This window comes from Triticum urartu, chromosome 2 (genome assembly GCF_003073215.2).
Source record: "Triticum urartu cultivar G1812 chromosome 2, Tu2.1, whole genome shotgun sequence".
In the NCBI taxonomy this organism is placed as follows: domain Eukaryota; kingdom Viridiplantae; phylum Streptophyta; class Magnoliopsida; order Poales; family Poaceae; genus Triticum; species Triticum urartu.
In genome coordinates, this window is record NC_053023.1 from 12,618,794 (window position 1) to 12,671,679 (window position 52,886).

Sequence of the window (52,886 nt, forward strand, 5' to 3'; positions counted from 1 at the left end):
TAACTGCGGTGCGGGTGAGTAAATGGAAGCGTGAGGGAGAGGGGGCAGAGGCGTGCGACGTGTTTGACGTCAACCGCGGTCGATGCGTGGCGTGCGGGCGCATTGCAGTTCCACCGCACGACTCAGATGGCAACCGCTGACCGTGGGGTGGCAACCAACGTGCGGGCGAACCTCCTCGCACATCGCACACGCGCCTCGTCCTACGTGGCGCAAAAAACCGCCCGATTTGTTCCAAGATTCGTGCACAGACCTGCCAACGGTGATGCTTGCGTGTGGTCGGGATGGTGAACGCCCACACGTGTGGGCGTTAACATTTCCGTTTTTATTACTTTTGTTGTTCTTTATACTGTTATGATTGAAAATGAATAGATTGAAAGTCTCTCGAACAAAAATGCCCTAACACAACTCAACCCGGTCAAAATCGCTGGACAATCCAAATTGGGAGTTGTAATTTTTTATTGGGTCGCATTCAGACATGAGCCTCAAAATATGGCTGACATTCCAACGGTGTTCACCTCCTGGTCTCAGGTGGTGTCATTTTCCAAGTTCAAAAAACAATTTTTTTTTAGAAGAAAAGGGCAGTCCCGCCCCTGTTCCATTTCCATAGAAAATGAAACACACCGAGTACATCATATTACAGACCGCGGGAGGAGATTGAGTATCTCTCCGGCAACATTTTTGCAAAGCAAAACATAAATGACGAACCTAGGCAATAAAGCAACAGTCTGAATAAAACACGCTAAAACATAAACCAGCTACTGGACATTTTTAAGATGAGACAGGAGGCCACATCAACTCTCCACGGAACAGGCTCTCCTCCATGCTCATCAAGCCACCCATCTTTTGCAGGGAGTACAACCCCCAGAGCTCGTTCTTCTTCAGCCTGGCTCTGGCCAGAGCAGCAGCGGTGGTTTTCTTGCCTCCTCCCTTATAGCCGTGTTCAAAAAACAATTGTAGCCGGCTCGGGAGATTCAGCAGCAACGGCTTGGCTTCTAGTCACCCTGACCACCAACCGCGTCCATTGTCTCCGAATCATCAGCTGCTGGATTCCATCCCCTTCTTCCAATAGGGGACATGGCCGCGCCGCCGCCCGCCGACGAGAGGCCGCTGGTGATGCTGGCGCAGCCACTCTTCCCGGAGTTCGCCGCGGCGCTCGCCGGCCGCTACCGGTTCGTGCTGCTCGCGGACGCCGACGCGCCGGCCGCGGCCGAGGTGAGGGTGCTGTTGGTCGGGGGCCTCCCGCTGGTCACGGCCCAGCACCTGGGCGCGCTCCCGGCGCTCCAGCTCGTGGCGTGCACCTCCGTGGGCGTCGACCACGTGGACCTCGACGCGTGCCGGAGCCGCGGGCTCAGCGTGACCAACGCCGGCGCCGCGTTCGCGGCCGACTCGGCCGACTACGCCGTTGGGCTTCTCGTCGCCGTGCTCCGGAGGGTGGCCGCCGCCGACACGTACGTCCGCAGCGGCAGGTGGACGGCCGACGGCGACTATCCTCTCACGACCAAGGTTAGTACCTACTGCTCTACAGTACTATAGACTACTCTGTTCTTGGCCATAAAGAAGAGCATGATTTGAGTCTTGGCGATGGCAGGTGAGCGGCAAGCGGGTGGGGATCGTGGGGCTGGGCAACATCGGCTCGCGCGTCGCCCGGCGTCTCGCCGCCTTCGGCTGCGCGGTCTCCTACCACTCAAGGTCGCCCAAGCCGTCGGCGCCGTACCCGTTCGTCCCGGCGCTGCGTGAACTCGCCGCCGGCAGCGACGTGCTGGTGCTCTCCTGCGCGCTGACGGACGAGACGAAGCACATGGTGAACCGGGACGTGATGGAGGCGCTGGGGAAGGGCGGGGTGCTGGTCAACGTCGGCCGGGGCGGCCTGGTGGACGAGCCGGAGCTGGTCAGGTGCCTCCGTGAGGGCGTCATCGGCGGCGCCGGCCTGGACGTGTACCAGAACGAGCCCGCCGTGCCGCCGGAGCTGCTCGCCATGGACAACGTCGTGCTGTCGGACCACAGGGCCGTGCTCACGACAGAGTCCATCGGCGGCGTGCTTGAGGTCGTCATCGCCAACCTCGACGCCTTCTTCTCGGGGAGGCCGCTGGTCAGCCCCGTGCAACTCTGAAACAAGAACATCACTCACTGGTTAGATGAAATTGACCCGAAATTACATTCTGTAACAAGATGAAGTGATTAAACACACTTGGTTCCCTTATTGCCAATTTCCGAGTGAACACATAATCTGGGAGAATAAGATCTGCAAGAATAGACTTGTCATCACTTCATTTTCAATGTGGCCAAGTTGATCATTTTTAAAATCCGGGTTTGGGGTATTGTATGGACTTGGGTATCTATTTCCTTCGGGACATTGCATACCTTCATGAATTTTATTGGCCCTTGGCGGGGACGTGGCTTCACGCAACGAAATGATTATATATGTAGTGTGAAATGTTTGGAAAGAGCAAAATAGGAAACTTTCCAATAAGCCTCCCTAAACTGCTTGACATTACTCTTTACTCATCTTTTAAAGGACCTTAATAACCAAGTGTGGTTGGCTTTTGTAGCATTACTCCTACAAAAGTTGACGGAAACTCCGACCCAAGATAGATTCTAAGGTAAATACACTAAGGCCTCCTTTGGTTCATAAGATAGAAATGTTGTATGAATAGGAAAATCATAGGAAGTGAGATGACATGCATCTCAATGCCTATAGAGAAAGAGATGTCATTTGATGCATAGGATAGGAATTTTTTCATTGAGTCTTAGCTAATGTTTTTTTTCCTCCAAAATGCGAAGGATTGATTCCTATCCTATATAGTAATAGGAATCCATTCCTACAAACCAAAGGGCCTCAAAGGAAATTTTGCTATACAAATCCTATCCTGTAGAAATCCTATGACATTCCTACAAACCAAAGGAGACCTAAGAGTGCTAGAACTTACGCTGGATGGTCACTTTGGAACAGGTAGCAAAATACACATTTTCAATGCTCCAACTTGCATGTACCGTGCAAATACGGTGTTTTTTTTTGGGTCAGTTAGACAGTTAAAGTGAAGCATCCCCTTCTCCGCAAAAAAAGAAAAGAAAATGGGTGAAGATTCCGCCAAATAAAACCCTCAAAAAAGAGTTCAAGTGAAGCTACTAGGATGCCAGTTGCGTAGGAAGTCAAAAATGGACGTGCTTATCCAGTTGTATAGGCGTTTCTACGATTAGTCTTCTGATGTGAAGCAACGTGCATGTCCGTTTCAGAAAATTCAAAACCGCACATGCGTACACGTATCGCCACCAGTTGTGACTTTGAACGGTATGAGTCCAATTTCAGGCCAAGTTGGACACTTACTCTCGTGTGCTATATATACAAGCACTGCAACATCCAACTTTCGCATTTACTCCCACAAAACGCAAAATTTCTCGAGGCGACGACATGGCCACGAACCAGAAGAAGCCCCACGCCGTGCTCGTGCCGTTCCCGGCGCAGGGGCACGTCACGCCGATGATGAAGCTGGCCAAGGTCCTGCACCGCAAGGGCTTCCACATCACCTTCGTCAACACCGAGTACAACCAGCGCCGCCTCGTCCGCTCCCGCGGCCCCGGCGCCGTGGCCGGCCTCCCGGGCTTCCGCTTCGCCACCATCCCAGACGGCATACCCACGTCCGATGCCGATGCCGACGCCACACAGGACCCGCCGTCCCTGTGCTACTACACCATGACCACCTGCCTCCCTCACTTGAAGAACCTGCTCCGCGACCTCAACGGTGTGGTTGGGGCGCCGCCCGTGAGCTGCGTCGTGGGTGATGGCGTTATGAGCTTCTGCGTGGACGCCGCCGCGGAGCTCGGGGTGCCCTGCACGCTGTTCTGGACTGCCAGCGCCTGCGGCTTCATGGGCTACCGCAACTTCTGGTTCCTCCTAGACGAGGGCCTGACCCCTCTCAAAGGTATGTATGGCCGGCGCCATGCCCAACTTTGTAGCAACCAGCAACCATTTCCCGAAGATATGTTGCATTGCATATGTGTGATGCTGGGCAGTCTGATTGATCTGAGCAGACGAGGAGCAAGTGAAGAATGGGTACTTGGACACACCGGTGACGCAGGCATGCGGCATGAGCAAGCACATGCGCCTCCGGGACTTCTCGTCTTTCGTCCGCACGACGGACCGCAGAGACATCCTGTTCAACTTCCTGCTGCACGAGGTCGAGCAGTCGGACCGCGCGACCGCCATCATCCTCAACACCTTTGACGAGCTCGAGCAGACGGCACTCGACGCCATGCGCACCATCCTTCCCCTGCCCGTCTACACCATTGGCCCGCTTAATTCCCTCACCGATCAGCTGGTCTCGGAAGGCGATAGCAGCGGCACGCTCGGTGCCATACGCTCCAGCCTCTGGAGAGAAGATCAGTCATGTCTCGAGTGGCTCCAGGGCAGGGAGCCCCGGTCCGTGGTGTACGTCAACTACGGGAGCGTGACCACCATGTCCAAGTAGGAGCTGGTGGAGTTCGCGTGGGGGCTTGCCAACTGTGGCTACGACTTCCTGTGGATCGTGAGGAACGACCTGGTGAAGGGTGATGCCGCCGTGCTGCCTCCCGAGTTCCTCAAGGCCACCAAGGGCAGGTGCCTCCTGGCGAGCTGGTGCGAGCAGGAGGCTGTGATACGTCACGAGGCGGTGGGCGCCTTCCTGACGCACTGTGGGTGGAACTCGATGATGGAGGGGCTCAGCGCTGGGGTGCCGATGCTGTGCTGGCCCTTCTTCGCCGAGCAGCAAACCAACAGCCGCTACGCGTGTGTGGAATGGGGCGTCGGAATGGAGGTTGGTGACGATGTGCGCCGGGAGGTGGTCGAGGCAAGGATAAAGGAGGTGATGGGAGGAGAAGTAGGGAGGGGGATGAGGAGGAAGGCGGCGGAGTGGAAGGAGGTCGCTTCTCGCTCAACCGCTCAACCCGGTGGCAGGTCATTGGCCAACCTTGAGAGCCTGCTCAAAGATGTACTGAAGTGGCCATCAATAACAAATAATTAAGCTGGGTATATAGTCACTCCTTGCAAAATTATAGTGCATATAAGTTTTTCCAAAGTCAAACTTTGTAAACTTTGACTATGTTTATTGAAAACTTAACTACATTTATCAATTAGCCTTCTACCATTTACCCGCTAAACTTTGGAAGCTGCCTTTCAAGTTAACAAATATATTTATTGAAAAGCTAACAAATATAGGTCGATAAAAGCAGAAATTTGTGTGTGGCGGGTGCATGCAATATGGTAGTCTATACGAATTTCTTGGCTAGAAAAGCTAACAAATATATGTATTGATGGAATCTAGAGAAAGCAGGACGATATATCGTTCTTCTGCTTATGTCTGTGCCCTATGAATGCAATGCACAACCTGAAGATCAACAGGTGATTCAGTGTTCAGACTATTGTGTGGTGTGGTTTCAGTGTTGAGTGATATCTGGTGGCGAGCTGCACAAAGCACCAATACAATATTCATGGAGCTTAAGACACAACATCAAATCATTTAGGAAAACAAATATGCATAGATTGCTTGCATTTACCTATCACCATGCCGCCGCCGCATTGCCACACCGGCGATTGACGAAGGACGGCGCTTGTGGAACGGTGCAGATCATTCGGCCAACAAGATTTCTTCAGTCCCTGATGTCTGGCCCGAGAGACACACAGGCAGTCAGGGTGACACAAAACGTGACAGTAAAAAACTAAGACGAGGCACACAGTTGATCAGACAGGTATTTAACTGGAAATAACTGAATATGTGAATACTACATTAATCTGCCTGCCAGCCAGCGTCATAAAACAGCGGAAATTATTTACTTATTCTGTGTAGTAAAAATATATTACATCGACATATGGACATATGCCAGTATTGTTAGTTATCTGTACAGGAAAATTTCGCCTCTCGGCTCTATGAAATGGAGGATTTCCCCCTCAACTGTAAATTTCTGTTTCCCCTGTACCTGAAATCTCAAGAACTCCATTTACAAGGCAGATAAATAAAAACCTGCTTCCTTTGAAGTATGGCTGTGTATTGTTTTCCCATGCAAAGGGAAAACGTATTGGGTCTATCAAACTTATGTACCAAAAGCAGAAGCATCAACTGGCTTCAGTTGTATTCTGCTGGGACCAAAGTTCGGCATAACGCCCGCGCTTCGACAGAAGAAGATCATGTGGTCCTTGTTCCACTACTCTTCCATTCTCGAAGACGATGATCTGAAAATCAGTTGAAAGATTACTTACATGGGAAATATGGAAGTGAATGGATTCAAAGTATAAAGGAGTTTAGCCCATAGTGAGTACAGCAATTTCATGAACAGTTGCAATAGCAACTTTTATGACTGTAAACCTGGCTTAGTATTCAGATATTGATTGTCAATATAGCAGCAAGACAAAAAAAAATTTCAGATATGTATGCTGTACTGTCTATGTATGTGCAGAAATATGAATACCTCGTCGCATAGCATTGCAGTTGTGAGTCGATGAGCAATAAATATTGAGGTTCGATCGACGGATAAAGACATTAGAGAATTCAAAATCGATGATTCAGTAGTGCTATCCAGTGCGCTTGTAGCTTCATCACATAACCTGGTACGAATCAGGTAAGAAAGTTAATTCAGTGAGGGAAATTCCTAAGCCCATTATTTGCACTAAAAAAATTGTTTGGTAAGTATCCGGAATTAGTTCAAACATCAAACCCTTTTAGCGGGCCTAACTCATGTTTTTTTAAACAGAGGCAAAGTTGTTTGATAAGCATCTGAGATAGAATGAAACTCCGAAGCTCTCATCTCATACTCTGTATCCTCATCCCCTTTTCTTTCGATCCAACAAACACAGCCGCGATGCCCTAGTTGTGAGGATTCCTTCACAAGGCCTCACAAACTGGTATAAGAGCCGGGATCTGCTCCGTCTGCACTCATGAAATCTCGCGATCAATCCGTAACATCCACCACGAAAGGTGCAGCTCGATTCCGGTTGAGCAACACAAAATCCTTAGCCGGGTTGGATTGATTTGAAGTTGAGCTGCGACGGCGCCTTCAAAGCTTTGGCAGAAACAAGGCAGATCTTGAGCGCCATGCAAGCTCCTGTACCGGATGGAGCACGACCATCAAGTTCTATGGTGCCGTCGCTTCTGTTCATTTGCAAGCTCCCTCGAGTGTCACTAGCGCAGTCGCCTTAGCTCGCATTCAGGAGGATGAGCTCAACGCCCCCCCCCCCCCCCCCCCCCCCCCCCCCCCCCCCCCCCCAGCACTATCCCTCCTGCATCTTCCAATTGGCAGAAGCGTTCAACTGCTGACGATTTCACTCGCGGTCATCAGTTGCGAGATTTTCGGTGTGCGAATGGACTGTGCTTTCAATGTGTAGATAAGTACGGCCGAGTCTCCTATGTGGCGTGCCGTCTGAGGGCTGGGCTCCCCTCAAGTGCAACGTGTTCATGTGGTTAGCGATGGAGAATGGGTGTAGGATGGCAGAAAGACTGGAGCAGAGAACTACCGCCTGCCTGCCCTCTGTGCGACCAGACAGCCGAGGCCATGTCACACATGACACATCCTCACTGACGACTTCTTCGAACGAGTGTAGGATGGCAGACAGTTCTCTCTACAATTCAGATGGCCTCAGGCAGGCGATGAGCAGGTGCCCCGGCTGGACCATGCTGCAGATTGCGCCAGGGTTGGTAAGTTAAGGGATCATGTTGCCTAATCTCTCTAATGATGTGGCGCATCTGGCGACTTCGAAATGACCACTTCTTTGACAGCGCAACCAGAGGTGCAGACACCGGTGGACAAGATACTCCTGGAGGCAATACTCTGGATGATCGCAGGTGCAAAGGCGCTGAGGTGACAGCCACAACATGCTTGCCCACCAGATGGTTTTTGAGTAGTTTAGCTGTACAGCGCATTTGTTTCTTTTGTTCTCATTTTTTTCTTCTAGTTTTTTGCTGTAAGTACTAATACAAAATGATGTGCACTTTAGGTGCGTATTCCACAGAAAATGTATGAGAGAAACTCACAGAATGGAAGGCTCCTTCAAGAATACACGAGCAATTGAGACTCGTTGTTTCTCACCACCACTTAACTGCAAAAACAGCCAAACCACAATTCTTGAGATATGCTGAGCTGTTGTCATAGAACAAAAGGTTACGACATTTCGTGATTCTGCACAAAATGAGGCCATGTCTTACCTTCAATCCACGCTCTCCCACAACCGTGTCATACTTGTCAGGAAAGTTCATAATTGTATCATGGATAGAGGCACGCCGAGCAGCATCGTAAACCTGTATGAAAAATTGGAAAAGAATACATTAGCTTCACAAAAAAAAATTAGACCATGCTATAACACTCCCATATTGATTGAAAGAACATTTTACCTCTTCATCATTCGCTGATAACAGCCCATATTGTATATTATGCTTAATTGTGTCATTGAAAAGTACCTGTAATGGTATTAATGGTGTAAGTCTGGACACAAAATGGATTGACCTGATTCCCAAAAGAAAAAACAAATCCAGTCTATCCCAAGATTTTATGACGCTGAACAAAGTTTGCATACAGCAGCACCATATCTTTTCAATTATCTATTGGAACCTTTTAAACTAGTCCAACAATGCTGAAGCCCTGTCGATATCCAACAAGGGATGAGCCCGATGCAGTTCTAATTTAGGTCGAAATAACCATGAGATACCATAATTCGCTATTGAAAGGAGTAGGACCCTAGTAGGCAAGAACACACCAGCAAGTCCTTACCAGTTACTACTGGACCATGGCTCAGTTCTAAATTGTCCATTGGCCCTCCGCATGTGTTAAATAGATTCCCTATCCCACATGTAGTGATACTTCAATTTGTATTTCAATAAAAAAAAAGGATTCATATTTGGTTCCAAATAGATAATGAGGATATATGCATTATACAACAATGATAGCTAGCAGAAGTTCTTAGGCCCTGTCTGTGGGTTGTGGCTTCAACAGAAGCAGATGTGGTGGGGACTGCGGAAGCTGATGTGCCGCAAAAGCTATTCTTTTGTACGATGGTTTTACATGGAAACTTGGCTTTCTAAAACAGAACTTAAAAGATGCAAAAAAAATCCATTTCAAAAGTAAATCGTATAGGAATGCATTTTGATACTGCAGTACAAATTAGTAGATTCTGTAAGAGGACAACAGAAGTAGGATAAATTAAAGCGTTGACAGAGAATAGAGTATCAGGTGGCTAACCGTATCCTGTGGCACAACACCAAGAGACTTCCGAAGACTCTCCAGTGTGACTTCCCGAATATCTTGCCCGTCTATTCGTATCTGCCAGGAAGAGAGAACAAAGGTATCACAAGAACAGAAACTTTAAAGTACATGACAAACTTGAGAAGCCTTCAGGGGCATCAATTCATGAGTAGGAAATCAAAAGGGAGATTGATGCGTGTGTTCTTACAGATCCTGAAGTTGAATCAAAAAATCTAAAGAGAAGTCTAAGTATGGTTGACTTTCCTGTAGAAGAAAGGACTAGTTAATGCACAGTCACTCACCCAGAAGTAACAATTCTTTTATGGTTCACATTAAAGCAAAGATTAAACACTATGCGCTGTAAATCCTGTAGACAAGATTTGGACTCATATAAAATGCAGAAGCAAAGCTACAGAATAATCATATGAAAATGAAATAAGCCCTATAAGTATATTTGGATAAAACGTTTGTAAATCCATTACAGAAAAATATGGTATCCTTCATACTTTTTCCCCATTTGCCATGACAACACAGCATGTTACAAAATCATGCATTGGCCAAATATATATGAAGATCTTGTATTATATATACTCCTCCTTCCCATAATATAAGAGCGTTTGACACTACACTAGTGTCAAAAACGCTCTTATATTATGGGACGGAGGGAGTAAGATATTGCTGATGCTTTCCCTACTAAGATGTCTAGTTAGTGTATTTAAAGATCTAAAAAATAAATCAAAGTTCTTGCTAATCACAACTGAGATATGTCATCACATTGCACGTCTAGAGAAGCACTACAAAAACAGACGATTCAATTAACTCTACAAAAAAATTATGTTAATAGTAGCAACTAACAGTGGGGTGTCAACTCTTGTATAATTACGTAGAGGTGTGTATAAGGGCACTTCAAGATGAGCTTCAAATTCCAAGAAAGCCCTCCATACATTCACATTTTGATCTCTATTTTCAGAAGTGGCTTATGATATCCACCACAAATGACCTATAGGTCTACAAATATGATATGCTAACAATTCTACTCGGCACCACAAAACCCGTGAGGCAACGAGGCCCATGAATTTGAATGTTATATTTGGTAACACAAACATAAGATAGCTGATAGCATTGACATTAACATTAGTTAAGTAAACAAGATTAGCTTTACCGCTGCCACTAGTTCCAACAATTGCCACACTTTTTCCTGCCGGTACAGTGAAAGTGGCCCCATTAAGAATCTGCCTTTCTGGTACATACCTGGAAGAAATCAAATCTCTGAGCTACCCATAAAATAAATATGGCACAGAATAAGATCGTTCTAATTACAGCTATACTACCTCATGCGTCATATTTACATATTGTGTTTAAAACCTTGTTATCTTTTTTTTTGAGAAAAAAACCTTGGTTGTCTTGATTAAACATCTTTTGTATGCGTCATATTACTCCCTCCGATCCATATTAATTGACGCTGGTTTAGTACAAAGTTGTACTAACGTTGTACTAAACAAGCGTCGATTAATTTGGATCGGAGGGAGTACCATTGTGTTGACTATCAATGGTTAAAACAAAATAAGCTCCTTAGTGTTGAGATGCTTTGAAACTTGCTACTTATGTGGTATTACTTTTTGGAAATAGCATAAGCACTTAGCGGCACTAAACAATCTAACAGAGGACAGAACTTACCCAAAATGGACATTCTCGAATTCAATGCATCCTCCCTTGAACTGCAAAGGTTGTGCATGAAGCTCATCCTTTATTCCAGGTTTTTCCTGAAAAGACGCAATGAATAGTTCTAAGGTCTTTGAGACCATGGTTTTAAAGATAAATTAAAACTGCATGCCATTAGGCACTAAGCAATACGAGTCTATGACTACAAAGCTTTTACCTCAAGCAATTGAAACATGGACTTCATGTCAATTAGGCTTTGTCTAGATTCTCGATATACACTACCAAGGAAGTTCAGAGGCACTGAGAGCTGGAATAGAAGTCCATTAACCATGACCTGTATGGCAAGATTTCAATACATCAATCAAATGCAACCGCAAGACTAAGGAAAGCAGAAAACCGAAAAGAACTGAAGCTTCATATCAAGTCATTTTTAAAGATTTTTATTTTCCAGTTACACTTTTTCACTTCTAACAACCTGAGGTAATATTGGGAAAACATTACCTTACCGCAGTTACATATCTTTCTACTTTGGTGTGCATGGGTTGCTACCTCAGTATGTCAAAGTGATCTCAGAAGTGAAACGACAGTAGATATAAAACACAAATGATTGACATAAAGAATTACCAAATCACCGACAGTCAGAGCACCACTCATTATACCATATGAACTCAAAACCATTGCTGTGGATAATGTCAAACTAAATATAACATTTTGCCCAAAGTTCAAGTAGGCAAGGCTACTTTGGGCTTTCAGTGCAGCATCCTCGTATCCTGAGCACATTGTTAAAGAAAACACTAGTTAATAGATAAAAAATATCAACCAAAACTAACTTATGGTGTATGCAATGGTAATCCCATTTAAGATTCACCTAATGTTACAGCATAACTTAATGTTCTATTTGACACTTTCTTAAGTATTAATCTTATTTAGTTTTTGTTTTTAACTACCAGGTTTCAATATACACAGATGTGAAACATAGACATCAGAAATTTCATATGTATCAAACTGTAATTTTTCAGTGTCCGTAGTTTTGTTAGAAAGGTGAACATATATTTAATGCCAGTTGGTCAAATAGGTGAATAGCTGTGCATTTCCGCTCTATAGTGACATCTCCCAAGAATGAATGGACACATGTACTCACTCTTTAAATATTTGTCATACTTCTGAACTTCAAATTGCTCATTGTTGAAGTATTTGACAGTCTGTAGACAATCAGAGTAAAGATTGGTACGAAGATGCTTGAATTAAGATATTGAAGATTAGAGAAATAGACCAGACACCAGATTAATGGATGGGATAACCATGGGATGACCTCGTAATTCAGAAGGGAGTCAACTGCCACCGCACCAGAAGCATTATCAGCTTTATTCATGGCTGTCCTAAACTTGGTCCGCCACTGCAATAATGAAACAGAAAGCGATGAGAGGAATAAGAGTAAGACATGATACAAAAGTGATCATTAGATATATTAGATTGAGCATTTATGTAAGCAAGAATATCCTAAGACTACAGCTGTGATGACAGAGTACAGCGTTCGCACCTGTGTCAAAGCCAAAGTGAAAACAATATAAGTAGCAACTGAAACTGAAGTAATCCAAGCAAAAGTGGAGCCGAACTTGTAGGCAAGTATACTTGACACCATACCAATCTGTAAATACGAAACAAAACACAATGCAGACAAAGCTCAAGCAAACGCTCCGAGAATAAGTGACATCAATTACCAAAAGCAACATCAATATCACAGGCAATATGCACAACTGATGGATGGTGACCGTTGGAGAAGTAATTATGAGTACCTCTAGTATTGTGGGAACAATATTGAACACTGTCACCGTAAGAATGAAATTTATTGCGTTGCTCCCTCTGTCAATTATGCGACTTAGAGCTCCAGTTTGCCGGCTGAAAAACATAAAAAGGCGAAGGAACATAAAAATTCAAATAATCCCCAGCTCGTAAACATCAAAACTCAGCAACTACATAATAACTGCAAGTGTTGAATTCTTATAACGTGTTTCCACAATGATTTACACAAGCAGCAGTTAGACCTAGGGCCGATTAATAGCTAGCAGGGAGGCACCTTACTGGCCGCATGGAATATGGTGTGGACAATCAATGAATTAAGGATAACATTGAAGCACACATGATGGCATGAATCAGAGCATTCACAGATACCTTAGATGATAACGAAGATCAAGCTCATGCAAGTGAGAAAACACCTGCAATACGAAAAGTTAATAAACTAAAGTAATACTCCCTCCGTCCGAAAATACTTGTCATCAAAATGGACAAAAAGGGATGTATCTAGAACTAAAATATATCTAGATACATCTCCTTTTATCCATTTTGATGACAAGTATTTCCGGACGGAGGGAGTACTTAAAGATAAACATCAAAATAGCTGCGCAGGACTACAGGTCCATCGAAAACTGAAAATGGATACAAATGTACAGATGACACTCGATCCTCACAGAAGTACAGATAAAAATAGTTGGGCTCCAGTGAAGTGCAAGATCTTCAAATGATTCTTTCCTTTTTCTAGCTTTTCTAGTTTCAGTTAGGCCTTTAGCGTTCTTTTGCTTGCTTTCAGTTTTTTTTATTGCTAGATAGACCTTGCGCCATTTGGACATTTTTTTGCTAATGAAAATGACATGCACTTAGGTGCGGGTTCGAGCAAAAGAATGTACAGATATCATTCATAGTAACCTTTTATCATCTTCATGAATATAAGGACACATAGGAGAAAATGTATAGCAAGAAAATAAGATATACTTCATTCAAGATATATCCATACTGTGTGAAATATCTGAAATTCTGGATAGCTACAGTAATCAAACAACTTCACTAAAAAGTAATACCATGGAAATGAAAAGGTTCAAAATTTACCATCCTGGAGAGTGAACGGATGGCTCTCCAGGTAACTTTCGAAAATAAAGCATTCCGCAATTCTGGAAACAGAAAATTTACCATAAATATTTGCCATAATGCATAAAACATAGTTGTATATGTTATGACAGGAGAGCAGAAAGAGAGAACCTAAAAAATGCTGAGTTTCTTTCGGCGGCTTTTCAGGCATAAGAAAACATTGATAAGCAAGTTCTGTAACAAAATTTACCTGTACAAGCTGATACTCCTGACCGTGCAATACCATATCCAATCAGAACTGCTGCTGGGCTTGCAAAGAGAGCCAACAGGGTTGCATTAGCATCTGTAAATCCTGCCAGTGAGGCTTCAGCGCCGCCAAGTGCTGCAAGCCAATCGATAGCAAGCTTAAACAAGAAAGGCACTTGAACATTTATGACCTGGTGTTCATTGTAAATAGAAAAGGTTAGGTGATAAGGTTGAAAGCTTCATGTAACCCTGGATCAATTATCTTTTGTGAAATTAGATCAATTCAGATGGGGAGCCCTTCCACGCGATGACAGTTTCAAAAAAAAAAAACTTCATGTAACAGCTTCCATGTTTTAAGTTCATCATGGCATATATCATAACTGCAAGGGAAATATTCTTTTCTTTGATTTAAGAATGATGATAGTTGACTATCTCTATCTGAGACCTTGTTGAGCAATTAAACAAGAAGAAATTACCTATTTTGTTTTACAAAGAAATAAGCCTCCAACAAATAGGATGCATCTGATTTTACCACATTGCATCAGAATAGGTCAAAAGGGTCATTTGTATAAAAGCCAAGAATATCAGTACACTATGAGTAATGCAAATGCACTGCATTCCAACAAAGTGGGGTAAGGAGATTATCAATTTTGAGCCTACAGCATGATTGTCAATGGTAGACTCTACAGAAAAGTGTTAGCCCAACTGGGGTTGTTAATACATCACAGATCGCTAGTACTTAATAACTTAGCAGAAAACAAAAGCATTTGCTAACAAAAGTGGATTGCATTATTTTAGCTCGAATAATATTTGTACAGGCAACAATTTCCACGAGTAACATGTACCTTTGCGCCGACTAAGAGACCCAAGGACAACACAATCCTGATGTTGAAATCGCGGCTATTGTTCAGCCTCAAGTACTTCCAAAGGTTTTGAAGGATCTGAATATCTGCTATCTGATCATCGATGTCCTTCTTCGGGACATCTTTATGCTCGTTGTCATCAGCCGGTTTCCCAGCTGTCACAGCACTGGCAGAAGTGGAGAATGCATTCCCTCTCTAAAAAACAAGTAAGAATCACAAAACCATAATTTGGCAAAGAAATAGTACCTTCTATGAAGAAAAGAAACAGAACAGATGAATCAACTTCTTTCTATCGTTCTGTTAACCATTGATGTCATGAACCAACCACAAAACGATACTTGAGTAACCATATTTTCAGTTGGAGCTAAAAAAAGGGCAGGGTAAGTGCGGTTACAGTTCATAGAATCAGAACAAGTAGAGAGAAAAATGCAATACTACCATGTGCTTCACACTTGTCCTTCATTTTGTGCTTTGACAGATTAGTCCAGGAACTGATTTTCACACAGAAACACACTGGAAAAGTTGAGTGCAGGTTGCAGGTTATCTTAGGTTCTCAACAGAGAAACCTTTGTATGCAGCCAGAAATAAGGCTACACTGAAGTTTCTAGATACATCCCTTCGCAACCACTAGCTCCCACAAACTCCAGCACTTGCGATTCATTAGCGGATCACCCTACTATTGCTTCAGTAAAACATTATCACTTGCTTCAGTAAAACATTGATACTTATATATCCATGAATCTGTTATCTATGCATCTCAGTGAATCACTGACACTATATATATATATATGAGTCTATTCCCGGCTACTGATTTACTGGGAAACTCTCACTTGCTTCAGTAAAACATTGATACTGTATATTTATCTATGACTCCAATATATGTGCATCTCAGCGTTAAGAAAAAAAACTGGGATGAGGCAGACCGCACAAAGTTACCAGGTCGCGGAGAGGCCACGCGCCCCACCGCGGCGGGAAGGCCGAGCCCGGGAGCAGGCAGTGGGGGCGGCCCAAGGGGGAGCGTCTCCCAGTCCCCGGAGAGACCCTGCAGCCTGGTCGGAAGCCCCCGAGTTGAGGTGTCGGCGCGGGCGGACCGTTGGTCCCGCCGGGCCGCCGGAGCGCCGCGGCGGCCGCGGGGAGCTGGGAGCGGGAGCCGCGGAGGAGGTGCCTCGCGGCGAGCACGCGGGAGCAGGGCCGCATGGCGGGGCAGCGGCGCTCCCCGGCCGGCGACGGAGGGGACGAGGGAGAGGGGAGAAGGCCGGTCAACCTTGGGAGGCGGAGCTGGACATTTCGCGGGCGCCGTGGCTTGTATCCGATCTCCAGATGCGATCGTGCTACGATGCGGTGTCGCGGGCCGTTGGATGTGTAATGAGCGGTGCAGATCGGGTTATGGTGTTCATAAATTTTAGAGCATTCCCCGGTGTCAGATGATGTGAATTTTGGTGCCAAAAATGGTTTGGGCGCCAGAAATTTTCTTGCCATAACAGATGATGTAAAAGGCGGCGCCGCGAGCTTCTTCAACTATCAATCAAAATCTTTAAATCATGTTCAACCCAGATAATATAAAAATCATATCAAATTAATCAGACCAGGCACGAGGCAGTGACGGCCGCCGCCTGTGCAAGGATACATCGACTATGTATGGGTCTGACACCCTAGTCTTGATAGATATATTTGTTTTTGCCAACTATGGCACATGAATGTGATATCGGTCGTATCCTGCACCTTCCTTTTTGTTTCGTGTGAAATCCATTCTAAAAAGCACGAGTTGGTGAAGGTAGGGGTAGCAACCAACGATGGAGAGCATAGGCACGGTCTGGATTCCCCGCAGCGGCGACTGACAAGGACGAGGGTATGTGACTTCTGCATCCCCATAACGATGATGTCGAGGTGCAAGTCCCCGACGGCAGCAACCTCCTCAACTCATCAGGTACCACAACAAACCCCTTGCGCCCTTCCTATAGCTGCTCAATTTCAGAAGGGGATTTTGTCTCTCCAATAGAGGTTGTGTTTCACAAAGGGGAAAAAATTCAGAAGGGAAAAAGCATTTGTCTCTGCAACAACATAGGTTGTGTTTCAGAAAGAAATTTTTTGTTTTGGACTGATTGCAACAAAGGCTCTTATTAGAGTGTCCATAGCAGACCCCATAAAACCACGACCCGCATAAGGCGTTTACAGTTCGACGAAGAACTGTTTTGCGGGTCGAAATCGTGCGAGGCAGAGTAAAACCCGTATATGAAACTACATAATTTTAAAAAGTGCTTCGCGGAAGAAATTGCAACCACACTAGTTCATCACATACTACATAATCATTCATAGTTCATCATCACATACTACATGATCATTCATAGTTCATCATCACATACTACATTATCATACATACTACATACTACTACTACTACTACTACTAGAGGGGGTGGGGGGTCTCGCGGCGGCAAGACCGAGGTCGATATACCAAAATGGATGAGTTCGCGGTCGAGGATGATGCGGTGGAGGAGCTCAGTCCTCGTCGGAGCTGACGAGATCGATGAACTTCTCCCTCTGCTCCTCGCGGATGCGCCGCCACTCGTCATCCTTGTCCTTCGTGGCAAGGTTGGCCGCGACCGTCTGCTTGAGGATGAGGTCTTCGAACTCCTCGTCGTGGCGCCCGCGCTCCGCCTCCTCACGCAAGCTCCGTTCGGCAATGGCGGCTGTGACCACATCGAAATTGGCCACGAAATCTTCGAGCCCGACGACCCCTCGGCGTTCGATCTCCCCCGGCTCCTGCTTGACGGCGACGACCTCGATCTCCTCCGGCTCCTCCGACCATTCCCTCTTCACGGGGAGAAGCCCCGCGCCGAAAGAGGAAGAGCTCGCGGCGGAGGACGCGGCCGAGGAGGGCGTACGCCCGTGCCGACAGTCGTACTCGTCCATCTCGCGAAGGAGGAGGCTCGACGGCGTCTCGAGGCCCTTGTTCATCCACTTCCTCGCCGCGCGCTTCCTGGCGCCGTCCGAGCGGACACGCCGCTCGCGCTCGAGGTCGTCGTCCCCGCCGGAGTTGCCACTGGAGCTGCAACCGAAGCTCCACATGTGGCCTCACATGGCGGGTGGAGGCAGAAGGGGGCTCACTGGCGGCGAGAAATGTGACGAGGGAGTGAGGAATTGTGGCGAGACGCGGCGGCAGTGGGATAGGATTTCGACCCGTATCTGCCCCGTGAACCCGTAGATATACTGCTTGGGGGAGGGGGGGGGGGTTGCGGGCCGCATTAAAAATATTTACGGATCAGACGAGTATACTGACTTTGTTCAGGTTAGAAAATTGAGACCGAACCCATATACTCGCCAGAATTTTGTGGGTTTGCGATTTATACGGGTGTGCTAGAGTTGCTCTTCCTGCCCACACAGGCACACACCTCCCTCTCCCTGTCGTGGTTCAAATTTTAATTTTCCTTCGGTGCTCCGCTCCTCCTCGCCGGCCATCGCCGCCTCCTTGCCGGGGAAGGGAAGAGGAGCCGATGAAGCTCGGGATCAACAGCGCGTGCGACCTCCGCGCCGTCTCCCTCCCCCCGCCCCGGTAAGACCAGCCCCCCTCCATCCCCTCCCCTTATCCCCGTCCGCTGCTGCTGAAACGTGCGGTGGTTCGATTTCGGACCAGGAGCGGCGGCGGGAGGGACGGCGCGCCCCCTGATTCCTCCGCGTCCGCCGCCGGGGAATCCGCTCCAGGCGGCGCCGTCGCAGCAGCAGGCCTTCTCGCTCCCGCGCCCGAAGCTGCCGCGGCTCTCGGAGGCGGAGGCCTTCGTCGGCCAGACCCTCCACCGTCCCACGCCCGCGCGCCACCAGGTCTCCTGCGCAGCCGCACCGCTCCCCCTTCCTCCCCGCTGTTGCCACTGAATTCGTCCGTGGATCCGGTGTGTTTGTTTGTTTGTTTGTTCAGTTCAGTTCAGTTCGTCAGCGCCACCGAATTGGTTCAGCGGATAAACTCCAGCAGCGTTTCCGATGAAAAAATTGGCTGGGGCTGGGTCTGGGTGATGATGATTCATGCGTCGTGGAATCAACAGTTCGAATCCACAGGACGATTGATTGATTGATTGAAATGAATCTATAGTACTATATATACTGCAGAATAGTACCAAACTGAAACTGGTGCAAGATCCAAGAGATTATCTGCTTGTCCAACCTTCGTTTTGCGAACGAACGACCAGTCTACTGTTCTCGCTATGGCTGTGGCGGCATTGCGCCATTGGTATCTTTTCTGTTTGTTGCGCGTGTACTGAAACATGAGGGCATGCAGCTTCTGCCGGACTGGCACCATCCTATATTATAGAAGCGGTCCATTGTATGCAGCTTCTGTTCGTCGTGAATAACTTCCGCGTTATCTATAAAAGCATGATGAATGACTTCATGTTGTGGTATTTTTGTTTGTTACACATGTATGTACTGAAACATGAGGTCTGGGTCCCAGGTGGTTTATCTGTATTTGACTATTTGTGCTTTGCTTCTGCTGGACTGACCTCCTTATTATAGATGATGCAGCTTCTGGTCATTGTCTTGCAGCTAAATGTTTCACTAACAGCACCTGTCTTCCTACTCACAGCTTACTAATTACGAAATATGTGTAGCACTTGTGCCTTCCCCAATTTTGACCTCCATTTTTCATCTCGTTGGTGGCCAGGGATTTGGCTTGCATGACGACTTGTCGAAGAGGATGCCTCCATTTCCTCCCACTTCAGCGTCTCATGCACAAGAAGAACCCCAGCAGCAGCAACCGGTGATCATACCCAGCAGCACTACCCTGCGCTGGAATCCCTCTCCTACAGACACTAGATGTAAGCTCTGAATCCCCAAGTAATGCATCCGATTGATTTAACGTCTCTCACCAACTTCAGGAACATTTTTTTTGGTCACCTCTGTTTTATCTCATTGTCTGGGCATGCAAACTGCACTGGCTTGTGCTTTTATGGTAGAAAGAGCACCGGATGCCGTTCTGTGTCTAGACCTCACCATCACTAAGCTGTGGGTATGTTTTGTTTGGTTTGCCTGATGATGGTAGCATTTCAACAGGTCGGGTTAACGAGGACGCTGAGTGCAGGTTTCAGCAGCTGTCAGGTTCAGTACACAAGGTGGGGATGGTATTGGACTCGGTACAAACTGATGTTATTCAGTTAAACCGAACCATGAAGGAGGCGTCGCTTGACTGTAAGCCTTGCAAACCAGTACTGTTGATCATAATAGGAATTGCAGCAGCTTCTGCTTTGCTCATAAACTTTGCACTTTGATTTTTCTTCTTCTTCGACAACTGATGCATCATATAAGTGAATTGCATTTATCTGTTATGTGCAGCTGGTGGTGTGCAGCAAAAGTTCGATCTCCTAGAGGATACACTTCAGAAAATTGTAAGAGAAGTTGATGTCTCAGTTCTTTCTCCTACCATTTCATTGTTTGCAAAGACAACAAAGTTTGATATATTCAAACATGTTATCGCAGATTAAAGGACAAAATGATCTGAAAGTACTTGCTGAAAACAACACGAAAAGCAACTCTGATCAGCTGAATGTAATCAACTCTCGCACCAGCAAATTGAATGAGATGTCTTTGGTCGTTTCAGTCTGCCCAAAACAAGTGCAAGCAGATTTAAAAGAGCTGCATGGTGACATCTTCAGGGTTCTTACAAAGGACATGGAGGTACTTCTTCTGCTGCTAATCTACCGCTAGCTTTGGTACATCTTTTTTGGATTCATTTTGTCTTTAGGAATTATCCTGATGGTTGGCATGTGCACATAAGTAATTAATGTACCAGTATCCCAAGTTCTCTGTTGTCTCCATATGTGTGGGTTCAGTTCCATATAAACATACAAGTTTTCCTAAATCTCTTCGTGTATCCAGATTCTTGAAATAACATCATTTTCTTGTATAATGTTCATGTCACATAGCATTCAGCATTCTCAGTAGGTGATAGCATTTACTTTCTCTTTGAGATGGCTCAAAAAGCTCACAGTCCTGTCTATTAAGTGGCATGTCACTCTTTTCGTACTGAAGAAACCTACGTGGATAGTTTTGCACTACAACTGCCTGATCTTTGTGTCTCTTCATTCATGCAGGGGGTTGTTAGAGATATCAGGTCTCTGAGTACTAAGCCTGCTGTAATGCCAATGCTGCCAGTATGTTTACTCATTACTTGATGAGCTGAATCCATAAGTCTTTTCTTATCCTTGTCTCACTGTCTTTTCTGTCTTGGTTGAAGGACCATGTGGTAGCAAAAGGAAGTCCCCTGATGAACAAGATGTCTGTAGCAAACGGAAGGCCTACAATGAACCAGACACCAGTAGCAAAAGGAAGTCCCCTGATGAACAAGATGTCTGTAGCAAACGAAAGGCCTACAATGAACCAGACACCAGTAGCAAATGGACGACCCCTGATGAACCAAACACCAGTGGCAAATGGAAGCCCCATGATCATCAACCAGGCTCGAGTAGGAAATGGAAGGTCCCAGCTGAAACAAACACCAGTTACAGATGCAATGCCCCAGAGGGATCTAACGCCAGAGATAAATGGAAGGCCCCAGAAGGACCGAATACCATTAGCAGATGGAAGTCCCCATATGGAACAAATAACACCAACAAAACCGTAATATTCTAGTCTCAGTTTTTCACATAATTCAGTTATTAGCTAAATATACAGAGATTTTATACAAAGATTCCTAGAAGTATCCTGCTCTGATAGGGATACAAAGCTATGTGGTGTGGCCACAGAGAAAAACCCTTTTTGTAATGATAGTTTTCTCGCTGTTATTTCAGTTCTATCAGCAAGGTTTTCTTTACCTGAATCACATGATGCCAGATTTAACCTAGGTGTTTTTGCACATAGAAGGGGCATCAGAGCACAACATGTATGCCCTATAATTTAGAGAATTGAAGTCACAGTTTTCATGAAAGGGTGTTAAAAAAAGGTTTCTTGATGTGCTAACTAAGACTAAATTTTGAAATCCTCAAACAAAAGTGCGAAGACTGTTTAACTATTCAAAAGGTTCAAATAACCATTCATATTTGCATAATCCTGAGGTAAGATTCTTATTTTCATGATAGAGCAGAGCTGGTTTAATGCTGGCAATTCAAATCATGAAATGACACATATTGTATTGCTTCAAAACATTCTTTCTCTCTTCACTCTTCAGGAAGATTATATTCACGACTTCTCAGTTGTACTACAAATATGACTCTGCATATACATTATGTCTTCACTGTTTTCTTAGATTTTTGGATTCTGACAAAGCTTGCTTATTAATGTCAGCCTTCCTGCATGTTCCACTTATGCTACAAGGGTGTCAGTTCTGAAGCCAAAGGTAGAACAGGGTATGGTTAAAGCAGCTCACATGGTTGGTACAAGCTACAGGCTAGCACCTTCACAGAACGAGAAGTTGAATCAAAAGGTCAATCCCCAAGAGCCAACTAAGAAGGTAATCTGTGATACCTTGCCCCTTTCCATCATAATGAAATTGGTATAGGATTCCTCGAGCAAACTAATGTTGTTGGCTAGTTTGTATACGATTTTCATGCTTTCAACAGTTAAAGGAAACACCTGTTGCAATACTGCTTACAGTTCAGGGCCAATGTCCTTCTGGAAAAAGCATACCACTGAGTTCTGGTTCTGAAAAAAAGCACACCACTGAAAAAAGCATACCATTGAGTTACGGTTCTGAAAAAGCATACCTATGAATTATTGAATTTACTGGAACATGATTGAAGCTGCAGCTGTAACTTTTCGTATGTGCATCTGCAGTAGACTGAAAACTTGCGCTTGCATTATATTCAGTGTGTGATCGTGGCTCTGTACTTGTGTTTGAAAGTGCAGGAACCAGTTAAAATAATCATCAATTCGGATAATGGCAGTAAAGCGTGCACTTCCCGGATGATTCTGAACATGGAACCAGGTAGAGCTCATTCCTTTTTGTGCATGCTTTTCTTATATCGTTTCTAGTTTCCTGCCTCAAAAAGGAGAGGGAGACCCTGATGAACGGAACGTCTGTAGCAAACGGAAGACCTACAATGAACCAGACACCAGTAGCAAATGGACTACCCCTGATGAACCAAACAACAGTGGAAAATGGAAGCCCCAATATCGTCAACCAGGCTCCAGTAGGAAATGGAAGGTCCCAGCTGAAACAGACACCGGCAACAGATGGAACGACCCAGAGGGATCTAACACCAGAGATAAGTGGAACTCCCCAGAAGGACCAAATAACAGTAGCAAATGGAAGGCCCCATATGGAACAAATACCGGCAGCAAAACCGTAATATTCTAGTCTCTATTTCTTACATAGTTCAGTTGATAGCTAAATATACAGAGATGTTATACAAAGATTCCTAGAAGTATCCTGCTCTGATAGGGATACAAAGCTATGTGGTGTGGCCATGGATTTCGAGTCGTGTGACTAGTTGCGATTAGTAGATGAATCGCAAAAAAAATGTCGACTCAACTTAGTGTCGACTCATGACTCGAGTCGCGACTAGTCACAACTGCAGGCTCGACTTTTTCCGAGTCGCTACCCCAGAATGACTCATCGACTCGAAAACCATGGGTGTGGCCACAGATAAAACTCCTTTTCTCATGAGAGTTTTCTCACTGTTATTTCAGTTCTACTCACAAGATTTTCTTTACCTGAATCTCACGATGCCAGATTTAACCTAGGTGTTTTTGCACATAGAAGGGGATTCAGAGGAGAGCATGCATGCCCTGTAATTTAGAGAACTGAAGTCACAGTTTCATGAAAGGGTGTTAAAAAAGGTTTCTTAATGTGCTAACTAAAACTAAGTTTTGAAATCCTCGAACACAAGTGCGAAGACTGTTAAACTTTCCCAAAAGGTTCAAATAACCATTCATATCTGCATAATCCTGTGGTAAGATGCTTATTTTCATGACAGAGCTGGTTTAAGGCTGGCAATTCAAATCTTAAAATGGTACATATTGTATTGCTCCAAAACACTCGGTCTCTCTTTCTTCAGGAAGGTTATATTCATGACTTTTCAGTTGTGGTACAAATATGATTCTGCATATACATTATGTCTTCACTGTTTTGCTCATTATGTCCTTGTTAGATTTTTTGATTCTGACAAAGCTTGCTTATCAAGTCCTGGAAACAGCCTCTTACAGAAATGTAGGGAAAGGCTGCGTACAATAGACCCAAAGTGGTCGGACCCTTCCCCAGACCCTGCGCAAGCGGGAGCTACATGCACTGGGGCTGCCCTTTTTTAAAGCTTGCTTATTAATGCCAGCCTTCCTGCATGTTCCACTTATGCTACAAGGCCATCAGTTCTGAAGCCAAATGTAGAACAGGGCAAGGTAAAAGCAAATCATATGGTTGGTACAAGCTACAGGGTAGCACCTACACAGAAAGAGGTGTTGAATCAAAAGGTTAATTCTCAAGAGCCAACTAAGAAGGTAACTGTGATACCTTGCCCCTTTGTACCGTAATGAAATTGGTATGGGATACCTCGAGCAAACTAATGTTGTTGGCTAGCTTGGCTGCGAATGCTTTCAACAGTTAAAGGAAACACCTGTTGCAATACTGCTTACAGTTCATGGTCAATATCCTTCTGACAAAAACATACCACTGAGTTCTAGTAGTTCTGAAAAATGCACACCGCTGAAAAAGCAACCCACTGAATTACGGTTCTGAAAAAAGCATACCTATGAATTTACTGGAACATGCTTGCAGCTGCAACTGTAATTTTTCATATGTGATTCTGTAGTAGACTGAAAAGTTGCGCTTGCATTATATTCAGTGTGTGATCGTGAGTTCGTACTTGTGTTTGAAAATGCAGGAACCAGTTAACATAATCATAGGTTCAGATAATGACAGTAAAGGGTGCACTTCCCGGGTGATTCTGAAAATGGAACCAGGTAGAGTTCATTCCTTTTTGTGCATGCTTTTCTTATGTCGATTCTGGTTTCCTGCCTCGAACAGGGGAGGGAGACCCTAACTGGTAATCATTTATAACAGAGAGATAATCATCGGCGATTACCATTTACCACTTACTAGTTTCTATTGCAGCATGCATTGTTATTACCAAAGAAACAAGAAATCCTCATTTGCAGCACAAAATAGATTTAAATGAAAAGAAGCAAATCACATCCTCTGTTATGTATATATGCTGCAGCTGACCTGATGAAGGAAGTCGGCAGCGAGTCGGGCCCACCACTTGTGTGGGGGGTGAGGAAGAGGAGGACAAGCAGCGAGACGCTGTCCATTGATGCCGCCACCTTGCTGCCAGGAGAAGGGGAGAAGAGGAGGCGGGGACCTGCACCAGAAGCACAGAAGGACGAGGCTGTTCACACGGTTGAAGCCGCTCCAGCAAAGCGGGCTCATCGGTTCAATCCCAAGTACGACGCGACCCTGTGGATCACCTGCTGATGCGGTCCGAAAAGCCACGTCGGCGCCGGGCACACTGGCAGAACAATGGTTGTTCGAATTTGGCAACATCAATGCACATAGTATCGTTTCACCTATGACCCCCACAACTCAAACACATTACACATGTACATCATAGATGTCCAGAGAGGTAAAGTCCTTTTTTTCAACCATTTCAACTGTTGTTTACATGAGGTCCACATGAGGAACAGAATGAAGAATTGCAAATGAGATACAACTAGCACTTGCAATATAGTACCACGTTGAGCTTCCCTTTGTTTTCTGGCCTCCTCTCGAGCTCAATCGCCGCCACTGTGTTCGCTCCTGATGATATCCCCACCAGCAAAAATTGGACAGGTTCAGCAACGGTCCAATGAAATCGATCCAGTTTCACATGGGCCAGGTTCAGCATCAGGAGTCTGTTCTTCATCTTCCCCAAACATACATTTTCTTTTGGTAAGGGAGCGGTAAATTTATTTTTGCAACTTACCAGTAGACCCTCTTGCAGTGCCAACTTTATGGATAAATATTTGGACATATGTAGATAGATAGATATTGATATTTGTGCTTTTGATTATGACCACTGATAATCAGACCGTCAGGACATTCGATTGGCCTAGTGCTGCTGCAGCTGCAGGGTGGAGAAGGACGAGACGCCGGTGCCGGCACCAGCAGATCGTATTTAAACAATTCAAAAGATTCTGCCCCTAGAATACATTACACGGTTTCCTGAAAGAAGGTACACCACCTTACCATTATTTTTTCAAAGTATCAAATCTCACAGACATAAATGAAAATACATTACATGTACACATGACCATATGATTCGGTGCAACATTATTTCCCTAGCACAACCAACTAATAACCCACGATGGATAACTTCTCATACGGCCACAACCCAACCAAACAAAATGCTAACCCACGCCTTATTGGATCAGCGGTCCATGCAGAAACTGAAACTCGCATTTCTCAAATTCCCAATTCTACGCAACATTCTTAGTGGCGGTCAGTAGTACATCCTTGAACATACTCTCAAGGTTGGCCAACGACCTGCCACCAGGTTTTGTCGTCGCACGAACGGCTATCTTGCTCCATTCCGCCGCCTTTTGCCTCATTTCTTTTCCCATCCCTTCTCCTCCCATCACCTCCCGTAACCTTGCCTCGACCACCTCCCGGCGCACATCATTGCCAATTTCCATCCCAACGCACCAATCCACACACGCGTAACGGGAATTGGTTTGCTGCTCGGCGAAGAAGGGCCAACACAACATTGGCACCCCCGCACTAAGGCCTTCCATCATCGAGTTCCACCCACAGTGCGTCAAGAAGGCACCCACTGCCTCGTGCCGCAACACCGCCTCCTGCTCGCACCAGCTTGCAAGAAGGCACCTACCCTTGGTCGCCTCCTGAAACTCAGAAGGCAGCACAGCTGTATCGCCCTTTACCAGGTCATTCCTCACGATCCAGAGGAAGTCGTAGCCGCAATTGGCAAGCCCCCACGCAAACTCCACCAGCTCCTGCCCAGACATGGTGGTTATGCTTCCGTAGTTGACATACACCACGGATCGGGGCTCCCTACCCTGAAGCCATTCGAGGCAGGATCGGTCTTCTCTCCAGAGGTTGGGGCGTATGGCGGCGAGCGTGCCACCAGCATCGCCTTCCGAGACCAGCTGCTCAGTGAGGAAGTTAAGCGGGCCGATGGTGTAGACGGGCATAGGGAGGATGGAACACATGGCGTCGAGGGCCACCTTCTCGAGCTCGTCAATGGTGTTGAGGATGACGGCGGTCGCGCGGTCCGACTGCTCGACCTCGTGCAGCAGGAAGTTGAACAGCACGTCGCCACGGTCCGTCGTGCGGATGAAGGAAGGGAAGTCACGGAGGCGCATGTGTTTGCTCATCCCGCGTGCCTCCGTCACCTGCGTGTCCAAGTACGCGTTCTTCACTTGCTCTTCGTCTGCTCAAATCAATGAGAACGCCTAGCATCACCCACATGGAATGCAGCATATCTTCGGGACATGGTTGCTACTTGCTACAAACTTGGGGGCATGGCACCATACAAACCTTTGAGAGGGGTGAGGCCCTCGTCTAGGAGGAACCGGAAGTTGCGGTAGCCCATGAAACCGCACACACTGGCAGTCCAGAACACCAGACACGGCACGCCGAGTTCCACCGCGGCATCCATGCTAAAGCTCATGACGCCGTCCGCCACAACGCAGCTCACCAGCGGCGCCCCAGGCAGACTGTTGAGGTCGTGGAGCAGGTTCCTTAGATGGGGGAGGCAGTGGGTCATGATGGAATAGCAGAGGGATGGCATGTCCTGCGTGGTGTCGGCGTCCGACGGGGGCAGGCCGTCCGGTATGGTGGCAAAGCGGAAGTCCGGGAGGCCCGCCACGGCGTCAGGACCGCGGGAACGGACGAGGCGGCGGTGGTTATACTCGGTATTGACGAAGGTGACGTGGAAGCCCTTGCGGTGGAAGATCTGTGCCAGCTTCATCATCGGCGTGATGTGCCCCTGAGCCGGGAACGGCACAAACACGGCGTGGGGCTTCTTGTTCGTGGTAGTAGCATCCATGTCGTTGTCGCCTGGAAATGCAGCTCAAGATTTGAAACTGTGTTTTTAGAGGCAAATGTGATCTTCTCTGCTTGTACGGGCAATCACAGAGTGCGTATATATAGCGACTGAGAGTGGCAATTGCTGCGCGTATAGAGTACAATATTAGTCTAAAGAAAGGTCGGACAGTTTAGACAATTAGGGCACGAATGCACGATGGATGGATGATAATGTGTATGTGATTAAGTGCTCATGTCGTTTGTCTTTACTAAAGTAGTAATGAATATTATCGATAAAATGCTCCATCTAGAAGTTTTGTGCAACAGAACCAGATTATTGAGCCATGCTCACTGAACGAAAGGTGACTGCTGAGTATTTAAATTGTTTTCAAGGTACCAACCTTAGGGCATCTCCAGCCGTTGGCCCCCCCAGGACGCATAAAAATCGCCCTCTGGGGGCGAGCCGGCGATACAATCGGCGCTGGGGGCGGTTTTGCGCCCAGTCGTCGCCCCCATGCGTCGAAATTGACCCACTTTGCAGCCCAATTTCGGCGAATAAAGGGCCCATATGGGCGAGAATAGGCCCATACTCGGCATGGTTTCGCCGTGTCTCGGCGTTCAATTATCAACACAATTATTTCTTATCACATATTTCATCACAGAAAAATCAAATACTTCAACAAAATAGTACAACAACAAATAGTTCAATACAAATTATATAGTTCAACAAATAAAAACTCGTATTTCATCACACGGCGTCCCCCTTGAGCCTCCATAGGTGCTCAATCAGATCTTTCTGCAGTTGATGATGCATCTGTGGGTCTCGGATCTCCTGACGCATACTGAGATAGACAGTCCAAGTTGCCGGTAGCTGGTGATCAACTTCGGCTAGAGGACCCTGCCTGTAGTATGGTTCAGTGTCAAACACTGGGTCTTCTTACTCGCTCTCGATGATCATATTGTGCAAGATGACACAGCAAGTCATAATCTCCCACATTTGATCTTTGGACCAGGTCTGAGCGGGGTACCGAACAACAGCAAATCGAGATTGGAGCATACCAAATGCCCGCTCGACATCCTTCCTGCAAGCCTCTTGAAGCTTCGCAAACCAGGCGTTCTTGCCTCCTGCCACAGGGTTTGAGATCGTCTTCACAAATGTCGACCATCTCAGATAGATGCCGTCAGCTAGATAGTACCCCTTGTTGTATTGGTGCCCATTGATCTCGAAGTTCACCGGAGGAGAATGGCCCTCAACGAGCTTGGCAAAAACAGGAGAGCACTGCAGCACGTTGATGTCATTGTGAGTTCCTGGCATACCAAAGGAGTGCCAAATCCAGAGGTCCTGTGTGGCTACCGCCTCAAGCACCACACTGCAACCGCCTTTGGCGCCTTTGTACATCCCCTGCCAACCAAATGGGCAATTCTTTCATTTCCAATGCATGCAGTCGATGCTTCCAAGCATCCCAGGAAATCCTCTTGCTACATTCTGGGCTAGGATCCGAGCAGTGTCTTCCGCATTGGGTGTTCTCAAGTATTGTGGCCCAAACACTGCCACCACTACCCGACAGAACTTGTAGAAACACTCTATGCTGGTGGACTCGGCCATGCGCCCATAGTCGTCGAGTGAATCACTGGGAGCTCCATATGCAAGCATCCTCATCGCTGTCGTGCACTTCTGGATGGAGGTGAATCCAAGAGCGCTAGTGCAATCCATCTTGCACTTGAAGTAGTTGTCGAACTCCCGGATGGAATTCACATTCCTGAGGAAGAGCTTTCGGCTCATCCGATAACGGCGCCGAAATGTTCTCTCGCCATGAAGTGGAGCATCGGCGAAGTAGTCGGAGTAGAGCATGCAGTAGCCTTGGAGACGATCCCGGTTCTTTGCTTTCACCCGCCCGGCGCCGAGCCACCTCGCCGCGGCTTTTCATTGCTCGCCAGCAGCTGGGCGAGGGCGGCGAGCACCATGAGATGCTCTTCTTCCTGGACGTCGGCCGCGGCTTCCTCCTCCAGCAGCGCGGCGAGCTCTTCCTCCTCATCCGAGTCCATCGCCGAGGCAGGCAAAACGCCGAACACCTTGCGCTCGGTGGGCGTGTACCCGCCGTTAAACCACGCCTCCGCGGCCGGAAACGCCCAGCTGCTGTGGGAGGGGCTGTCGCGGCGAAGCGCTGCTATTTTCCGGCGGGGAATGGCTATCTAGTGGAGTAGGGCGGCGGCCAACGCCGGGATATAGCTAGTGGTGGCCGAGGGCGCGGGGGGTGCGAGGCGAGTCGGGGGAAGAAAACCTTGACTTTTTCCCTGTCGGTGTGGGCCAGGCGTGCTTTTCCCTAGCGCCGGAGCCCCCAACTGCTCCCCAGCGCGCCGGGTTCGGCCTGTGACCGCTGGGCAGAAAAAAGGTCCGAACCGGCGATTTTCGGCGTCCTGGGAGCGTGACTGGGCCGTTTTTTCGGCGCCGGCGCCGAAAAAGCGGCCTGGGGGGCCCTGTTGGGGGCGCGGCTAGAGATGCCCTTAGATGTGTGTGCCCCAAACTCGACATTGTGGCTTGGTTGGGGCCTTCGGCTTTGGATGTTAGGCTTTAGTGCGAAGTCTGTTTGGTACTTGGCTCGGATTTTCGGCACCCCTTCATCAAGTGAATAGGAATAGCGACAGATCTTGCCGGGATGGTGGCTTCAGACTTATTGATGTATTACTTTATAAGGTGTTTGTGAATAATTAATAAAGTGGTTGTATGCATCGTCCAGATGCAGAGGCTGGGGGTCATCCTCTTTTTTAAAAAATAACCTCAGATGTGAAGAATAATCTATAATTAACTGTGTCCGACGCTATTATATAATTTACTGGATGTGTTTTTGTTGATAATTGCTATTTGTTTTTGTGAAGAAAAAAATCCAACTCTCACCCCAACAAGTATTTTTGTTCATTCTTTTGTTCTTACTCATTGCTGTTACCAACATGGTGAGTGTCCTCTGTCTTCCATTCTTTTGTCCACCATGCTAAAATGCTGATATACAACCTAAGAAATGGCCCACACAAATAATATGATCTAACGCCATCATTAAGGGCATCCACAACATTACAATAAAACATTCTCTAAGCAAAGAAAGATACATGTTATTGGTCTAGAAACTTTAGCATATGTTCTCTACAAAAATAGAAGGGAAACATACAAGATCATGTGAAAAGAGAGGGTAAGAGGAACCATGTTAAAATTGCTGGAACCATGTTAAAATTGCTCTTGAACGTAGGACATATTTCTATGGAATTTTATCCTTTAGTTCATCACTATAGTAATCATATTGATTGGTAACTTTATGTATACTTCATCTTCTATTATGTCTGCTAATCCACCCTAGAATTCGCCACGTTATAGTGGTGCACGAGGGTGATTTTTGTTCCAGTTCTACCCCTGCCCGTTGTCCGGGAGAATGGTAGTTTTTACAGGAAACACCACCGGCTTGTCCACAATACAACGAAGGATTGAGCCAACTCTGAAATCCTTTTATTTTTATTGTTATACAATTATACTTGCAATCATCCAAACCATCAAACACACCACTAAGCACTTTATTTATTCATGTTATTCATAGCTATCTTTCATGCATCCACGTATCATATTTATTCCAAAGTATCATATCTTACAAAAATAATTAAGAATACATTAATGTAGACACAAAAAGAATAAAACCAGATAGAGGTACCAACCTACAATGGCAAGCTGATGACATGGCCACAACCCAAACAAACATGACAGATATAACCTTATTGGACAACCAGTCCATGCAGAAACTAATCCGCATTTGACATTCTTGATAAAAGACATAGCAAAATGGCAGGAATCGTCTCTCATTGATGATTGTGGTTACAATATATAGTCCATGAAGGGACGCTTCGTTCCTGAAGTGATGCTTCGTTCCCAAAGGGACGTCTACAACATCGGTCGTATCCCTTCGGATGGCAATTAACATGTGGGATATTTAAATCTCAACAATTCTGTCGGTTGGATCTGCATGCATCTCAGTTCTAGCCAACATTCTTACCTGCACTCAATAGTACATCCTGGAGCAGACTCTCAAGGTTGGCCAACGACCTGCCACCAGGTTGTGCGGTTGCGCGAACGGCGATCTCACTCCACTCCACCGCCTTCCGTCTCATCTCCCTCCCTGCCTCTCCTACTCCCATCACTTCTCGTATCCTCTCCTCGACCACCTCCCGGCGCACGTCGTCGCCGACCTCCATCCCGACACCCCACTCCACGCACACGTAGCGCGAATTGGTTTGCTGCTCCGCGAAGAAGGGCCAACACAGCATTGGCACCCCTGCGCTGAGCCCCTCCATCATCGAGTTCCACCCGCAGTGTGTAAGGAAGGCGCCCACCGCCTCATGATGCAGCACCGCCTCCTGGTCGCACCAGCTCGCCAGGAGGCACCTGCCCTTGGCCGCCTCTTGGAACTCTGGAGGCAGCACAGCAACATCGCCCTTTACGAGGTCATTCCTCACGATCCACAGGAAGTCATAGCCACAGTTGGCCAGCCCCCATGCAAACTCCACGAGCTCTTGGCTGGACATGGTGGTGATGCTACCACAGTTGACGTACACCACAGACCGAGGCTCCCTGCCTTGGAGCCACTCGAGGCAGGACCTATCTTCTCTCCAGAGGTTGCAGCATATCGCGGCGAGTGTGTCGCTGTCATCGCCATCGGGGACCAGCTGCTCGGTGAGGAAGTTTAGCGGGCCGATAGTGTAGATTGGTAGGGGAAGCATGGTGCACATAGCGTCCAATGCCGGCTGCTCTAGCTCGTCAAAGGTGTTAACAATAATGGCGGTCGCGCGGCTCGACTGCTCTAGCTGGTGTATCATGAAGTTGAGCAGGACGTCGCCGCGGTTCGTGGTGCGGATGAAAGACGGGAAGTCTCGGAGACGCATGTGCTTGCTCATACCACAAGCATGTGTCACGGGCGTGTCCATGTACCCGTTCGTCACCTGCTCTTTATCTGCTCAAAACCGAATATTGCACATGCAACAATGGTTGTTACAGACTTAGGATATGTTTGTTCAACTTCAAGAAGTTTGTCATACATGGATACATACCTTTGAGAGGAGTAAGGCCCTCATCTATGAGAAACCTAAAGTTGTGGTAGCCCATGTAGCCGCAGGCGCTGGCAGTCCAGAACAGCGCGCAAGGAACGCCGATCTCCACCGCAGCATCAACGCTAAGGCTCATGAGGCCGTCCGCCACGACGCACCTTACCAGCGGCGTCCCGGATTTATTGTTGAGGTCATGGAGCAGGTTCTTTAGGTGGGGGAGGCAGGTGGTCATGGTGGAATAGCAAAGGGATTCCGGGTCTTGCGTGGCATCGGCGTCAGACAAGGGCATGCCGTCCGGAATGGTGGCGAAGCGGAAGTTCGGGAGGCCGGTTATGGCGTCAGGGCTGCGGGAGCGGACGAGGCGGCGTTGGTTGTACTCAGTGTTGACGAAGGTGATGTGGAAGCCCTTGCGGTGAAGGACCTTAGCCAGCTTCATCATCGGCGTTATGTGCCCCTGCGACGGGAAAGGCACGCACACCACGTGGGGCTTCTCATCGGCCAATGTAGCACCCATGTCGTCGCCCAGAAAGGCAGACATGCAGATCGAGATTGAAACTGTGCAAGAGTGTGAGCTTCTCCGCTTGTAGTGACAATCGCACAGACCCACAGTCCATATGGCTGCACATATATATACAATATTAGTTCCAAAGGACGAGCAGATCAGCATAAACTATAGATGAGAATATGCTAGGTTTGGTTAAGTGGCTAATAGTCATCTGTCATCCCAATGTTCTATGACTGTATTGAAGTAGTGAATAGTATCGATAAAATGCTCAACTAGATATTGTGCAACAGAATCAGATTCTTCCTCCATATGCTCCTTGAGCAGAAGGTGGGTACGAAGCTCATAATGACCTATAATTTACTCAATTTGTTACTAAAACTGTAAATTTCTGCGGGTTTGTAGGATTGCACATCGAGTTTGTGAAGAAATATAAAGTTTCCCACAATCAATATTTTGGTTCTTTTTTTTTTCTCTTACTCGTTGGTGTTATCAACATAGTGTGGTCTATTCTCTCATTCTGGTGTCCACCACGCTAATGCTGATATGACAACCTCTAAGAAATGGTCCACATAAAGATATGCTCTTACTCCATCATCAAGGGCATCCGCATCATTACCAAAAACATTGTCAAACAAAGGAATATACTATATGTTATTGGTCAAGACAAATTTAGCATATGTTCTCTAGAAAAATAAAAGGAAACATATCTTAAATTACAAGCCGAATCGATGTTGTTGCACCTAATTTTGGGTCCGGAGAATTTTATGATGGGTCCAGAGAGGGAGTTTTGAGAATACGGGTCCATGTGTGAACCCACTTTGTAAGACTTCATGAACATTGTATTTCTTAGTTTTGAGAAATTGTGAAAAACCGTTGGTATTTGGTAGAAACTTACTCATATGATTCTTCATAAAAAAAGATTATGACCATTTGAGATATGTGTGAAACTTGTACCGCACCTTTCTCATTCTGATATCCACATAGGCCGCAACTTGTCATACTTTTGATGGAAACTAGTGGGTCTAGGCTCATTTGTGCACATATCTAGCTTATGCACCTCGGTGGGTCTAGGCTCATCCTTGAAGGTAGTTATGTACAACAAAAGTGATTTGACACATGCGAACATGCTATCTTTGCTGACTTCAACCTCCCGAAGAGTTCCAGAATTTATTACAAACTTGCTATTATGAGGATCACATGTGCTCAGACAAGTGTTTTCATCATTCCAATTCCAAATGTCCTAATGCTTGATTCTGGTGCAAACCTATAAGAAATAACACATACTTATGTATGTTTCAGCAAGTATTTGCCATAATGCGGTTTGACCTCAAGTTCCACCATCCTAGGAACGCCTGAATAATCATCCTTGTGGTTGTGTATAGAGTGATTCTCATCCTTGCTCTAGAAAATATGTCCATACTGGCCCTTGACACATTTTGCTTACGCAGAAATGCTTTCAAAAACATCATAAGTAAAAGAAGATAGCATCCGTATAAACATAAGTGATTGGGTTCATCTAAACACGTCAGAGAACGTAAAAGAACACATATATTGGTGAAATTTAGATCTTAAACTAAATATCTGAAACAAACAACAGTAGCAACTCATGCAGGAAAACCCTAAGCAAGAGAATCTCTAGGGACATCGTTAGTCATTACACTTAACAGTGGGATAAAGCATGGGATGACAAGTGAAATAAAACAAACCTGGAATAATCCTACTATTCTTGCCAGGCAAATCAGGCAAATACTTGAATTGCCAAGGAAAAAAATCTACAAGGAGTCCAGCTCTGTCTTATTGACTTTTTACATTATGAACCTCTCAGCTTGGTTACAGCAGATGAGTGCATGTTTAGTAATAACAAATGTCAATACTTCACTTGTTAAGTCGTTGTATGCAAGATGGAAACATGTGTAAACCGAATGAAGTGCAGATTGATTCAGTGGAAGAAATGAAGTTATTAGTAATTGACAGAACACAAGTCAGCTTTAAATTTTCTTTTAAAATAGATAAATACGAGTTGGAACAATTTCAAAAAATCAAGCTACTGCTAGACTTGAATAGAAGAAAGTAGTGAAACTGACACCAACAAGTGGTTTTTCCAAATGCTAGTTTTCCTTGAGATGCCATGGTGGTCCAAGTCCTAGCCTAGCAAGCTACTGTGTAAACAAGTTGAACACCACGGTTAGACACCTCAATTTACAGATATCACATATAATTAAGGGCCAATTCTTTTGAGGTTCGAGCTGCTTATTGTGAAAATAAGTCAGAAGCCCAAAAGAACTCGTTTTTGGCTAAGGGCTTAACTTATTTCCACCTCCCTTTCCTTCACAATGAGAAAACGATGGGGGGAGGGGTGCTTCACGCAGAAGCTCACTTAAAATTGAAGGGGTATGTATATCTCTTCGCCACTGAAGTTCATGCATATTACGTTGAAACTATTACAACATAAGTAGTTTTTGTTGAGCTTCTGTGGGAATACCATATTTAGAGGTACAAAAGAGAGTACATATCAAACTAATTAGCTAACATAGTAAAAAGACCCAGCATAACATACCTGACTATACTTCCACTGGGACTATTACAAATAAGTAGTATTTTGTTCTTGATCTGCACCAATAGACCAAATGTATCACGCTGTTGTGTTAGAGAATACCATGTTTTCTATTTTACTCTTTGTTATCTTGCCTTGTGAAATGCAATTTGATACTTTGTACACATACATGTTTTGTGCATAAAGCAAAAGCATCAAATGACTAACATGAACAAAAAAGGGGATTGCAATGAATTAAAAAAAGACGATATTCTGATGAATTAAAAGTTAACATACAGAAATATTCATAATGGTAAACCTAAGGCATAGCCTTTCCTGTAGTTAGTACAGGCATATCAAATTGCATGCCAAAAAACCTAACAAGAGGCAGGAACTGGTTACTACAGACTGAAATCAATCAACGTCACAACACTGCGGATGCCTAAAAACTAATCTACCAATGAATCCGATCTATTTGATCTAAAACAGGAAGAGTGGAGAATGAAAAGAGCAAAAGAATTCGTCGTGGATCTTCTTAGAGGCCTTGTGCAGACTACGACACATGGATCACCACGGCCTTCATGTTCCAACAACATCCATCTGGTTTATCTCGTTTCTCGTACACCGATGCCAAATAGATCGGCAGGCACAATAGATCAAGAGGATCTGGGTGTAGCGAAAGGCGACTTACATTGCAGTGTTGATGTACAAGTCCTCGAGGTCACTCTTGAGCTCCTGATTGACTTTTTCGAGGTCAAGTAAAGCCTACAGAGATATTAAGCACCACAGGCATGTCAAACCTTGGCAAACCCAAACAAAAGAGCAGTACTAGATATAGAAACGAAACACATGAATGGCACAAAGCCAGCGACGAGAGGGACGCAAGATAGACGCTCACCTGCGCGATGGTATCCTTAAATTTGGAGGGCTTGACGCCCTGGTCCTTCTAGATCTTGATTAGTGTCGTTACACCAGGGGTGATCAAACCCTTCTCTGCGTCTTCAATCATCTTTTTTTTAGAACCTGGAAGAGTGGGAGAGGTTCCCACTGTTATATATATTACTCTCACCAAATTACAATTTACATGTTACTATTTTACAAACCCATCCCACTTTGTGGGTTGGGGAGGGGAAAAGGCTATGAATGCTAGCAAGATATTACAAGTTTGGAAGGGTTGCGATTAGGGAGAAGATAAAGTCTTTGTTCTTCTCCTTGACTCTATACTGTAATAAGGACATGTCTTCTTTGAGTCTATGTGTCCAAGAATGTACTGTGGGCTGGGTCCCTCTGAAGTACTTATTTCCTCTCTTTCCAGATGCTCCATGCAGCCTGTAAGAAGACAGTCATGAACATGGGTTGCGCCCAGTTTGATTTTGCTTGTTCAATCATATCCAAATGTGTGTTCTGGCTTGACCATCTAATCCCGAGTGTATTCCAACATAGTTTACTAAATTGGCATGTGAAAATCATGTGTGTGATGTCTTCTTCAATGGGTTGATCACAGAGGATGCAATTGAAGTTGTTGCCAATATTGTAGTGTCGTCTCTTGAGAATGTTTATTGTATTGAGTCGATCTGTGAGCAGTAACCAGCCAAAGAATTTGATTTTCATTATGACCTTGGATTTCCAGAGCCAATGGTATGCCTTGTGTGTGATGACCTCTCTGTAATAGAACTGGTAATACCGCTTGGATGAGTAACAATCATCTTGCAAATAGAAGTGCACGCAATATGGTAAACAAACTACATTCACTATTTGGTTGTCCTTGCAAAAATGTTTGTTGTTTGACATGCATAAAACTGACAATTTTGTATGCCAAAATTTCTTTTGCAAACGAAAAGGTGCTCCAATAGTATGCTCTGCAATTTTCAGTGATATGCTGCACCTATTGCTCGTGCCATGCTAAAAACTTGTCTCATACTTGACTGAATTATCCATTTAGGATCCATATAAGAGCTCATTACCTTTATTAATCTCCTATTGTTATGGTCATTTAGGTGGTTAAATTCAAGAGACACAAGTGCCTGTAGTATGCTTAGAGGGTAATGCGTCAGCATAATTTTGACAAGAAATGAACTGAACAAGTCACAAAAATCTATGTGTAATGCATCTTGTAAGCAGGTAGATAGCTCGCTGCTATTCGTCTTGGTTTAATCTACATTCAGCTCTAATGGATTTGGCTGTCATTCATTCAAAAAATTCTAAACTATGCATGCATGTGTGATATCAAATAGAGCCACACCTACCACGGCATCAAAGTCCTAGAGATAAAAGATCATTAGTATTTCACTTGTACAGATACATTAACTATGAATGGTGTAGATTTAAGATAGTAAACTTACATTCATGAGAATATTGTTGATAAGCTCTGGATAGCTTGGATTCTAACTACCATTCCCAAACAGAACAAACTTAAATGGAACTGGATATTGTAACAAGTTTGCTGCAGCAACTAACACATCAGTACAAAGAAACATAGTATGGGGAAAGTTGATAAAAGTGATGGATTCAACAGAATTACGTTAGAGTAAGAGCATCTCCAACAGCCGCGCTAAACAAGCGCCGCGCCGCAAATTTTGCCATTTTAGCGCGCGCGCAACCTGTAGACAAGCTCCAGCGGGCGCGCAATAACCGTGCGCGCGGCATATGTAGTTGGATGCGCGATCCGAAACGCCAACTCGTCCTGTGTATTTGGGCTGCCGGCTTCCGCGCGCGGCACACATGAGCGCTCGCGCTGCACTCTCTCCTCCCCGCCACCTTCGCCCTGCGCGCGCCGGCGAACTTGACCCGATGGACGCACGCGTCGGCACCCCGCTCACCCCATCCTACAGCCGCGACCCCTCCCCCGCCGGCGGAAACCCTAGCACGGGGAGCGTTGGCCTCGCCACCGCCGGAGCTCCTCCGAGCATCGGCCTCCGCGCGCTAAGAATCATCTTCGGAGGAGGAAGAATCGTCGCCGCGCCGCCCCCCCCCCCGCGCCTCGGCGGAAGCCCCCTTTTTTTCCCCCCCCCCCAATGCGCTGCGACCGAAGAAGGGCAAGACATCCGCGAAGACGAACAAGGCGGTGGACGGCTCCAACACCTCGAAGGCGAGGAGAAAGAAGCTTGCAGGGCGTGTGACGGGCGCGGCAGCTACCGAAGCGCCGGCGAGCTCACTCGTTGAGCCGGCGGCCCACACGCACAATGTGTTCGACGATATGCCCCAAAGGTAGAAAAAAATTCCAACTTTTCTTTTCTTGTTATTTTTTGAATGCATCCATATAGATAGCTTATTTGCATTGTTCTATATATTTTGTAGTGTCAACGATGATGTATACATGTCAACTATGGGTGTTGGCTCCAACAATTCGCATTGGTCTCAAACCAATGACATGCATTTCGAAGAACATGAGTTCGAGGTGGACGAGGATGGTGAGGGCATTGTCGACGCACCGAAAGGAAGAGTGGGCAATTACACCAACGCCGATGACATCTTACTATGCAATACTTGGTTGCAAGTGTCGAGAGATCCATCCGTTGGAGGTGATCAAAGTAGAGATGCTTATTGGGGGCGGATGAAAGAACACTTTGATGTTCGCAACGTGAGTGGAATTGGCCGCTCCGAGAGATCATTTCGGTCCCGGTGGTCGACAATCAACTCGGATTGTCAAAGGTGGGCGGCCGCACAAAAGGCGGTTGACAAGTTGAACCCAAGTGGCACAAATGAGGACGATAGAGTAAGTGGCATTTCATACATGTTCATCATACTTGTTGGTGTTCGAAGTGCTAACTTGCTTTGTTTTCATGTAGTACAACATTGCACAAAACTTGTTCAAAGGAGAGGAGAAGAGAACCAAGAAGGGGAAGATCAAGAAAGGAAGGATATTTACCTTGCCTCATTGCTATGAAGTGTTGAAGGATGATGAGAAATGGAAAAAGCGTGATGATTTGGATGATTTGCATTTGAGCAACAAACGCAAGCGAACAATTGAGTTGAATGATGATGATGAGGAGGAGGATGCATCAAGTGACGGCAAGAGAAGCCCCACACCTAACTCGGTTTCATACTCAAAGCCAAAACGACCGGATGGGTGCAAGAAAGATGCAAAAGAAAAGAAGAAGGGGAAAGGAGATGATGAGCTCAAAATGCTATCGAAGCTATTGTGAAGGCAAGAAAAGAAGCCAACGAGGTGAGGAAAATGGTAAGGAACCAAGATGTCGCGGCCGAGGAGAGGAGGTTGGCGGCCGAGGAGAGGAGGGTGGCGGCCGAGGAGAGGAAGGTGGCTTTGGAGGAGAGGAAGGTGAGCAATGAGGAGCGAACTAGATTGTTGGAATGGGAGAAGCACTTGTTCTTATTGGACACATCTATCCTCAATGAGGTGCAAAAGGAGTATGTCAATCTTGCCCGTGAAGAAGTCTTGATCCAAAAAAGAGCCATGATTCGCGCAATGGGTGGCGGTGGCCTTGGCTCCATGGGTGGCGGTGGCCTTGGCGACATGGGTGGCGGTGGCTTTGGCGCCATGGGAGGCATGGGTGGCTTCGGAGGTACCGTGGGCGGTTTAGGTGACCATGGAGACCATGGGGGGCATGGGGGGCTTTGGGGCCCCCCCCCCCCCCCGACACTATGGCCGCCATGGGAGGCATGAGTTTTGCTTCTCTCATGGGAGGCATGGGTGCACTGATGTCTACTACACAACCTTCTTCTTGTAGACGTTGTTGGGCCTCCAAGTGCAGAGGTTTGTAGGACAGTAGCAAATTTCCCTCAAGTGGATGACCTAAGGTTTATCAATCGGTAGGAGGCGTAGGATGAAGATGGTCTCTCTCAAGCAACCCTGCAACCAAATAACAAAGAGTCTCCTGTGTCCCCAACACACCCAATACAATGGTAAATTGTATAGGTGCACTAGTTCGGCGAAGAGATGGTGATACAAGTGGTATATGGATGGTAGATAAAGGTATTTGTAATCTGAAATTATAAAAACAGCAAGGTAACAAGTGATAAAAGTGAGCGTAAACGGTATTGCAATGCTAGGAAACAAGGCATAGGGTTCATACTTTCACTAGTGTAAGTCCTCTCAATAATACTAACATAATTGGATCATAAAACTATCCCTCAACATGCAACAAAGAGTCACTCCAAAGTCACTAATAGTGGAGAACGAACGAAGAGATTATGGTAGGGTACGAAACCACCTCAAAGTTATTCTTTCCAATCAATTCGTTGGGCTATTCCTATAAGTGTCACAAACAGCCCTAGAGTTCGTACTAGAATAACACCTTAAGACACAAATCAACCAAAACCCTAATGTCACCTAGATACTCCAATGTCACCTCAAGTATCCGTGGGTATGATTATACGATATGCGTCACACAATCTCAGATTCATCTATTCAACCAACACAAAGGACCTCAAAGAGTGCCCCAAAGTTCTACCGGAGAATCACGACGAAAACGTGTGCCAACCCCTATGCATAGGTTCATGGGAGGAACCCGCAAGTTGATCACCAAAACAACATCAAGTGAATCACGTGATATCCCATTGTCACCACAGATATCCACGGCAAGACATACATCAAGTGTTCTCAAATCTTTAAAGACTCAATCCGATAATATAACTTCAAAGGGGAAACTCAATCCATTACAAGAGAGTAGAGGGGGAGGAGAAACATAAGATCCAACTATAATAGCAAAGCTCGCGATACATCAAGATCGTGCCAAATCAAGAACAGGAGAGAGAGAAAGAGAGAGATCAAACACATAGCTACTGGTACATACCCTCAGCCCCGAGGGAGAACTACTCCCTCCTTGTCATGGAGAGCACCGTGATGATGAAGGTGGCCACCGGAGAGGGATTGCCCCCTCTGGTAGGGTGCCGGAACGGGTCTAGATTGGTTTTCGGTGGCTACAGAGGCTTCTGGCGGCGGAACTCCCGATCTAATCTCTGTTCTAGAAGTTTTACGATACGTGGGTATATATGAGTGAAAGGAGTACGTCGGTGGAGCGAAGGGGGGCCACGAGGTAGGGGGCGCCCCCCCTACCCTTGTGAGCACCTCCTTCATCTTCTGACGTAGGGTCCAAGTCTATCCGGTAGGTTTCCTTTCAAAAATAACTTCTCCAGTTGATTTCGTTCCGTTTCGACTCCGTTTGATATTCCTTTTCTTCGAAACACTGAAATAGGCATAAAACAGCAAATCTGGGTTGGGCCTCCGGTTAATAGGTTAGTCCCAAAAGTAATATAAAAGTGGATAATAAAGCCCAATATTGCCCAAAACAGTAGATAATATAGTATGGAGCAATCAAAAATTATAGATACGTTGGAGACGTATCATGCACCTCCAGCCGCGATGGGCGGAATGTCTTCCGGTGTGCCTCCTCACACACATTCCCATGACACTAGTGCAGAACCGGGCTTTAGTGCCAGTTCGTAAGGGTCTTTAGTGCCGGTTCCACAACCAGCACTAAAGAGTGGGGACTAAAGCCCCCCCCTTTAATATCGGTTCATCACGAACCGGCACTAAAATGCCACCACGTGGCACGAGCCAGGCCCGGGTGCGTGTAGGACATTAGTACCGGTTGGTAACACCAACCGGTACTAAATGTTTGGGGGTGTTTTGTTTTTATTTTTATTTTTACTTTAATTTTGTGTTTTCAATTTAATTTAGTGATTGTTTTACATTATAATGAGTTGTTAAATCATTAGGCGAAAGTACCGCAGATTATTTTCGACTGGATGCATGTGGATCCTAGCTAAGTGATCAAGTATATGCCATATCCATATTATACTTGATCACTTAACTAATCTGCGTTTTCTTTCATAAATGATATAATAACTCATCATCATCATCATATTAATATAAAAACTCTTGCATCATATCATCAACAACAGTATACTAGCTAGCTAAAAATCATCATAATCGTCATTACCACTATTTAATCATCATAGTCATTACCGCTATCTAATCACCACCAACACTAGCTTAAAGAAGAAACATTCACTTGTACCAGAAGCAAAGATATCATCGAGTTCTACATGCATGGTCATGATATTATAAGCGTTCATAACACCACAAAAGAAAATCACTCTTTGAGATTAAGTTCAGGACGAAGAACACGGACATGAGAGGACAAGTACTAAGAGCATGAACTAGCTAAATCACTCCTGCTGCTCTCTCTCTCTCAGGTAAAATAGCATAGAACATGTATAGCTCTCCTGATTCATCATACTGAAGCATGCAGATGAACATGTCTCCTAATCGTGGGCTGCGCTTCTCATTGTTGCCCCCTAGTACTTCTCTGGGATCGTTAACAATTTTGCTCTAATCTTTCACTATTAAGCATTCATCGTTTTTAGAAATCCTGAATGCACTCATGTGCAATGTAGGATATCTTGGCCGTAAGCTAACCATTGACATGCGACCTTTAGTCTCGATCCACTGAGGCACAACTGTCATCGGGAGTCCCTGTTGAAGAACATCGTATAGTAATTAATATACTTAGCAATGAAAGTTTAGCAAAAAAATAATGTATGCAAAAGATGCACTGAGGGAAAATAGTAAAAATCTTACCATCTTTCCTAAATAGATGCGACCGTAGTTCAATACGATCACTATTGGTCGCACGTTTTGAGTACTAACATTTCTAAGTGCAGGAAGAAAATTTGTCTTGACAGTATGAAGATCCTTAAGCCATGAAACATAATGACTTATCTCCTCGCAGTTTAGTTCAGCTCCGGGACAGTAGTAGGTCCTGTCTACCAAGCGCCGGACATGTTTGCTTGAATGGAAATAAGCTGTTAATAGAAATTAGTTGTCAACTATTTTTGAATAAACAATATCAAAGACATAAATATGGTTGAGAAATTCACATAATGGTAGAACTGGAGGCGTCTGCACATCGACCCAGATGTCTCTATTACCTTCAATATCATCTTCCGGATGAATATCAAAGGTGATGACCATATCAGGCTCAAATGCATAAGCTTTGCATAGTGCTTGCCAAGTTTTGCATTCAAAATAGGTGTACGTGTCTGCATTGTATAATTTGACATTGACAGTATAACCATGCTCGGTCTTCAGGTAAACACTCTTTACCTCCATAGTTTCCATAGCACTGAAACCTATCTTATCCAAGACAAAAATTCTTGCATGGCAGGGGATGCGCTAGTAGAATAGTGAAAATTTAAAATTATAAGTTGAAGCAAATGAAGCATATATAAGTCATGCTTAATGATACGTCCATTTTGCATCATGCTTTTATATCGATATTTATCGCATTATGGACTGTTATTTCACTTTATGTCACAATACTTATGGCTATTCTCTCTTATTTTACAAGGTTTATATAAGGAGGGAGAATGCCGGCAGCTGGAATTCTGGGCTGGAAAAGGAGCAAATATTAGAGACCTATTCTGTGGAACTCCAAAAGTCCTGAAACTCCACGGAACATCTTAAAACAAATAAAGAAAAATCCTCGCCAAAGATGAAGGCCAGGGGGCCCACACCCTGCTCACGAGGGTGGGGGGCGCCCCCCCCTTAGGGCGCGCCCCCTACCTCGTGGGCCCCCTGGTGGCTCTCCGGCGTCCATCTTCTCCTATATGAGGTCTTTCGATGAGAAAAAATAAGAGGGCACTTTTCGGGATGAGACTCCGCCGCCACGAGGCGGAACCTTGGCGGATCCAATCTAGAGCTCCGGCAGAGCTGTTCTGCCGGGGAAACTTCCCTCCGGGAGGGGGAAATCATCACCATCGTCATCACCAACGCTCCTCTCATCGGGAGAGGGAAATCTCCATCAACATCTTCACCAGCACCATCTCATCTCCAAACCCTAGTTCATCTCTTGTATCCAATTCTTGTCTCAAAGTCCGGGATTGGTGCTAGTAGGTTGCTAGTAGTGTTGATTACTCCTTGTAGTTGATGCTAGTTGGTTTATTTGGTGGAAGATCATATGTTCAGATCCTATATGCATATTATTACCCCTCTGATTATGAACATGAATATGCTTTGTGAGTAATTACGTTCGTTCCTGGGGACAAGGGAGAAGTCTTGCTATTAGTAGTCATGTGAATTTGGTATTCGTTTGATATTTTGATAAGATGTATGTTGTCTAGCATCTAGTGGTGTTATGTGAACGTCGACTACATAACACTTCACCATTATTTGGGCCTAGAGGAAGGCATTGGGAAGTAATAAGTAGATGATGGGTTGCTAGAGTGACAGAAACTTAAACCCTAGTTTATGCGTTGCTTCGTAAGGGGCTGATTTGGATCCATATGTTTCATGATATGGTTAGGTTTACCTTAATACTTTTGTTGTAGTTGCGGATGCTTGCAATAGAGGTTAATCATAAGTGGGATGCTTGTTCAAGTAAGAACAGCACCCAAGCACTGGTCCACCCACATATCAAATTATCAAAGTATCGAACGTGAATCATATGAACGTGATGAAAACTAGCTTGACGATATTCCCATGTGTCCTCGGGAGCGCTTTTCCTTTATAAGAGTTTGTTCCGGCTTGTCCTTTGCTACAAAAGGATTGGGCCACCTTGCTGCACTTTATTTACTTTTGTTACTTGTTGCTCGTTACAATTTATCCTATCACAAAACTATCTGTTACCACTTATTTCAGTACTTGCAGAGAATACCTTGCTGAAAACCGCTTATCATTTCCTTCTGCTCCTCGTTGGATTCGACAATCTTAATTATCGAAAGGACTACGATAGATCCCCTATACTTGTGGGTCATCAAGACTCTTTTCTGGCGCTGTTGCCGGGGAGTGTAGAGCCTTTGGTAGGTGGAATTTGGTAAGGAAAAATTTATATAGTGTGCTGAAATTTACTATCACTTGTTACTATGGAAAGTAATTCTCTGAGGGGCTTATTCGGGGTACCTTCACCCCGTCCAGTAGAGCAAAGAGTTGCTCCTTAACCTACTGAACCCTATTGAAAATGAAACTCCTTTTGAATTTCCTTCGGGTATGATGGAAAAACTGCTAGCTAACCCTTTTACAGGAGATGGAACAAAGCATCCTGATGAGCACTTCATATATGTGGATGAAGTTTGTGGATTATTTAAGCTTGCAGGTATACCTGATGATGTTGCTAAGAAGAAGGTCTTCCCTTTATCTTTTAAGGGAGAAGCATTGGTATGGTATAGGCTATGTGATGATATGAGATCATGGGACTATAAAAGATTGAAGCTAAAATTTCATCGAAAGTATTACCCTATGCATCTTGTTCATCGTGATCGCAATTATATATATAATTTCTGGCCTCGCGAAGGAGAAAGCATCGCTCAAGCTTGGGGGAGGCTTAAATCAATGTTATATTCATGCCCCAATCATGAGCTCCCAAGAGAAATGATTATTCAAAATTTATATGCTCGGCTTTCTGATAACAATCGCACCATGCTCGATACTTCTTGTGCTGGCTCTTTTATGATGAAGACTACTGAATTCAGATGGAATTTATTGGATAGAATTAAATGCAACTCTGAAGATTGGGACCTCGACGAAGGTAAGGAGTCAGGTATGACACCTAAGTTTGATTGTGTTAAATCTTTTATGGACACCGATATTTTCCGTAAGTTTAGCACTAAATATGGACTTGATTCTGAGATAGTAGCTTCTTTCTGTGAATCTTTTGCTACTTATGTTGATCTCCCTAAGGAGAAGTGGTTTAAATATCATCCTCCCATAAAAGTAAAAGTAGCTGCACCTATCAAAGTTGAAGAAAAGACTGTCACTTATTATGATCCTATTGTTCCTACTTCTTATGTTGAGAAACCACCTTTCCCTGTTAGAATAAAGGATCATGCTAAAGCTTCAACTGTTGTTCGTAAAAAGCAATATTAGAACTTATACACCTCCTGAGCAAGTTAAAGTAGAACCTAATATTGCTATTGTTAAAGATCTCTTGTCTAATAATATTGATGGGCATGTTATTCAGTTCAAAGGTGAAACTGCTAGAATTGCTAAACCTTGTGATAAAGATAAACATAGACCTGTGGTAGGCGTGCCTGTTATTTCTGTTAAAATAGGAGATCATTGTTATCATGGCTTATGTGATATGGGTGCTAGTGCTAGTGTTATACCGCATACTTTATACGAAGAAATTAAGAATGAAATTGCACCTGCTGGATTAGAAGGTATTGATGTCACAATTAAACTTGCCAATAGAGATACTATTTCACCAATTGGAATTGTTAGAGATGTTGAAGTCTTGTGTGGGAAAACTAAATATCCTGCTGATTTTATTGTTCTTACTTCTCTGCAAGATAGCTTTTGTCCCATTATATTTGGTAGACCCTTCTTAAATACTGTCAATGCTACCATATATTGCACAAAGAATGTTGTTACTGTTGTCCTGGATGATATGGTTCATGAGTTTAATTTCTCTAAATTTAGTAAACAACATCGTGAGGAAGAATTATCTAGTAAGGATGAAATTATTGGTCTTGCTTCTATTGCCGTACCTCCTAGTGATCTTTTAGAACATTATTTGCTAGACCATGAAAATGATATGTTCATGAATGAAATAAGGGAAATAGATGAAGTATTCTTTAAACAGGAAGCTATTCTGCAACATAATTTGCCTGTTCAAATTTTATGGGATCCTCCTCCACCCAAGGGTGATCCCGTGTTTGAGCTTAAACCTTTGTGAAAGAACATGCGGTGCCCCCATGTTTGATTTTGGTAATTGATGACAATCTCTATGGACTAATGGTTGCCTTGAGTTATATTTGAAGGTTTTGTCCATAGGCTTTTCTTGGAGTATATGTGTTGGTTTCAAGGAGAGTTTGTGTTGACCAAGGAGCTATTAAGGAATTATCCAAAGCTTGGTCATGTGAGAGTTGAGCTTATTGCAAGCATGTCTTGAAGAAGAAGATTGTGTGATCAGAGTACATGTGTTGGTTTCAAGGAGAGTTTGTGTTGACCAAGGTGCTATTAAGGAATTATCCAAAGCTTGGTCATGTGAGAGTTGAGTTTATTGCAAGCATGTCTTGAAGAAGAAGATTGTGTGATCATTCATGTTTACCTTCAAGACATCATCCAAATGAAGAGAGTTGGAAAGATTCAAGGTTGATCAAGACTAAGTCAAGAGTGAATCAAGTTGATCAACTCACAAAGCGTAGAAGATGTACCGAGAGGGATCAAGTGATCCCATGGTTTGGTAAGCATTGTCCATTGTGCTTTGTGTACTAACCCATGGTCTATGTGAGAGTTCTACGTGGGGTTAGGTACGTGTTCATGGGCTTGTGTCAAGAGGAAGATATCACTCAACCCATGGAGAGGATGACATCAAGTGGTAATCGTCATCAAGATTGCCGTGTGCAAGTTCAAGTGGATCATCGCGAAGAGATCAAGTGCTTGAAGCTTGCCATCCATTGTGGTGACAATGGACTTGTGAAGATGTGCCGAAGAGTGGCTCACCCATAGTGGACTATGGGGGAGCAATCATCTAGTCTTCATCGAGCCAACGCAATCAAGAAAGGTGGTCCAACTTGAGGGAGTCAAGATCGTCATCATCTAGCTCAAGTGGACCATGTGCAAGGCAAAGGTTTGCCCTTGATAGGTTTTCTATTTTACCGGTCTCATGGTGGTAGTTTGGAGACCGGGTTATAGGATCGTTTGTCGTACTATCAAGGGGGGCTCTCAAGTTGGTAGCTTGATCGTATCGTTAGTAGAGAGCTCAAACCATTGTATCCTTGCATCATCTTTCTTGGTTCTTGTTTGGTTCTCTTTGTGAGTCTTAGAGCTTATGGTCATCTTGATGACAAGCTTGAGTTCATCAAAAACGGAGTTCGCATGCATCTTCTATGATGTTTTCGGTGTTGGAGGTTTTACCGGTCTTTTCCGAGGAAGGGTTCTCACCATTTTCTTATGGGCCTTTTCTCATTTGCTTCTTATTGATATTTCTTTGAAGATTGTGTTAGCCCTTGTCGCTAGCTTTCCAACAAACTTGGTTTCATCGAATTCGGAGTCCGTTTGCAAAAGTTGTGGCAGTTTTGGTGTTCTGAAAAGGTTGCAGCGGTACTACCGCGAATTGGAGCGGATGTAATTTTTTTACTACCGCTCCAGAGGAGTACTACCGCGGCTCCTACAGCGGTAGTACCGCTCCGGACCAAAAACTAGTCCCAAGTCTTGCGGTGGTAGGCCCGGATGTATTTTTTTAGTACCGCTCGCAAGCAGTAGTACCACTATCATTTACAGTAGTACCGTGAGGTCGAGCGGTAGTACCATGAGGACGAGCGGTAGTACCGCTCCGGCGGTTCTTCTGGCCTTTTGCCTCCTCGCTGTTGTTTTTCAAAGGGGTACTTCCGCCCTAGCGGTAGTACCGCTCCTTGGAGCGGTAGTACCGCTCTGTGCGGGCTGTGAGCATAACGGTTGGATTTTTCCCCACCTATAAAAGGGGGTCTTCTTCCCCAATGAACCTTATCCTTTTACCTCGTGTTCTTCCCCCATTGTTGACCTTCTTCGAGCTTGCTAACTCTCAATCCCTCCAGTGATTCTTGCTAGTTCTTGAGGGAAAAGAGATAGGAGATCTAGATCCACGTTTCCACCAATCACTTTCTCCTCTAAGTGAGGGGAACCCCTTGGATCTAGATCTTGGAGTTCTTCGTGTTCTTCTTTCGTTCTTCCTCTCATTTTCTTCCCTAGCATTAGTTGCTTTGGTGGGATTGGGAGAGAAGGACTTGGGCACTCCGTGTGCCCTTGCCATTGCATTTGGTGCATCGGTTTGAGTTCTCCACGGTGATACGTGGAAGTAAAGTTTGAGAAGCTTATTACTCTTGGGTGTTTGGGCACCCTAGAGCTTGTTACTCTTGGGTGCCTTGGCGTCCTAGATGGTTGGTGGTGTTCGGAGCTTAATCATTGTGGTGTAAAGCTCCGGGCAAGTGTCGGGGTCTCCAATTAGGTTGTGGAGATCGCCCCGAGCAATCTGACGGGTACCGGTGACCGCCCCCAAGGGTTGCCAAAGTGTACGGGTTCGGTGACCGCCCCCAAGGGTTGCCATTTGTACGGGTTCGGTGACCGCACTCAAGGGTCCCTTAGTGGAATCACGGCATCTTGCATTGTGCGAGGGCGTGAGGAGATTACGGTGGCCCTAGTGGCTTCTTGGGGAGCATTGTGCCTCCACACCGCTCCAAACGGAGATTAGCATCCACAAGGGTGTGAACTTCGGGATACATCGTCGTCTCCGGGTGCCTCGGTTATCTCTTACCCGAGCTCTTTACTTATGCTCTTTACTTTGTGATAGCCATATTGTTTCTTATCATATATCTTGCTATCACATAGTTGTTTATTTTGCTTAGTATAAGTTGTTGGTGCACATAGGTGAGCCTAGTTGTTGTAGGTTCTGTGTTTGACAAATTAACCGCTAGGTTTATTCCGCATTTGTTCAAGCCTAAACCGTAATTATTTTAAAGCGCCTATTCACCACCCCCTCTAGGCGACATCCACAATCTTTCACTTTGCCTGATAATCTTAAATATGCTTATCTTGATGAAAAGAAGATATATCCTATTATTATTAGTGCTAACCTTTCAGAGCATGAAGAAGAAAGATTATTGAAAACTCTGAAGAAGCATCGTGCTGCTATTGGATATACTCTTGATGATCTTAAGGGCATTAGTCCCACTCTATGTCAACACAAAATAAATTTGGAAGCAGATGCCAAACCAGTTCGTGATCCTCAACGACGTCTGAATCCTAAAATGAAAGAAGTGGTAAGAAAAGAAATACTAAAGCTTCTGGAGGCAGGTATAATCTATCCCGTTGCTAATAGTGAGTGGGTAAGTCCTGTCCATTGTGTCCCTAAGAAGGGAGGTATTACTGTTGTTCCTAATGATAAAGATGAATTGATTCCACAAAGAATTATCACAGGTTATAGGATGGTAATTGATTTCCGCAAATTAAATAAAGCTACTAAGAAAGATCATTACCCCTTACCTTTTATTGATCAAATGCTAGAAAGATTATGCAAACATACACACTATTGCTTTCTAGATGGTTATTCTGGTTTCTCTCAAATACCTGTGTCGGCTAGAGATCAATCAAAGACTACTTTTACATGCCCTTTTGGTACTTTTGCTTATAGACGTATGCCTTTGGTTTATGTAATGCACCTGCTACCTTTCAAAGATGCATGATGGCTATATTCTCTGACGTTTGTGAAAAGATTTGTGAGGTTTTCATGGACGACTTTTCCGTCTATGGTTCCTCTTTTGATGATTGCTTGAGCAATCTTGATCGAGTTTTGCAGAGATGTGAAGAAACTAATATTGTCTTGAATTGGGAAAAGTGCCACTTTATGGTTAATGAAGGTATTGTCTTGGGGCACAAAGTTTCTGAAAGAGGTATTGAAGTTGATAAAGCCAAGGTTTATGCTATTGAAAAGATGCCATGTCCCAAGGACATCAAAGGTATAAGAAGTTTCCTTGGTCACGCCGGATTTTACAGGAGGTTCATTAAGGACTTCTCAAAAATTTCTCGGCCTCTGACTAATTTATTGCAAAAAGATATACCATTTGTCTTTGATGATGATTGTGTAGAAGCATTTGAAGTACTTAAGAAAGCATTAGTCACTGCACCTGATGTTCAGCCACCTGATTGGAACCTACCCTTTGAAATTATGTGTGATGCTAGTGGTTATGCTGTAGGTGCTGTTCTAGGGCAAAGAGTTGATAAGAAATTAAATGTTATTCATTATGCTAGTAAGACTCTAGACAATGCTCAAAGAAATTATGCTACTGCTGAAAAAGAGCTTTTAGCAGTTGTATTTGCTTGTGATAAGCAGATCCTATATTGTTGATTCTAAAGTAACTATTCAAACTGATCATGCTGCTATTAAATATCTTATGGAAAAGAAATATGCTAAACCTAGACTTATTAGATGGGTTCTCTTGTTACAAGAATTTGATTTGCATATTGTTGATAGAAAGGGAGCTGAGGACCCCGTTGCAGACAACTTGTCTAGGTTAGAAAATATTCTTGATGACCCACTACCTATTAATGATAGCTTTCCTGATGAACAATTAAATGTTATAAGTACTTCTCGTAGTACTCCATGGTATGCTGATTATGCTAATTATATTGTTGCTAAGTTTATACCACCTAGCTTCACATACCAGCAAAAGAAAAAGTTTTTCTATGATTTAAGACATTACTTTTGGGATGACCCATATCTTTATAAAGAAGGGGTAGATGGTGTTATTAGACGTTGTGTACCTGAGCATGAACAGGAACAGATCCTACGCAAGTGTCATTCCGAGTCTTATGGAGGACACCATGCTGGAGATAGAACTGCACATAAGGTATTGCAATCTGGTTTTTATTGGCCTACTCTCTTCAAGGATGCTCGTAAGTTTGTCTTATCTTGTGATGAAAGTCAAAGAATTGGTAATATTAGTAGACGTCAAGAAATTCCTATGAATTATTCTATTGTTATTGAACCGTTTGATGTTTGGGGCTTTGATTATATGGGACCTTTTCCTGCCTCTAATGGATACACACATATTTTAGTTGATGTTGATTACGTTACTAAGTGGGTAGAAGCTATTCCAACTAGTAGTGCTGATCATAACACTTCTATTAAAATGCTTAAGAAAGTTATTTTCCCAAGGTTTGGAGTCCCTAGATATTTAATGACTGATGGTGGTTCACACTTTATTCATTGTGCCTTCCGTAAAATGCTTTCTAAATATGATGTTAATCATAGAATTGCATCTCCTTATCACCCTCAGTCTAGTGGTCAAGTAGAGTTGAGCAATAGAGAGCTCAAATTAATTTGCAAAAGACTGTTAATAGGTCTAGAAAGAATTGGTCTAAGAAACTTGATGATGCATTATGGGCGTATAGAACTGCATACAAAAATCCTATGGGTATATCTCCGTATAAAATGGTTTATGGAAAAGCATGTCACTTACCTCTCGAACTAGAACATAAGGCATATTGGGCTATTAAAGAGCTTAACTATGATTTTAAACTTGCCGGTGAGAAGAGGTTATTTGATATTAGCTCACTTGATGAAT

At 44.9% G+C, this 52,886-nt stretch overlaps 5 protein-coding genes across 5 annotated transcripts; 2 read left to right on the plus strand and 3 right to left on the minus strand.

Annotated features, from left to right (window-relative positions):
* Positions 1-574: 574 nt before the first annotated feature.
* LOC125535109 (glyoxylate/hydroxypyruvate reductase HPR3-like) lies at positions 575-5,124 on the plus strand. Its single transcript, XM_048698162.1, has 3 exons — positions 575-1,503; positions 1,589-3,920; positions 4,030-5,124. Exons 1-2 carry the CDS (start codon positions 1,075-1,077, stop codon positions 2,108-2,110), a joined length of 951 nt encoding a protein of 316 aa, XP_048554119.1. The 5' UTR covers positions 575-1,074; the 3' UTR covers positions 2,111-3,920; positions 4,030-5,124.
* A 660-nt stretch (positions 5,125-5,784) lies between these two features.
* LOC125535108 (ABC transporter B family member 25, mitochondrial-like) lies at positions 5,785-16,143 on the minus strand. The gene is made up of 20 exons (XM_048698161.1): positions 15,771-16,143; positions 14,817-15,029; positions 13,976-14,162; positions 13,747-13,808; positions 13,036-13,079; positions 12,660-12,762; positions 12,404-12,511; positions 12,176-12,259; positions 12,005-12,065; positions 11,488-11,633; positions 11,081-11,197; positions 10,879-10,964; positions 10,364-10,452; positions 9,410-9,465; positions 9,199-9,279; positions 8,355-8,420; positions 8,169-8,261; positions 7,998-8,062; positions 6,439-6,574; positions 5,785-6,202 (listed from the first exon to the last, which is right to left on the minus strand). The coding sequence occupies exons 1-20, from the start codon at positions 16,029-16,031 to the stop codon at positions 6,086-6,088; spliced, it is 2,175 nt and encodes a 724-aa protein (XP_048554118.1). The 5' UTR covers positions 16,032-16,143; the 3' UTR covers positions 5,785-6,085.
* Positions 16,144-18,218: 2,075 nt separating this feature from the next.
* LOC125535110 (protein PAIR1-like) lies at positions 18,219-25,488 on the plus strand. Its single transcript, XM_048698163.1, has 13 exons — positions 18,219-18,384; positions 19,483-19,636; positions 19,872-20,006; positions 20,151-20,203; positions 20,295-20,492; positions 20,909-20,968; positions 21,052-21,434; positions 22,098-22,263; positions 22,659-22,737; positions 22,836-23,097; positions 24,080-24,245; positions 24,629-24,707; positions 24,965-25,488. The coding sequence occupies exons 2-13, from the start codon at positions 19,516-19,518 to the stop codon at positions 25,216-25,218; spliced, it is 1,956 nt and encodes a 651-aa protein (XP_048554120.1). The 5' UTR covers positions 18,219-18,384; positions 19,483-19,515; the 3' UTR covers positions 25,219-25,488.
* A 452-nt stretch (positions 25,489-25,940) lies between these two features.
* On the minus strand, positions 25,941-27,874 carry LOC125535111 (7-deoxyloganetin glucosyltransferase-like). The gene is made up of 2 exons (XM_048698164.1): positions 27,277-27,874; positions 25,941-27,169 (listed from the first exon to the last, which is right to left on the minus strand). Exons 1-2 carry the CDS (start codon positions 27,785-27,787, stop codon positions 26,199-26,201), a joined length of 1,482 nt encoding a protein of 493 aa, XP_048554121.1. The 5' UTR covers positions 27,788-27,874; the 3' UTR covers positions 25,941-26,198.
* Positions 27,875-31,589: 3,715 nt separating this feature from the next.
* Positions 31,590-33,465, minus strand: LOC125535112 (7-deoxyloganetin glucosyltransferase-like). Its single transcript, XM_048698165.1, has 2 exons — positions 32,851-33,465; positions 31,590-32,753 (listed from the first exon to the last, which is right to left on the minus strand). The coding sequence occupies exons 1-2, from the start codon at positions 33,383-33,385 to the stop codon at positions 31,783-31,785; spliced, it is 1,506 nt and encodes a 501-aa protein (XP_048554122.1). The 5' UTR covers positions 33,386-33,465; the 3' UTR covers positions 31,590-31,782.
* Between the last annotated feature and the right edge of the window lie 19,421 nt (positions 33,466-52,886).

Excerpts from the sequence above, each read along its gene's own strand:
- LOC125535109 (XM_048698162.1), top strand. The coding sequence starts at position 1,075 with ATGGCCGCGCCGCCGCCCGCCGACGAGAGGCCGCTGGTGATGCTGGCG. Across the intron at positions 1,504-1,588 it reads ACTATCCTCTCACGACCAAG|GTGAGCGGCAAGCGGGTGGG; the intron begins GTTAGTACCTAC and ends TGGCGATGGCAG.
- LOC125535108 (XM_048698161.1), bottom strand. The coding sequence starts at position 16,031 with ATGCGGCCCTGCTCCCGCGTGCTCGCCGCGAGGCACCTCCTCCGCGGC. Across the intron at positions 13,809-13,975 it reads AGGAGTATCAGCTTGTACAG|AATTGCGGAATGCTTTATTT; the intron begins GTAAATTTTGTT and ends TTCTGTTTCCAG. Across the intron at positions 8,421-9,198 it reads GTGTTGTGCCACAGGATACG|GTACTTTTCAATGACACAAT; the intron begins GTTAGCCACCTG and ends ATACCATTACAG.
- LOC125535110 (XM_048698163.1), top strand. The coding sequence starts at position 19,516 with ATGCCTCCATTTCCTCCCACTTCAGCGTCTCATGCACAAGAAGAACCC. Across the intron at positions 19,637-19,871 it reads CTCTCCTACAGACACTAGAT|GTCGGGTTAACGAGGACGCT; the intron begins GTAAGCTCTGAA and ends GCATTTCAACAG. Across the intron at positions 21,435-22,097 it reads CAAATAACACCAACAAAACC|CCTTCCTGCATGTTCCACTT; the intron begins GTAATATTCTAG and ends TATTAATGTCAG.
- LOC125535111 (XM_048698164.1), bottom strand. The coding sequence starts at position 27,787 with ATGGATGCTACTACCACGAACAAGAAGCCCCACGCCGTGTTTGTGCCG. Across the intron at positions 27,170-27,276 it reads GGGCCTCACCCCTCTCAAAG|ACGAAGAGCAAGTGAAGAAC; the intron begins GTTTGTATGGTG and ends TGATTTGAGCAG.
- LOC125535112 (XM_048698165.1), bottom strand. The coding sequence starts at position 33,385 with ATGTCTGCCTTTCTGGGCGACGACATGGGTGCTACATTGGCCGATGAG. Across the intron at positions 32,754-32,850 it reads GGGCCTTACTCCTCTCAAAG|ATAAAGAGCAGGTGACGAAC; the intron begins GTATGTATCCAT and ends GGTTTTGAGCAG.